General features: G+C 35.1%; 4 protein-coding genes across 4 annotated transcripts in view; 3 read left to right on the top strand and 1 right to left on the bottom strand.

Annotated features, from left to right (window-relative positions):
• The window catches only part of LOC139866253 (probable protein S-acyltransferase 17), a 4,544-nt gene extending 238 nt beyond the window's left edge, over positions 1-4,306 (top strand). Inside the window, exons 1-10 of the mRNA XM_071854438.1 lie at positions 1-12; positions 362-455; positions 1,497-1,591; positions 1,739-1,906; positions 2,388-2,460; positions 2,572-2,624; positions 2,763-2,854; positions 2,986-3,038; positions 3,124-3,249; positions 3,802-4,306. The exon at positions 1-12 is cut by the window's left edge and continues 238 nt beyond it. Of these exons, the coding sequence (XP_071710539.1) occupies positions 1-12; positions 362-455; positions 1,497-1,591; positions 1,739-1,906; positions 2,388-2,460; positions 2,572-2,624; positions 2,763-2,854; positions 2,986-3,038; positions 3,124-3,249; positions 3,802-4,086 (1,051 nt within the window). The 3' untranslated portion in view covers positions 4,087-4,306. The remainder of the gene's footprint in view (positions 13-361; positions 456-1,496; positions 1,592-1,738; positions 1,907-2,387; positions 2,461-2,571; positions 2,625-2,762; positions 2,855-2,985; positions 3,039-3,123; positions 3,250-3,801) is intronic.
• A 548-nt stretch (positions 4,307-4,854) lies between these two features.
• On the bottom strand, positions 4,855-17,836 carry LOC139867394 (guanosine deaminase-like). The gene is made up of 5 exons (XM_071855765.1): positions 17,727-17,836; positions 16,706-16,896; positions 16,480-16,584; positions 15,319-15,604; positions 4,855-4,897 (listed from the first exon to the last, which is right to left on the bottom strand). The coding sequence occupies exons 1-4, from the start codon at positions 17,830-17,832 to the stop codon at positions 15,419-15,421; spliced, it is 588 nt and encodes a 195-aa protein (XP_071711866.1). The 5' UTR covers positions 17,833-17,836; the 3' UTR covers positions 4,855-4,897; positions 15,319-15,418.
• Positions 17,837-43,882: 26,046 nt separating this feature from the next.
• Positions 43,883-55,876, top strand: LOC139869333 (14-3-3-like protein GF14-B). The gene is made up of 12 exons (XM_071857645.1): positions 43,883-44,066; positions 44,284-44,299; positions 44,722-44,797; positions 44,889-45,210; positions 50,771-50,943; positions 51,199-51,321; positions 52,240-52,356; positions 54,037-54,514; positions 54,602-54,709; positions 54,915-55,016; positions 55,106-55,270; positions 55,379-55,876. The coding sequence occupies exons 1-8, from the start codon at positions 43,883-43,885 to the stop codon at positions 54,292-54,294; spliced, it is 1,269 nt and encodes a 422-aa protein (XP_071713746.1). The 3' UTR covers positions 54,295-54,514; positions 54,602-54,709; positions 54,915-55,016; positions 55,106-55,270; positions 55,379-55,876.
• Positions 54,449-55,672, top strand: LOC139869332 (F-box/FBD/LRR-repeat protein At1g13570-like). Its single transcript, XM_071857644.1, has 4 exons — positions 54,449-54,514; positions 54,602-54,709; positions 55,106-55,270; positions 55,379-55,672. The coding sequence occupies exons 1-4, from the start codon at positions 54,449-54,451 to the stop codon at positions 55,670-55,672; spliced, it is 633 nt and encodes a 210-aa protein (XP_071713745.1).
• Positions 55,877-72,089: the final 16,213 nt, after the last annotated feature.

Raw genomic sequence — 72,089 nt, 5'->3', positions numbered from 1 at the left:
CGATTACTTCCGGTATCAAAACCCTATTTTCTTTTTTCCTTTTTTGTTAAAATTTAGGATCTTTTTGTTTCTTAACTTCATAACTTCCAATAAAGTTGTTTACTTGATCAAATGCTTATACTCTCATAATCAAGTAGTATACTTTCAAAATTTGTTAAAATATGTATCTAATTAAGCAACACTATTAATTTATTTTAGGTGATCTGGTTGAATTATATGTTAATGATCTCAATTGTTTTAATTTGATGACTAATTGTATTAGTTCTGTCTTGATTGTTATAGTTTTTGAGTCTATGAAAAAAGGACACAAACCTTTATTATTGCTCACATTGTTTTTGTATTAATTCTTATTATGACACAGGCGTTTTGTTGATTTCGTCTTCGGATCTAGAGGTACCAATGCACTCTATCTTACGCAGTACTACTGCTGCGATCGACCAAACCCCATTTTACAGGTTTGTTGTTTCACAAAGCTTGTAAAATTTTCATATATTCTGTTTGACTGAATAGCATTATAGGTTTCATTCTTTTGATAGAAAACATGTTTGGGTGTCGAGCACTTGAGCAGTGGCTGCTCACACGTACCATAAGCTTTACTTTATGTATAAAAAATTTAAGAAGTTGAATTTTGTTTATGTCTCTGCTGTTGGTGGTATTCGATAAAGTTGGTTTAAGGTTTATGTAAAATAAGGTCTTCGAATACAACTCGTAAGAGCGTTTTTAGTCTAGTCATGGCTAGATATTGTCTAAAGTTATTATCATAATGTATGTGTCAACCCTTTCTACAATGGTGGATAGTATGTTGATCTGTATCGGTGAAGAAGCCTGTTTTTAGTTAAATAATATTGCAAGTATGAGTGATTCAAGGAAAGATATCGATTGCTTATTGGAGGTTTGGGCCATTAGGTAAATTTGATGAGTAAATTAACTTGTAAGTTTGATTTTAGTTAAGGCTGTATATAAACTATTATAGGAATTGAGAACTAACAGTGTTGCTTCAGTAAGGGCTTTTCTCAAACTAAAATAGATAGTAACTCGTGCGAGTAATATATCTCTGCTAAATTGTTGCACATATTAAAGTCGTTGCTTATGAAAGTTTAGCTGTTTGTTTTATTTTTTATTTCTAAAAATTTGTGTGATAACTGTGCAATTGGTTAATTCATGCACTCACCATCTACCTCGATACGGTCATTGGATGGCGTATTTGATAACTATACGGGTAATAGGCTTCTGTGAACCAATTTGCTAAGGAGAAATCTGTTGAATAATTTGGAATGGGATCTTATAATGCATTAGATGCTTTGAAAAAGATTGCAGGAATTAAAATAAACAACAGCTGAAAATCTTGCTAGTTACATACGAAAAAAGTCGGTGCCAAAAAGAATAAACGGTGGATTTTTGGAATGTTTCATTTTTTCTTCTTCCCTTTTCTTCGAATGTCCATTTCTTCATTTTATGTGATGTGAGGAATTCAGTTTCCCCCCCTTTACTTGCAGGCAATATACGTAGCGATAGTTGGTGGTACCTATTACTTGGTCGTGTACTCAACTTTTGAGTATATTCCTAATCATTATATGAGTGGATATCACAGGTATATATATATATATATATATATATATATATATATATATATATATATATATATATATATATATATATATATATCGTTACCTTCAGCTTATAAATATAAATGGTATAAGTATACTGATTTTCGTTGGACTCCATACAATGTTTGCAGATACACAAGCTTGTTGGCTGTTGGTATGGGCATATTACTTTTTCTGTTAACTAGTTTTTCTGATCCAGGAACTGTCAATGCTGAAAACGTATCTCGATATCTCTCTGTGTATCCTTATGACAACATAATTTATTCAGAGAAAGAATGTTCCACCTGCAAAATCCTTAAGTACGTACATTGTTTGTATTAGTAGTCTGTTTATGTTTATAAATTATGATTTATTTTATTATTATTTTTTTTTTTTTTTGGGAATACATGTGGATCTCTTTATTTACAAGAAGCTACAATTTTTCAAGTACATGTTGATTCTGGTCACAGTTTCATCTCTAACAGTCAAGCATGTAATCAAACAGTTGGCTAAAAAGGAAACATGTCAAACGGGTCAAAGATTACCCAAGGTTTATAAATGATGCATAAAACCTTTAAAATAATTGCAATGCAGAGTAGGATTATTTTTGAAACGGTATATTTTTCTGTAATTATTTTTGACACGTTGAAGATCTACATTATTTGTACAGAAGGTCTTTCGGGCCACTCCAACCCGCATTATATATAGTTGCCCATTTTGACCTCTTAATCTTCCTCACCACCCACTTTGCCACATCTAACTTTTTTTATTATAATTCTTTGTTACTGTTTTGTCATTCAGACCTGCCAGGTCAAAGCATTGCAGCATATGTGATCGCTGTGTTGCGCGATTCGATCATCATTGTGGATGGATGGTCAGATTACTCTCTGAAATCTTCTTATGTTTCTAACAGGAAGATTTAACAACCTCATCTTCCATATAGAATAATGTGCACTAATTATTATTATGTTTCTCATCATTTCAGAATAATTGCATTGGGGAGAAAAATACTCTATATTTTGTATCATTTCTTCTCTGGTGAGTGAATAGGGCTCATTTAATTAATTTAATTTAATTAATAATTAATGAATTATAATTATACTTGCTCAACTAGAAACAAGTAAATTTGACATGTATTCTTTGGTCTAAGCATGTAAATGCAACTTCAATGTGCAGGCATTTCTTTCTTTGTGTATATGGAACAGTTGCAATTGGTTTAGTTCTTGCTGGTCGGTTGAAAGAACTAGAAGTTGTATATATTTTAACAGGTACCATTTGTATTGTATTGTATTGTATTGTATTGTGTCCATAAATAAATAATATTAAAGATAATAATAATTCAATGGTAACGTTCATAAGGAAGTCATAATTTGAATCTGTTTATGTTTTATCAATGCAGTATATTATGGCATTGAAAATTCATTCCGGAGCTTGGCTCCACATGTTGTACAGGTTAGTGCTATAAATCTGAGTTACAAATATATGATTTTGTAACATTTTATCTATATTAATTAACATCTTTTACGTCCTGCAACAGTGGTTGATAAGCTCATACAACACTCAGATACTATTAATGGTATTCATGGCTATAGTTTCTCTGCTTCTATCTGGTTTCTTTGGGTACCATTTAAGCCTGTGTATCAGCAATACTACCACTAATGAAGTAAGCTTTGTTACCTTCACTTGTTCTTGTCATTGGTGACAATTTGGACCCATTTATCTAACAACGGCTTTGTTCCACTTGTGTTATGTCTCCGATAGATCGAGACATGCGTACTACCTCTTAATTAAATTATCTATACAACATCTTAAATTATAAGCTATTACTCCGTTCAAATTAATTTACTAAGTAATATTTTGTCATTATTTAAACCAATGGCAAAATAATGACAAGATATTTCTTAGTAGAAAAGTTGAATCAAGTAATATCTTGTACTTTTAAGAGGTTGTTTAAATAAGGATTTTTCTAATGAAGGGTTGTCATTAAGGGATTAGGACATGCAAGAAAGAATTGTACATTAATAAGTATCAACCACACTCTGGAAAATAACCACGCCATGTACCAGCATTAATTTTAATTTTTAATGACAATCCTATGGGTTGTCATTAGAAGAATCGATATCATTATAGTTACTTTTCTCGTGGTTCATATGTATCGATAAATGTAGACATGTTTAGTAAACCTTGAACATATCTGAATTCTTTACGGATGCAGACTTTCAAATGGCAAGAGTATGTAAGCTGGCAAAGGAAGGTGAAAGAAGCAAAAGCAAGTGCAGAAGCACTAAAAACTAGTTTAGCTGATTTGACCCAAGACACAACAAATAAGCCTCCTTCGCAGAGCAAATGGAAATCATTCTTTAAAAGATCTCATCTTGAAGATATTGAGATTATTAAGAACAATATTTATGATCACGGCTTCTTCCAAAATCTTTTTGAGATCATTTATCCACTTTCTTTGCGACGATCCTTTTCAACACATAAACAAAAAACAAGCTGAAGATGACAAGTCACCTCCTCACTTTTAGCACCTATTGTTTGTTTCATGCTCGCTCAAACAATTTGCATAGCTGGTTTTGTTAGCACGTATAATTGTATGGCAGTAATATGATAACCCAATATAAGTTTAAAGTTAGAGTAGTGTGCTCTTAAACAACATCATTCGTAACGAAAAAGTATCTAGCTTTTTGCAAGCATCTAGTATTTCCTTTTTAGCGTTACTCCGCTTTAACTTTTTGTTATACCCTTACAACACATTAATCATTAATTAGTTAAATAAAGATTAAAGATTAAAAGTATAAAACAAAACCCAAATTAACTTATAAATGGGTGAAATGTCAGAAACCACCAGCTTAAACCTCGTGATCTTCAAGCTTTTGGGTATGTTTGGCTAGTTAATATTTGGCAATACTAGCGTGTAGCTATTAGATTTTTATATGTATTTAGGTGTTTGACAGGATAAATGTTAAAATAAAGAGTTTAATGATAAAAAAGTTGAGTTTTTTTTCCTCAAACGCTACTTTAATTAGCTTTTAGTTTTTTTTTACCTTCCTTAAAAAGCTTTAAAAATCAAACGCGGCTTTTTACTTGGAGTTTTTTTCATAAAAGTCAGAAGTTAAAAGCTCATAAAAGCTTCAAAAAGTTTGTTGCTTCATTTTTGTAAGAAGCACCCTTGTTTCAATATCTTACAAAACAATATACCTTCAATGACATCTATGGTGAGCATTCATATAAACCAAACATTCCATTTAATGCATCACTAATTAAACCTTTATTCAGATCACTTTATTCAACTGCATTCACATTCACATTCACATTAATGATACCGCAACCTGCAGGTGCACCGCGAATGTATGCGGACAATCACTATTGTGCGTATGCGTGTTCTTGTGTGCGGTATGCGGCGTGCGAATGCCTTTGTTCCCGGTACGGCGGTTGCTTAGCTGTCAAGTAAATATCTTTTCCATAATTATATCCGTGATTCGGGGGAGTCAGTGATGGATGAGATTATGATGATCTGGGACGATTCAAGAATTAGGGTTTGCCTATAAATACAAACCCTGATCATCGTTTACCAGACAGAGCACATTACGTAACCATCGCATACGATACACATTACGAAAAACAGCATCATTCAGCATCTTTTCAAGGTTAACAGGCTAGTCTTTTGTAAGCTAGTACCTACGACCTTATTTGGGGCCTTCCGATCAGCGGCCGCTATCGAAGGTGGACTTAATCACTTGGTCACCCCGCCGACATCATCATGTCGGCCAGGGTTATTCACGGTAGCCGGACCGGAGAGCCACGTTCTAAGATCCTTAAACCCCTCTTTACATATTGAGCAGGCATATTAAACCCCTCGGTTAAAATATGCATGATCAAGTGGTGCTTTCATTGAGAGTCGAATTAATTCAAGACTGTTTAATTGCTTTTTCTTTTAAGGTTTTGAATTGTATGACTCGTTATTTACAAAATTTTTGAATTTTTTCTTTAACAGTATCATGACTTCCGAGGAATCATCGGAACATACCCAAACAGATGTTCAGAACGCACCGTCTGGTAGTCAACATACACCGGTTATGACTACGGAGGCCGCTACTCAGGCGGGATACACGATATACCCTCCACCTATATCCGGCGAACCCTTTCAGAGGTACAAGCCGATATATTCAGACGGGGTCACACCGCCAAGAGCAAACTCACCAGTCACAACCACGCGGCTGGACTTTTCGTCAGTGGATCCAAGGGTCATTTTTGCAGGCGTTGGCGGTGGAACAACGGGGCCGCATGTGGTTTGCTGCGGCCAGGTACCTATTTACAGTACCACTGTTTCAATACCTCTGCATACGCAGAGCATTCAGCAGAATTCGTCATTTACACCGTTGCAACCTTGGCAACCACCGCGCCCAGTTTCACAATTTTTAACTCCTGCGGATGCGCAGGCGTTACTTAATAGTTGGGGATTTGGGGTCATCCCAGATGCGAACTCTCATTGGGCGCCGATAACAGCGCAGCAGCAAAGCACAGCGCATACAGTTGGGCTTTTAAGTGTGTATCCTCAAGTTTCGCAGATATCTGCGCCACAGGTTTCGCTTCCTTTACAGCCACCTGTGTACTCTGCGTCTTCAAGTTATCCCTCTTTTCCAACGCAGCAGCCTTGGTCATATCCGCAGACGCAGGGTCAACCTTGGCAAAATGTTCAAGGGCAGGCAAATCTTGCAAGTCAATTCATGCAGGCCGCACCTCCCGATATGGTTCACTTATTTTCACAACCTGACTTTGTTCAGGACATGATGAAGCGTTTCTTTGCAAATTTGAAAGGGGATCCTGTTAAACCACCCTTCGAGCTACCGACTACCTTTGACAAGTTTCCTCCGCATATATCCGCGTACCCGTTTCCATCAGCACCAAAGATACCTAGCACGTTGGGTACTTACAATGGCCTGACCGATCCAGATGATTTTTTACAGCGCTTCGAAGGCGCAATGCGCACTCAAGGCTGGGTGGATCCGGTTGCGTGTCAGATATTTCCTATGACACTGCAGGGTATTGCTCGTGAGTGGTTTAATAAGTTGCCGGCGGGTAGTATTGCCGGGTTTATGGATCTGCGGACGAAGTTTTTACTGCAATATCAGAATCAGAGACCACGCAAGCGCACTCACATTGAATGCCATGACATCGTGCAGAAGCCCAAGGAATCTTTGGGCGAATTTCTCACAAGGTATACTAATGAGTGCCTGCGTATACCAGATCTCAAACCAGAGCAACAGATTTCCGGACTCATACATGGTATAAACTAAGAACGTCATCCAACACTGGTAAGGCGCCTGCGCCATACAGTCCCAACAACTTATGCCGAGGCGCTTAATGAATGCCACGACTATATGCGGAGTGGCGAAGATAATGACATTCCAACAGCTAGCTCACGCAACGAGAGAAAGGACGATGATGATCGTTCGCGCGATCAAGGTCGCGGTAACAACTCTCGTGGAAGGTATCCTAGCGGTGGTCCAATCAGGAATGATAAAGGGAAATCAAGTGGCAATTATCGAAACAATAATCAGCGCGGCATCAATAATCAGAACTATGCACTACTAAAAAGTTTGTCCAAAACGCCCAAGGAAATTTTGGCAACGGAGCCAGTATGCGCGACCTTCGCGGTTCCAACTCCGCTTACAGAATTTGGCAAGCGGGACAAAACAAAGTATTGTGAATTTCATGACGATTATGGTCACGACACCAATCGATGTAAAAATTTGATGGAACGGGTTCTGGAAGCGCTTCGCGCAGGCAAGTTGGATCATCTAAAACCACCTAAAAAGGACAAGGGAAAGGCCGCAGAAGAGGCTCCGAAGTCTAAGACTTTCGCGTGGCAGAAAGTTGACAAAGCAAAAAATGCCGACTTAACCATTAACATGGTTGACGCAGAGAAAATCAGCCAGCGGAGAAAGTACAACGATCATCAGGATTGGGAGCTTCTCCCGATCACTTTCCCTCCTGTAATGTCAATTGATTCTATTAATGAGCCCATTATCATCAAGTGTCGCATCCCCGATTGCGGAATCCAGGTTAAGCGCATGCATGTTGACACTGGCAGCGGTGTCGATATTATGTATGAGCATTGTTATCGTTTCCTTCCGGCAGAAGTCAAAGCGCAGTTACGTCAGCCTGATATTACGCTATCAGGGTTCTCTGAAGAAAACTCGTGGCCGCTAGGCCGAATAGAATTAATGATAGAGCTTGCGGATGACAGGAACCCGCAGATGATCAGGCGTGAATTGGTCGATTTTTATGTGGTTCGTTCAACTTCACGATATAATGCACTGCTAGGGAGAAACTTTATACGGCGTTTTAACATTATCCCATCGGTAGTGCATGGTTTGATTAAGTTTCCCACAGTAGGAGGCGTTGCCACAGTTGCGTCACATCAAGCAACCGAGCTGTGTGGCTCTGTCGCGTCTGTAAGCGCTCCTAGCGTAGGAGAGCAACTTGCAAACTGTGCAGTAATAGCAAATCGCTTGCATCCGGATAAGCGAATTAAAATCGGCGCAGGCTTGTCAGCCGAAACGAAGGGCAAGTTGCATGGAATACTGTCAGCTAACGCAGATATTTTCGCATGGTGCGAGTCAGACATGACAGGGGTTCCGCGGGATATTGCGGAGCATAAGTTAAACGTTAATCCATCATTGACACCCGTTAGGCAAAAGAAGCGGCATATGGCCCTAGACCGCAGTGATTGGTTGTGCGCAGAGGTGGACAGCCTTGTCAAAGCAGGCATTCTGCGGGAAGTGCGTTATCAGACATGGGTTGCAAATCCTGTGTTGGTAAAAAAGGCTGACGGTAACTGGAGGATGTGCGTTGATTTCAAAGATATCAATAAGGCATGTCCCAAGGACAATTACCCTCTCCCGGAGATAGACTGGAAGGTAGAATCACTATCGGGATTTAGGTACAAGTGTTTTCTGGACGCGTACAAGGGTTATCACCAAATCTTAATGGCTGCGGAGGATGAGGACAAGACTGCTTTTCATACGCCGCAGGGTATTTATTGTTACACGAAGATGCCTTTCGGTTTAAAGAATGCTGGCGCGACCTATCAGCGTGTAATTGACGCAGCATTCAAGCACCAAATCGGTAGAAATCTTGAAGCGTACGTCGACGACTTGGTAATTAAAAGTAACACCGAAGAAGACATGCTCGCAGACATCCTGGAAACGTTTGCATCTCTGCGCAGGATCAACATGAAGCTTAACCCGCTAAAATGTAGTTTTGGGGAAGAGGAAGGCAAGTTTTTAGGTCATGTGGTGACAGCGCGGGGTATCAAGGCCAATCCCAAAAAGATTGAGGCCATTGATAATTTGCCATCTCCGAAGACAAAGAAAGATGTGCAGAGTCTAACGGGGAAGCTTGCGGCTATCACACGGTTTCTGTCGAAAGCCGCAGAACGACAGTTGCCATTCTTCAATACTTTGAAAAATTGTTTGAAGAAAAAAGACTTCGTATGGACTCAGGAAGCGGAATCAGCCTTTCAGGAGATGAAAAAGGTGCTTGCAGAATTACCAACACTTACTGCGCCAGTATCAGGAGAAACGCTAACGCTGTACCTCGCGGCATCGAAGGAAGCTGTCAGCTCAGTCCTCATCGCGGATCGCGGAAAGGTAATCCATTAATTTACATGCTTTATTTATATCGCAGAAATTTAACGACTGAGGTTTTTCTCAGACGCAAATGTCGGTCTACTTCGTAAGCAAGACGCTGATGACATCAAGCGAAGTAAACTACTCACCAATAGAAAAGCTTGTATATGCGCTGGTCCATACGACGCGGCGTTTGCGCCGATATTTTCAAGCACATCCAATCGTGGTTCTAACTGATCAACCAATCAAACAGGTTGGTAAACGCCTACTTTGCGGCAATGACCGGGGTTACCGCATTGACTAACGCAATCATTTTTCTTTCAGGTGTTGTACAAGCCTGAGATTTCTGGCCGAATGGCTAAGTGGGCAGTTGAATTAGGTGAACATGAAATAAATTTTTCTTCGCGCAGTGCGGTTAAGGGTCAAATACTTGCTGATTACCTAGCAGAATTACCTGCGGAGGTCGAGGCATCAGCAGAACATCAGGATCCACCTGCACCAACTTTGTCACCATGGGAATTGTACACCGATGGTGCATGCAGCGCATCTGGTGCAGGTGCCGGTGTAATTTTAACAGGCCCGGATGGCGAAGAGCATACATACGCACTGCGGTTTAATTTTGCTGTTACAAACAACGAAGCAGAGTATGAGGCTCTGTTAGCAGGTATGCGCATTGCGCATAGGTTAAATGTTAAAATTTTGCACGCTTATGTGGATTCAAAGCTAGTATGCAGTCAAGTCAGCGGAGATTTCGAAGCGCATGACATAGCCATGCAGCAATATCTATCGCTTGTTCACAACCTCGCTGACCAGTTTGAAGCTTTTCAAATCTCCCACGTAATGCGGGGGCAAAATAAGAAAGCGGATGCGCTAAGCAAACTGGCTGCCTTGGCTTTTGATCATATGGGGAAGAAAGTTCTAATAGAAGAACTCAATGCGAAATCCATTGTTATGATGCCTTTAGTGGCACCAGTCGAGGAATCAAGCTCAACATGGATGACGCCCATCGTGGCTTTTCTGCGGGATGGCACTTCTCCTGCAGATTCTGCTGATGCAAAGAAAGTCCGCGTTAAGGCACCGCTGTATGCCCTTGAGGGTAACGTCCTATATCGAAAGAATTATTTGGGACCGCACTTAAGGTGCATTGGCCCGAAAGAGGCGGAGGTAGTTGTACGCGAGGTGCATGAGGGTGCATGCGCACTCCATTCGGGGCACAGGTCCATTGTGTCAAAAATAATGCGGCTAGGATATTATTGGCCCACCATGTACGCGGATACTGCGCGCATAGTTAAGCAATGTGAATCATGCCAAATACATGCACCTATTAGCAGAGCACCTGCGCATCCAATGATACCAGTCTCCTCACCGTGGCCATTCTGCAAATGGGCAATCGACATAGTCGGACCATTCCCAAAAGGCCGAGGTAATTTTATCATTTATTTTCTTAACATGTTACATCAGTACCTTACGCACATTCTGCACACGCAGGAAACATCAAATTCTTGATTGTCGCAATCGACTATTTCACAAAGTGGGTCGAAGCGAGACCGCTGGCAGCAATCTCAGGAAAAAGGGTTCGAAATTTTGTATGGGAAGACATCGTCTGTCGATTTGGTATACCAAACGAAATTGTTAGCGATAACGGTACGCAGTTCGCGGGTGACCCTTTCCGCAGCTGGTGCGCGGAGCTTAATATTAAGCAAACTTTTACATCTGTCGCGCATCCGCAGGCGAATGGCCAGTGCGAAGTCACCAACCGGGATATAGTAGCTGGAATCAAAGCTAGGTTGGGTCATGATCGCGTTGGTTGGGTGGTTGAACTACCGAAGGTTTTATGGGCGCATAGAACAACACCCAAAGCAAGCACTGGTGAGACCCCGTTCAGTTTGGTCTATGGATCAGAAGCTGTTGTACCCGCAGAAATTGGGGTACCAACGTTCCGCATACAAAATTTTGATGAGAAAAATAACTCTGAAGCTTTGCGGGAAAATCTTAATTTACTGGAGGAGCGCAGACTCTCTGCGGCTGTCAACGAAGCAAATAACAAGCAAAAAATCGCAAAGTACTATAATCAGCGTGTGCGTTCACGCTCTTACAAGTGCGGTGACTTGGTTTGGCGTCAAAACGACGCAAGTCATGCGGAGGATACTGGGAAGCTGGGCCCCCGTTGGGAAGGTCCATACAGGGTAGCGAAGGCAAACAATGCCGGGGCGTACCATCTCGAGACACTAGATGGAAAACCTGTTAAACGCACTTGGCATGCGACGTTATTGAAAAAATGTTATATGTAGCTAGGTGGACCTGATCACTCCAGTTTATTGTAGCACATTATTTTTTCTATGTATTTTTCGTCCGTTTGGATGTGTCGCGGTTGTAATTGTGATTAATGCCAATTAAATATTTACTCGCGCATACTTTTGTTGTTTAAATCTTTTTTGTATGCGGTTCCTGCCTACTTAAGGGGTGTCCTCTAGCCCCCGTACGGCAGAAGCCTGTTTGGTTACAAGGCTAGACGTTAACGGCAGGCAAAGGGAATTGGTTTTCCCCTAGCCAAGCGCCACGCAGACTAGATGGCTGCAAAGTCGACTTAAAAAATTACAAGCATTGGTTTGCTTGTGCGTAATTACTCTCGCATTGGTTTGCGTGAGGAACTCAAAGCATAAAAACATTGGCTTGTTTTTAGTTGCGTTGCTTACCATACAGCTATAGTGCACCTCTAGTACATGACAAAGCGATAACGCAGTAGCTTTCGAGTCTAAATTATTAAAGGGTAATTGTTAAAGTATTGTTTTATTTTACGCAGTAATACCCGCATACGCATGAGTTTTGGTTAACTATGCGCATGGGCATGCGGTTCACATTTTGTTTTGATTCGCGATATATAAACAAATACACACACTACGCATGCATATCAGGAATATATATACATCAAATTAAGTTGTTACATAAGAGGTAATTGTTTGTAACGCCTGCCCAACACGGGACTTAGGGCTGCAAAAATACAAATACCTGCCTAAGCATAGGACTTACGGCGCAATCCAACACTAATAATCCTCCTTTAAAAACCCATCGATTGACATGTTCGGGTCCGCAGCGAATGCGTTGATTAGGGGGATAGGGATGGACTTGATGGCTTCTTCCGCCTCCATTAACGCTGCAGCCGTTCCCTCTTTTAGCTTCTTTTGAACGATGTCGGGGAACGGCGGTGTTAGACCGCAAGCTTGGATTACCTCCTGCACAGCCTTGTTGATCTCGTGGTCCCTGACCGCATCAACGTAGGCATTGAACTTGTCGGACACAGGCTATGAGTCCATCACCTTTTGCGCAATGGTAGGGAGTGCGGTGCGCAGCTTCGCTAGATCCGCCTCTGCCAGCTCGCGGTTGGTAACCGCGTCATCCCTTTCCCTCGTAACTTTCTCAAGCTCCGAACGCAAACGTTCTGCATCCCCCTTCGCCTGCTCAACCGCACCAACCAGCTCACGGCTCTTTTTTCTTTCCTCAATCAGCGCGGCTTTGGTTTCATTCGCGGTCGACTCAACCGCCTTGCGCGCCTCCTCAGCAGCATCCCTATCCTTCTTGACCTGATCTACACCCGCCTGCAGAAGTCCCAGCTCTACCTCTTTGCGCAAAGCTAGCTGGTATATGCTGGAAGAGCGGCGGGCCTGATCCGCAAACATGCCGAAAAATACAAGGCCGTTTTGAATAAAGGCATTGTGTGCCTGGTTAAACGGTAGAGCGGCCAGTTGCTCGCGGAATTCGTCCGGAAAGATTTGCTGCAGGAACGCAGACTGCTCTGCGGCATTTTCTGCGGAAGACTGTGTGAGTTGGCTGAGGTTGGCAACGCGGAAGCTACCTTGCGGAGGAGTTGGTGTGGAATCGGAATCCACGTGTATTGTCTTATCCTTTGATGTGGCGGTAGCTTGGAGATCTGGGTTGACCCGCGGGGTGGACGGCTGCGTCTCCTCCACATGCTCTGCATATCAGTAAATAGTTATAACGTGAACTTTATTATGCGGTGAAGACGCAAGAAATGGACGCTTACCAGTGATGGGGGAAGTAGTTCTGCGGAGCGTGGCTCGATTGGAACAAAGTTATCGTTCCGCATGTCCTCCCTCTGTTTGGGAGTCATCTTCTTCTTCTGCTGAGCCGCAGAGGTCTCAGCTGCTTTGCGTTTGTTGCCGGATGCCGCCGGCGATTGCTCCACGTTTTCGCTTGTTTTCTCCTGCTCTAGCTGTACGTTCACATCTTGCTTGCGGAAGGAGATTCCCGCAATCTCTTCCGCAGTCAGCACCTTCTTCATCCTCATTTCTGCAAAGATACGCGCATGCGTTAGATAATGTACATACAAAAACAGTTTAGTACGCGATTATACTATTCCTACCCTTTCCATCCGGTCCGACTATGGCTGGGCGCACATCCTCCCATGGCCAGTGTGCGGATATCTTCCCTAGCCGCAGCATTACGTTCCCATATGATCGATGCACTAGCTGTGCGTTTGCACACTCCGCTAATAGTTTCCTTTCATCCTCATCCAGGGCGGGGGTCTTGTTTACATCCTTCTCCACCTTCTCGAACCATATCAACGTTTGCGGGAAGTTTGCACTCACCACAGTTTGGTCGACGAAAAAGAATGTCTCTTTCCAATTCCCCGCATTCGATTTTGGGGTCTTGGTGAAGTTTTGACGAGCGAAGAAGGTGAACCACGATTTGTGGTGGTGAGCTAGTCGGTATAAATGGCAAAACACCTTCACCAGGGGCACTTTCTTGAGTGCAACGCACCACATCTCGAACAAGACTATTTTTCCTATAGCGTAAGGGTGTAACTGACCTAATCCGACCTTAAAATGATCTAGCACGCCCAGGAAGAAATCAGTGGGAGGAACCCTAAAGTTGCCATGCTTAAAAGCATGTTCGTAAATAGCCACCTTTTTCTCCGGTGGCTCGTGGGCTCGCTGATTGGACAAAGGGGGCACCGGATTGTACTTGGCTAAGGGAGGAAACTGTTTCACTAAGTAATCTATGTGCTTCTGCTCTATAACAGACTCTACGCTATCTACATACGTCTCGTTAGCTTTAGTCATTTTCTAGGAGTAATCGGATGAATACTAACCTTTAAATGGTGGCCGGAATGTTCGATTTTTGATCGGAATTCAAATTGGCAGCGTAACGAGGAAGCTTGAAGCAGGGAAGTGGAAATGAGCTGCGAAATGGAGTATTTATAGGGCAGATTGGATGGAGTGGTGTGATCGTGGCTGTACACGTGTTATGCAATCGACGGCCAGCACTTTATTTGTGCGCGTGGATGCCAGTTGGGTATGATTACATGTGCGCGCGTGGTTGGCACGCGCCTGACACATTGCCACTTTATGTCATGTCCGCCGAATGGGCTTCTGCGATTGTGACAGGCATTTAATGGCATCGAGGCGCACGCGGAATATTAAATGCTAGCCGTTATCTTGTTTTTTCTTTCGCTTAATAGTTTGATATCATACGCCTCGTGCCATATAACATCAAACTGGGGGGACATAATGATACCGCAACCCGCAGGTGCACCGCGAATGTATGCGGACAATCACTATTGTGCGTATGCGTGTTCTTGTGTGCGGTATGCGGCGTGCGAATGCCTTTGTTCCCGGTACGGCGGTTGCTTAGCTGTCAAGTAAATATCTTTTCCATAATTATATCCGTGATTCGGGGGAGTCAGTGATGGATGAGATTATGATGATCTGGGACGATTCAAGAATTAGGGTTTGCCTATAAATACAAACCCTGATCATCGTTTACCAGACAGAGCACATTACGTAACCATCGCATACGATACACATTACGAAAAACAGCATCATTCAGCATCTTTTCAAGGTTAACAGGTTAGTCTTTTGTAAGCTAGTACCTACGACCTTATTTGGGGCCTTCCGATCAGCGGCCGCTATCGAAGGTGGACTTAATCACTTGGCCACCCCGCCGACATCATCATGTCGGCCAGGGTTATTCACGGTAGCCGGACCGGAGAGCCACGTTCTAAGATCCTTAAACCCCTCTTTACATATTGAGCAGGCATATTAAACCCCTCGGTTAAAATATGCATGATCACACATGGTGTTCTATAAATATCTTGTGATGAAAAACAGTTTATACTCTGTTTTGAATGATAGAATACGATGAAGACAGGATTCTGATCATATAGTTGAAGTGTTATTAAGTAGAGGACTGGGCTTTGATGTTTTCAAATACTTGTTCTGCAATAATGGCTACATTACCATCAGCTTTTATGATCTCCAAGTCAGCCTTATGATAAAATCCAGTACCTCTTAATGCATCTGATATGTAAGCATCAAACCCGCTTGCAATTCCTGTTTCCGCTTTAGCACCATAAACCAACCTCTGCAAAATATTTAATAACTGTAAAATTGGCAAATACTTGATATCACGTCAGCTATATTTAATATGCTAACAGCGTACAAATTCTTGCATTTGACATGTCAAAAAAGCAATCCTTGACCAAAATATGTTCTTACAGTCAGTCTCTCGTAAAACTATACAATAAGTTTAAAATTACTCAAGATGTGGTTAATAACCAAGAAAACAAAGTTTTGTTAGTTCATTAGGGATTAAGTAGTATGGAATAGTTGAAGTCAAATTTGACAATATATTCAACTATTTTCCAAACAGTGATCCTTGTAAAAGATTTTTTATAAAATACAGTACATGTAAGCAATTAGCCATAACACTCTCATATAGATTTTACGCCAAGTTTAACACAGATTTTTGTCAAATTCATTTTTATCTTTGGGTATTTACTCTACTGACTCAATTATGTGGAAAGCATATGTCATCAAGGTGGTTGGGTGGACTGGTTTCAGTGAGGGGTCAAAATCGGTTCGGTTTGATACACGCCACTTTTAGTATGGATTAAAAAAAGGCAGGTTGGGATTGTGTTGGCCGCGATAACCTTTTTTTAACAAATAATAGTAAGGGTGTTAATTAGCTATTATAACAAAAACAATATACTTGCAATAAATCAATTTTAAAAGGTTTTTTGCAGAAAGAAAAAAAAAAAAAAAAAAAAAAGACTTTACAAAGTTTCAACTTGTTCGACTAACCTAAACCGTCCTCTTAAGCTTACTTTTCTGATTTCACATGTTTGAGGTAAAACACGCTCAATATCGACCCATTCGTAAGTAAATGGGTCGAGCTTAAAAAAAAAATTATAGTACATGGAATGAAAGTGTTAGAAGGGAAAGGGATGAAAGCAGAACCTTGATTCCTGAAGCCTGAATAGCAGTAAAGCACATTTCACATGGCTCACAGGATGCATATATTTCACAGTCAGGAAGCTCGATTTGGTTCAGTTTTTTACATGCCTGAAATATGTGGTGGTGTTATAACTAACTAACTAACTAACATTTACAGTCAATATAGTACTTGGAGCTTGATAATATATGTATATGGTTGTATAAATGAAAAACGGTGCAAGTGTGTAACCTCTCTTATAGCTACAACTTCAGCATGTGCAGTTGGGTCAATATGTTTTAGCATCATGTTATGACAACTTACAACAATTTCATCATTGCAAACAATAACTGCACCAAAAGGACCTCCCTCGCCATATTCTACTGCCTTATATGCTTCTTCCACAGCTTTTGTCAAGTATTTATCATCTCTGTCTTGTAAAACTGCTCAAAATAAACACTTATATACTTCACCAACTATCACACTAACAACAACAAGTAGTGGAGGCAATATGGGCGGGTCAGACGCATTGCCAAAGATTATACAGTTTATATGTACGAGCCAAAACAGGTTAATGTGGGTTGACCCGAAAACTTTTGAATACTAGTTAAATATGAGTGCCTATAAACAAAAGATTATATAAGTATCAATCAATATTTGAAAATTATATGACATATGATGCTGCATTCCTAATGCACTTTCTATGACTTTTGTTTACTTTGACTCATTTCATCATTTCTTATACAACAACAACAACAACAATACTCAATCCCACTAATATGATAGTAAAACATTACCCATATAGACCCACGAATCAAACCACTTATTGGTAAATGGATCGAGATTGCAACCCTACAAACGGCCACTCCTCATCATAGGAGGAGCATACAATTGTTTGACAACATTCAAATATCAAAGCTAAATCAAAGAATTGAATCCATAATGGATGACACATGTCAGCTGAACTTTTGTACAAACAACCGTGTCATATGAAAATTAGGGATCGAAACTATTTAGTGAATCTTTAGCACATCATTGATCGACTTAGATTAAATTTTTTTTCTTTTTAAAAGATTATAGAAGAATCCAATTAAAGATCAATGAAATATATGAAAGTGAACAAGCAGATTCAAACAAACTTAACAATCAGATGGAGACAATTAGACAAATCAATATAACTTGAAGATCGGACATAATTTATAAATACAGTTACAGTATTAGTTAATGGTATGATCGAAAGTATATTTAAAGTAAAAAGGAGTGAAGTACGTACTGTTAGCTTCTTCCATGAAGATATTAAAAGTAGATGAACGAGTAATGTGGTGGTGGTGGTGCTGCTGCTTTTGCTGTGTTAGTTGAACAATGAACAAATGATACATAAAGTTTGATTTGATGCTAAAAGAGACAACACGTGCCATTACTTAGTTTATGAACAGGAGAAATGTCTGTGATGATTTTTAGCAACTTTCGATGGTAATGTCAACATCGTTGTGAATTGAGTTTCCTCCTAACGCGTGTGTGGTGACAAATGAGAGCATTCGATATTGATATCTCGATTAAAAAAAAAAATTCTAACAAATTTATTATTATTAGTTTATAACTCGCGGTATCGCGAGACTTAAACATGATGATTAATATTACTATGTAAGTACTATATCTATATGAATAAAAGTACACCTGAAGTTAAAATACAATGAAATTATTGTGTAATTATATACCTGGACATGATATAAAAAAATACGTGTAAAATAAACCTCCAAAATAATATGAATTTTACTAAAAAGATAAAACAGTCTCGATTTTAAAAAAAAGATCTCCAAATCTTGCTACTTAACGTCGTGGTATCTTAAAATAATCATTTATGACGACCTTGATCATCTTAGTTTATATATTAAAATGTATAAACTATAAGAATCAATTATACTACGTAATTATTTTTAAGTGTCAAGAGATGGCACCCGCAAGCGATCGGCCGAAACTGAGACCTTATATCTTCAAGTCGGCAACCAAAAAAACCCACATATTAAAAAAATATACTACAAATCTAACACAACAGCAAAAAACTAAGAAATATATATATAAACGATTTAATCTTAATATAATAATATTAATCATCATCATCATCAGTATTATTATTATTATTATTGTTGTTGTTGTGGTTATTATTATTATTATTATTATTATTATTATTATTATTATTATTATTATAAACTTAAAAATATTAAAACTTATAAAAAATTAGTGGGAAGCCTAGAGACAATCTGGGCCCCTACACCTCTAGCAATAGCAAAACCTATCCTAGTAAAAATATGAGCAGCAGCACCGGCACCAATATCTTGCGTCATCGAACTCTTCTGAACCCGCTTTAGCAAAGAAACAGCATCCTTTTCTAATTCCCCAAGGGAAGAAAATGAGAAAGGAATGAAACCATAACCAATCGCATGACAGCTAGATTCGTACTTGACCCGCTTCCGACGAGCCGCATCAACCACAGCACGTCCAGGGACAAAGTCAGAAAGCCCAGACTGTGTCAAAGGAGAAGACCCTGTCAAGTCAACACAAACATCGCGACCACAATCCCAGGAATAAAGTAACACATCTGCAGGTCTGAGGGCCCTGTCGTTCCCTCCAGACAACCCAATGTCAACCTCCTTTCTCGTTGAAATCCCAGATCGATAACAAACATCAACAAGGGAATCCCGAACAACATTATGTCAATGCTTAATACCCACCATACCAGCACAAGACACCGCGTGATCCCCGAAAATATCCCCAGTAAAAATCCTTGAACAGGCAGAGCATGCCGTCGAGATAGAGAACAATGGAACACCCAACCGGTAGCACAACACACATCGGTAAGTCTTTGCGTTCATCGTCTGACCCAACCCCAAAATAGGGACGGCCCTTAGCCAAGCAGAGGTGTGATCACCCTGCTGCGATTTCCATAAGGCTGATTGTCGGGGAGATAATGAAAAAGTGGATTCTGCAGAAGCGGTAACCTTTGTGAAATAAACATCTGCCAATTTCTTCATGAGTATGGGGGCAGCGACCTCACTCTGATTACCTAAAATATCAAACCCAGCCGTTTTATTAAACAGACCCAATGCATCTTCAAAAGCACGACCAAGACCAACAATACCCGCATGACGTAGGAGCTTGGTCTGCAACCCAGCAGACTGTAATCGAGAAGCCAGAAAAGCATAATGACGAACACCTCCCGCAGAATAAACACCAAGCCCTCCAAATGCAAATGGCAAGGTGGTAAGCCGCCACTGCCAATCACCAAACCCAGGCCCTGAAGCAGTAACAATACGCTCCAAGGAAGATCGAAGGGTGTGATGACCCGGGAATTTCCGACCAAATTTAAACTTGAATCTTATTTGATTTCGATACGATAAGCAAAGTCTGTAATATTAAGTCTCGAAATTTTTGAACTGTTTTATGAAATCAAGTGACCTTGACTATTACCGATGATTCACGAACCTTTGAATTGTAAATACAAATATATATATATATATATATATATATATATATATATATATATATATATATATATAAATGATTATATATGTAAATAACTACATATAATAAATGAGATATATTAATGAACTATTTGGTGATTAAAGATAATTTAAAACAACTAAAACTTGTTATTTTAAATATATAGAGTATATTGAAAATAAATGAATTTGAATATAATTTGTTAACGTTAACAAAGTAGTTAATGTATAATGTTATACCCTGAGATTATTTGTTCAATATATATATAATTAATACATTTATTTACTAGATATTTAAAACGTAATTAATTGTGTAGTGGTTGGTGTATCTAGATATATATTTATACATACAAATGATTGGGGTACATAATTATTGATTGTATGTATATTGATATATATATATATATATATATATATATATATATATATATATATATATATATATATATATATATATATATATATAATTATTAAATATTCAATGTATGATATTATATATTATGATATTACATAAGTAATAAAAAGTAATATTAATATATGTAAATACAAGTTAAAATATAGTGATTATACTAATACTTCTATGACTATTTTCATTAATATTAAAAAGCAGTATTACTAATATATATCATATAAGTATTTAGTATACATAATTAATAATACGTAATATCTATATATATTTACAAACTAAAATGTAGTTGTTGTATTATTAAAATAAATATTAATGTTAATATTAATATCAGTACTATTATAATTAGTAATAAAAAAAATTATGATATTAGTTATTATTAAGATTATCATTTTCATTATCTTTATAATTACCATTATCATTAAAATCATTATTAATATTTCAAACAGTAATATAAATATAATGCAAATTATTGTTATTATCATTAATGATATCATATTTAAAAGTATTATTAACAATTATTTTATTATCAGTGTGGTTAGGATTATTATTAACTATTATTATTATAAATTATTATTATTATTAATATTAATGCTATTATTATTAGAAAATAATACATTTTATAATTATTAACATTAATAATATGATTATTGTCATTTTTATTATTATTAGTATCATTAATAACTATTATTATTATTAATATAACTTTAATAGTACTATTATATTTATTAATTATTAAAATGTATTAAATAAGCTATAAATCAAGAAAATTGTAATAATTCAGTTACATGTTGTAATCAAACTGTACGTAAATCTTGTTTCTGTCTCTAATATTATTCTCAATCCAATTCAATCACAGATATAACAAGAATCTGTCACAATCAAATTTTACTTTTCTTAATTTCGTGTTATTTTTCTTCTGCTCGTACGAATGTCTCAATCCAGCTCAATACGAACAAATTTGAATCAATTATAAGTATTATACTTCGATCATTTACACAGACATATTCCATTTTCACTTCAATTCAAGAATTAAATAGAAAATTGCCATAAAAACCGATGAACATCTCTGTTCTTGACCACGAATGGTAGTAATTAGATTTCAAGTATTTTCTCAAAAACTAAAAATGCAGAAACATTTATATTCATCTCGTGAATCTTTCTGCAAATTTATAGTTTCCAATTCCTCTTAACGAATTATAATTTTGAAGTCAAAGTTTATGATTTAAAAAGTCAAACATTATCCTTTGATCGAATTATAGTTCTGTGATATGATTTCAGTCCAATTAACGATTTCAAAAGTTTGTAGGAGTGATTTGAAACACCTTTCGTGTTATAACCTTTTCCTATAACGTACCAAATATCAAAATCAATTTTTTTTTTGTGAACCGCGAAGAACAACTAGTCTGTATTTTTTTTTTTTTTTAATTGAATAAAGAGTTCATTACAGGTTGTTTACTTTTATTATTAAATTTCAAGTTTTTAAAACGACCCTCTATTCGTTATCTGTTAAGAGTGGAGTTCTCTGATTGATTAATTGATGTGAAGAAGAAGAAAGTATAGGAACAAGATAAAACGGGTTTTAATAAATTCATAGGGAAATTAAAGCAGAAAAGATAAAATGGAAGAATGGCTGAGTACTTGGTCGGGTTTCGAGAGGTCTCGGGTTCGAACCCTGGCAGGGTCATTATATTTCTTTTTGGGCGAATTTTTGAGGTAGTTTTCTATTATTATTATTATTATTATTATTATTATTATTATTATTATTATTATTATTATTATTATTATTATTATTATTATTATTATTATTATTATAAACTTTATTAAGCAAAATACAAAAGATATTAATTAATGTATAAATATATTTTTTTATTTATCATATATAAACTTTAATATACATTTTTGTTATTAATGTTAAATAATAGTTATATAAAACATATAAACTAAATATATTAAATTTATCTAAATAATATATAGTATAACAAGTATATTAATAATAGCAATATATATATATATATATATATATATATATATATATATATATATATATATATATATATATATATATATATATATATATATATATATATATAGTTGCTCGATTACGATTATATGTTTTAATATATATATATATATATATATATATATATATATATATATATATATATATATATATATATATATATATATATATATATATATATATATAAATAAATGATATAGGTTCGTGAATCCAAGGCCAACCCTACATTTGTTCGATGTTGTTGTATGTATTTTTACTACAAAATACAATAGGTGAGTTTCATTTGCTCCCTTTTTACTCATTACATTTTTGGGCTGAGAATACATGCAAATGATTTATTAACCGTTTTACAATATTTATATGCGTGAGTTTCATTTGCCTTTTTACCCTTTATATTTTTGGGCTGATGAAAGGACCCGTTCATATACATTATAAACGATTCACAATAGTTGATTACATCGCGAGGTATTTGACCTCTATATGATACGTTTTACAAACATTGCATTCGTTTTTAAAAGACAAACTTTCTTTACATCAAAAATTGACGGCATGCATACCATTTCATATTACATCCAACTATAATTGACTTAATATTAATCTTGATGAACTCAACGACTCGAATGCAACGTTTTTCAAAGTATGTCTTGAATGACTCCAAGTAATATCCTTAAAATGAGCTAATGCACAGCGGAAGATTTCTTTAATACCTGAGAATAAACATGCTTTAAAGTGTCAACCAAAAGGTTGGTGAGTTCATTAGTTTATCATAATCCATCATTTCCGTAATAGTAATAGACCACAAGATTTCAGTTTCTATAAATATCCGTACACTCGCAAGTGTATAAAAGTATTCTATAAGTTGTAGGCACCCGGTAACAAGCCTTAACGTTCATGTTTTACCATCTGAAGTACACCAGATCAGGTGTGTTTAAAATAACCTCGAAGTACTAAAGCATCCCATAGTCAGGATGGGGTTTGTCAGACCCAATAGATCTATCTTTAGGATTCGCGCCTACCGTACATAGACAAGTAGTTTAATGTTACCAAGCTAAGGGTATATTTCTGGTTTAAACCCACGTAGAATTAGTTTTAGTACTTGTGCCTATTTCGTAAAACATTTATAAAAACAGCGCATGTATTCTCAGTCCCAAAAATATATATAAAAGGGAGCAAATGAAACTCACAATACTGTATTTCGTAGCAATTATGTATATGACGGCACTGAACAAGTGCAGGGTTTGTCTCGGATTCATGAACCTATATTAAGTATATATATTTATATGTTGGTCAATATCTGTCTAACAATTTAGGTCAAGTCGTAGTGTATCACAATCCTAATGCTCGAGACCGAGATGCAAAAGTCAACAAAAGTCAACTTGACCCAAAATGACTTTCAAAATCTATACATGTTTATTATATAACTTATATATAGTAGTTTTATATATATAAATATATTTATCAGATCTTATTATACTAAATAATACAAGTCATTTATTAATAAATAAAAATTTATATTAAAATTCATATATGATAAAAATATACTTTTATATATCTCAAGTAATAAAATTTATAAAATTCACTTAATATCATAAAAATATAGTGGTATGTATTATTAATGTAATTACATTACGTGTGGTAAAAATATCTTTGTACGCATATTTATTTGATAAAATAATATTGATAATAATAATAATGATAAAAATAATAAAATGATAGTTTCAATAAAAATATTAATTTTTAGTAATAAAGATAATTTTAGTAATAACATCAACTGATAACAGTTATAATAATCATTTTAATAATAATAATAATATTAAAATTAATGATAATTCAGTTGACCATATCTTTTAATCCGTTCATCGAAACCACACGATTTCTAAATGAAAAGTTATTAATTTTTTTCTTCAGCTTTTCAACGACATGCATATCATATAACTTATCTCAGTAGCATATGTATCAAATTCGTGATTTATCATAAACTATTTAACGACGAAACTAAGCATACAAACATGCATAATCATATATACTCGAGCACTAGTCAGGGATACACTATTAATATATAAAAGATAAGATATGAATGCTCACGTATCAATATTGTGATTCAATATTGCAAGAAAGTACGTAGACGCAACGAAAATGATAAACGTTAGGTTGACCTCACGAGCAATACCCTCGATCAATACCCATAACCTTCATAGCTATAACCCATAATTTCCTTAGCTATATCCCATTTGAAAACTTATTTTGAAATCGTCTGAATATAACTCCGTCATAGTATTTTATGTATACTAATAATATCTTGAAATAGTACTAAGTAAATATATATATATATATATATATATATATATATATATATATATATATATATATATGTAATTCGATTGAGAGAGTTTAGAGAAATATATTTTCAAGTTTCTATGAAATAATGAAACCTATTGAATTCTATTTATAATAGATTTTTGAATTATTAAAGTGAATTATTAAAGTATGAATTATTAAAGTGAATTATTAAAGTATGAATTATTAAAGTGAATTATTAAATTATGAATTATTAAAGTGAATTATTAAAGTATGAATTATTAAAGTGAATTATTAAAGTATGAATTATTAAAGTGAATTATTAAAGTATGAATTATTAAAGTTAAAGTAAAGTAAAGGTAAAGTTAAAGTATAGTAAAAGTATAAAACTATGTACGTATAATACGCGTATAAAAATATATAATATTAATTTAAATCATTATATATATTTAATAAAATAAAATATAAATATCGTTATCTTTATCATACTGGTTAAGTAATGAGTTGTCAAAAAGAATAGATTTCTTAAATCACAGTGGACCTCATAACATAGGCCCGTAATCATATCATAATGTATCTGATAATTCAATCATTTGATATTATCTCTTAATTCTGTCGATAAATATATCGAAACAAATATGTTCATGTAAAGTATCATATATCTAATACTTTGTTAATGTTTTCAGTTAATATTATATATTATATATACATATCTATATACACATAATTATTCGTGAATCGTCGAACACAGTCAAAGGGTAATTGATTACATGAATGTAGTTCCAAACTTTTTAAGATTCAACATTACAAATTCTGCTTATCGTGTCGGAAACATATAAAGGTTAAGTTTAAATTTGGTCGGAAATTTCCGGGTCGTCACAGTACCTACCCGTTAAAGAAATTTCGTCCCGAAATTTAATCGTGGTCGTCATGGCTAACTATAAAAATGTTTTCATGATGAATATGAGTTGATAAATAGAGTTTTATCATCATTGAGTAATATAGATAAAATAATTTGATTACGCGAAGAGTATAAGTGAAGCTATCGCAAAAGAGTGAAATGAGTAAACGTATATTCGTTTTAACCGATGACGTAGTTATGATTGATTTTCGGAATTCATGGGATTTAAAGAAAATCTTTGCAATAAGATTTGGTTCTTCGGCAATTAAGGAAATCAGGATCTTCTTTGATTAAATGCGATAATCTGTCTCGATTTCTCTGTCTGATATTTTACTATAATTCCACCCCCTTCATTTCTTTATTTCCACATCTCACACCTTCTAGTCTTTCTCCCCAATTCATACTTTAAAGCATTCGTTAATATGGTTCATCCAGTATTGATTCTTGATATACTCTTAACTTTCATATATGTCATTCTTCTTTTTCATCTACCACCGGAGGAAGTTATTTTCTTCTACCATTACCTTGGGGTTATTGTGTTTTTCATTCTCCCGTGTCTTTATATTGCTATACGCATTGATATACACGGTTGTAATTTCGGGGTTGTTATCGGGCTTTATATTCTCCATTATATTTCGGAGCTTCATGCTTTCGTTTTCTCTTTTCGACCTTAAGTCAAGCGGATAATGGTCCAGAATTCGTAGATATGAATTTTTGGATGAACATAGTTAATGTTCCAAGAAGAAAATCGTAATGGCACGATCTTGATTTGGCAAATTACCAGAATATCCGAAAATATAGAGCTATCAAGATGATATGTTCTTAATATGTTTGGAAATTGGGTAGAATGTAAGAGTCGTGTAAACAGTACATGATGACAGTATGTTCTGTGAATCATCACGTTCCATTAGAAACTCAGCATGACTTACTGTAATATAATCACGTTGATCAAGTGTCATTATATTATACTAACTCATGCTTCAGTTCTCAACACTACTTCAAAAACATTCCTATTTTAAATTCAAATTTTTTTTTTTTAGAATTTAGAAACTAACACAGTTTCTTTTTATGTTGTAACGCAGATATTGCGAAGAGATAAAAGATTTCAGATAAGAATAGTTGTGAAAATATCTTCAGGAATATCGAAGATATTATAATAAAAGATACGATAATATGGATGATGAAGAAGATTTGTCTGTGAAGGTTTAGAATAAGAAGTAAGTTGTTTGCTAACGATTTCAGTAGACACTGAATCATTTGGATCCTTTGAAGGCAGGTTTAGTCTTTGTGATTTGTCCACAGCCTCCTTCATGGTCTGCTCAATCCGTTTTCCAGTTTCAAACCTTCTCTTTTTCTCAGCTTTACCACCATACTATTCTTTATCATCAAACTTTTGACTGTTAAAGTCGTTTACAGTTTTTGCTGCTTCATCAGCATTTTTCCAATTTCGGAGAACTAGTTCATGGTTTGGGATGTTTTTCAGAAAATTCACATTCGAAGTATGTAAGTCTAGGAGATAGACGTTATATGTATAACTTTTGACGTAAAATTGTCGCGAAATTCAAAATACTGATTGCTAATTCCCAGTAGTTGGTGTGACAATTATTGTTACAGGATGTAGGTGAGGACATGATGGGGTTTTAATGAATAAGTATAGTGGCTTTTCGGAGAGGTTTAAGTCGAAGGTTAATGAAGTTGTTGATAAGTTTACTGCTAATGTGGCGAGATATGAAAGGTTCCCCGGTAACAATGATGAAGGGGTAATTGTTATAATAAGGTTTATTCGTATAAACAAATGAAGGTGATTTGCTGGAGCTGTGACAAAACTGTCTATTTTGGAAAGAGATTGAAAAACTATATTTGGTAATAAATATCAAAGGATCTGACATGGATACGTGTTAAACTATAACTTTGGTTTCGAGAGCTTTTCAGATGCATGACAGTGGGTAATATGTGGTTGGATCATCATCTCGCATGTCTTTAGGAATTTTGAAGTGTTTGAACACATATTGTAATTGTTAATATACATATGATGTTCTAAGATTTTGAATGATACAAATATTTTTGTGAGTTCCATGAATAGAAGTGAGGTTCTAGGACAGTTTTGAAGTCAAAGTATAGTTTTGAAAGATGTAGGAATCTAAGAGTGACGATTTCGGTTATATCTTGAATCGAATTCTGAGATTTCAAAATCAGAATATGTAATTAGATTTTGAATGAGTATGGTTGTTTTGATTTTTATAAAAGAATGTATATTGTTGTGAAAGTAGGGAGTATAATGGATGATTTGCTGAATCAGATTCGAAGAATGTAACATATTAATTGTGAATTTATATATCTCTCGGGTATTACCTACCCGTTAAAAAAAAATTCGCAATTAATATTTTGTACAAAAGAATTTTATTACAGTCTTTATGAAAATATATATGTGTATATTTCTTCTGATGTAATATTGATTTAATGAGTTAATATTAAATTAAACTCATTTGATTTATGGTTAAGGCGAGGATAGATAATTTCTAAACTTTAGAAATTACATAATCGCCGTAGAATGTTTCCCCAATGAAGTTATGAATCAATACTTCATCGTTGTAGTATTCCTTGGTATCTACATGGCGTATGACGTCGATGCTCGTGGGACAGATTGTGAAGTTGAGGTTTGCGATGCGGTTGTTGTTGGTGGTGGTAATGTTACTGTTGATGGTGGTACTGGTTATGCTGTTGGTGCTGCTGCTGGTGTTTGTAACCTTTGCACCATATTCTCCAAAGCCACTACTCGAGCGCGAAGCTCGTTGACTTCTTCTATTACACCGGGGTAATTGTCGGTTCAGACGAGCGGATAAATAAGATCTAGAATTTTGTGTAGTATACAATCATGACGAGATACTCTGGAAATGAGAGAGAAAATGGTGTTTCGGACAGGTTCGCCGGTAAGTGCTTCAGGTTCATTGCCAAGAGGGCAATGTGGTGGATGAAAGGGATCGCCTTCTTCTTGTCTCCAATGGTTAAGTAGATTACGAACCCATCCCTAATTCATCCAGAATAGATGATGGCTAATTGGTTGATTCATTCCGGTCACGCTGCTTTCGGAGCTCATGTGGAAATCCATATCGGCATAGCTGTCGGAATCCGAGGAACTCGAACTGGTTGAGGGATCCATCTTGTATGATCAGGGAAAGAATTTTTTGGTATGAAATAGATTGTAGAATTTAGATTTGGTATTCTTCAATACATAATTTACATATGTATATATAATACCAAAATCCCATAAATTACGGAGGAATCTTTGAAAGATGTCAGTCAAAGTTCACAATAACAGATATGCTAAGATAAGAATTCGTCTATACACTATTATACAATAAATGTAGGAAAACGCGTCTAGACTTAAGAATGATAAGCAGGTAATTTCCTAAGGATGGTAAGTAGATGATTTCCGACTAAAAATGATAAGCAAAAATTTTGACATACAGACACGGTCGAAGTCCAGACTCACTAATGCATCTTAACAACTATTAGTTAGACACATTAATGCAAGACCTGGTTCGCTAAGACCACCGCTCTGATACCAACTGAAAGGACCCGTTCATATACATTATAAACGATTCACAATAGTTGATTACATCGCGAGGTATTTGACCTCTATATGATACGTTTTACAAACATTGCATTCGTTTTTAAAAGACAAACTTTCTTTACATCAAAAATTGACGGCATGCATACCATTTCATATTACATCCAACTATAATTGACTTAATATTAATCTTGATGAACTCAACGACTCGAATGCAACGTCTTTCAAAGTATGTCTTGAATGACTCCAAGTAATATCCTTAAAATGAGCTAATGCACAGCGGAAGATTTCTTTAATACCTGAGAATAAACATGCTTTAAAGTGTCAACCAAAAGGTTGGTGAGTTCATTAGTTTATCATAATCCATCATTTCCGTAATAGTAATAGACCACAAGATTTCAGTTTCTATAAATATCCGTACACTCGCAAGTGTATAAAAGTATTCTATAAGTTGTAGGCACCCGGTAACAAGCCTTAACGTTCATGTTTTACCCTCTGAAGTACACCAGATCAGGTGTGTTTAAAATAACCTCGAAGTACTAAAGCATCCCATAGTCAGGATGGGGTTTGTCAGACCCAATAGATCTATCTTTAGGATTCTCGCCTACCGTACATAGACAAGTAGTTTAATGTTACCAAGCTAAGGGTATATTTCTGATTTAAACCCACGTAGAATTAGTTTGAGTACTTGTGCCTATTTCGTAAAACATTTATAAAAACGGCGCATGTATTCTCAGTCCCAAAAATATATATAAAAGGGAGCAAATGAAACTCACAATACTGTATTTCGTAGCAATTATGTATATGACGGCACTGAACAAGTGCAGCGTTTGTCTCGGATTCACGAACCTATATTAAGTATATATATTTATATGTTGGTCAATATCTGTCTAACAATTTAGGTCAATTCGTAGTGTATCACAATCCTAATGCTCGAGACCGACATGCAAAAGTCAATAAAAGTCAACTTGACCCAAAATGACTTTCAAAATCTATACATGTTTATTATATAACTTATATATAGTAGTTTTATATATTTAAATATATTTATCAGATCTTATTATACTAAATAATACAAGTCATTTATTAATAAATAAAAATTTATATTAAAATTCATATATGATAAAAATATTCTTTTATATATCTCAAGTAATAAAATTTATAAAATTCACTTAATATCATAAAAATATAGTGGTATGTATTATTAATGTAATTACATTACGTGTGGTAAAAATATCTTTGTACGCATATTTATTTGATAAAATAATATTGATAATAATAATAATGATAAAAATAATAAAGTGATAGTTTCAATAAAAATATTAATTTTTAGTAATAAAGATAATTTTAGTAATAACATCAACTGATAACAGTTATAATAATCGTTTTAATAATAATAATATTAAAATTAATGATAATTCAGTTGACCATATCTTTTAATCCGTTCATTGAAACCACACGATTTCTAAATGAAAAGTTATTAATTTTTTTCTTCAGCTTTTCAACGACATGCATATCATATAACTTATCTCAGTAGCATATGTATCAAATTCGTGATTTATCATAAACTATTTAACGACGAAACTAAGCATACAAACATGCATAATCATATATACTCGAGCACTAGTCAGGGATACACTATTAATATATAAAAGATAAGATATGAATGCTCACGTATCAATATTGTGATTCAATATTGCAAGAAAGTACGTAGACGCAACGAAAATGATAAACGTTAGGTTGACCTCACGAGCAATACCCTCGATCAATACCCATAACCTTCATAGCTATAACCCATAATTTCCTTAGCTATATCCCATTTGAAAACTTATTTTGAAATCGTCTGAATATAACTCCGTCATAGTATTTTATGTATACTAATAATATCTTGAAATAGTACTAAGTAAATATATATATATATATATGTAATTCGATTGAGAGAGTTTAGAGAAATATATTTTCAAGTTTCTATGAAATAATGAAACCTATTGAATTCTATTTATAATAGATTTTTGAATTATTAAAGTGAATTATTAAAGTATGAATTATTAAAGTGAATTATTAAAGTATGAATTATTAAAGTGAATTATTAAAGTATGAATTATTAAAGTGAATTATTAAAGTATGAATTATTAAAGTGAATTATTAAAGTATGAATTATTAAAGTTAAAGTAAAGTAAAAGTAAAGTAAAGGTAAAGTTAAAGTATAGTAAAAGTATAAAATTATGTACGTATAATACGCGTATAAAAATATATAATATTAATTTAAATCGTTATATATATTTAATAAAATAAAATATAAATATCGTTATCTTTATCATACTGGTTAAGTAATGAGTTGTCAAAAAGAATAGATTTCTTAAATCACAGTGGACCTCATAACATATGCCCGTAATCATATCATAATGTATCTGATAATTCAATCATTTGATATTATCTCTTAATTCTGTCGATAAATATATCGAAACAAATATGTTCATGTAAAGTATCATATATCTAATACTTTATTAATGTTTTCAGTTAATATTATATATTATATATACATATCTATATACAAATAATTGTTCGTGAATCGTCGAACACAGTCAAAGGATAATTGATTACATGAATGTAGTTCCAAACTTTTTAAGATTCATCATTACAAATTCTGCTTATCGTGTCGGAAACATATAAAGGTTAAGTTTAAATTTGGTCGAAAATTTCCGGGTCGTCACAGTACCTACCCGTTAAAGAAATTTCGTCCCGAAATTTGATCGAGGTCGTCATGGCTAACTATAAAAATGTTTTCATGATGAATATGAGTAAGACGTGTTTATAATTGATATGGACTTCGTCTGGATGGATTAGGACGGGGTATGACAGTTGGTATCAGAGCGGTGGTCTTAGCGAACCAGGTCTTGCATTAGCGTGTCTAACTGATAGTTGTTAGGATGCATTAATGAGTCTGGACTTCGACCGTGTCTGCATGTCAAAAGTTTTGCTTATCATTTCATGTCAGAAATTACTTCCTTATCATCCTTAAAGTCTAGACACGTCTTACTGTTTCTATTGCATAGACAGTGTATAGATAAATTCATATCTTAGCGTATCTGTTATTGTTACCATTGCCTGACAGCTTCCGTAGATTCCTCTGTAACTTATGGGATTTTAGTATTATATATGCATATGTAAATTATGTATTGTAGGGTACTAATCAACATCCTATAATCTATTTCTTATCGAAAATCCTTCATCTGATCGTATGAGATGAATCCCTCAACCAGTACGAGTCCCTCAGATCTCGATAGCTATTCCGATAGTTATTCCGATAACTATTCCCACATGCTCCGAAAGCGGTGTCACCAGAATGAATCAATCTACCAGACATCCCCAATTCATCTGATGGGTTCGTAGTCGACTTAATCGATGGAGACGAGAAAAAGGCGATCCTTTCCACCCACCAACCTGCACTCTTGGCAAAGAACCAGAAGCACTTACCGGCGAACCTATTCGAAACACCATTCACATATTCATTTCCAGAGTATCTTGCCACGACCATATTCTATCTAAAATTCTAGATCTTATTCATCAGTTCGTCCGAACCGACAATCATCCTGGAATAATGGAAGAAGCCAACGAACTTCACGCTCGAGTAATCAATTTGAAAAACGTAGTGCAAAATGTAACAGCTTCAACAACACCACCGACACCAACAACCCAAGTTCAACATCACACGCCTCAACATCTCATTCTGCACCTCGAGTATAATCATCGTTCTACGTATCGTTCTACATCAATTATCTTCGTTCTTCATGGCGATTATGTAATCTCTAATATTTTAGAGATTATGTATTCTAGTTATAACGGTAAATCAAATGAGATTAATATTATATTAACTCATTAAATCTATGATTACATCTGAAGAAAATATATATGTAAGTATATTTTCATAAAGATTGTAATTAAAAATTCATTCGTACAAACTGTTAATGGTGAAAATATTTTAACGGGTAGGTAATACCCGAGGAATATTTAGATTTCACATTAATAAGTTACACTGTACATTCTTCGAATCTAATTCAACAGTCGTTTACTCTCCTACTTACGTCCACCGATATACAAATCCGTTCACCACAGAATAACCATATTCATCCAATTTCATATTTGGATTTTGATTTATCAAAATCAAGTGGCATAATGAAGGAAACATTTGACAAAATAAAATTTGTTAGAAACAAACAAATTAACTAGGAAAAATTTTGTTAAGAATTCACGCTAACTGTTCCTAGCTAATTGTTCCCAGCTAACTGATTACACTTTATTTATCGCAATTTAATTATCGCAATTTACATTCTCGCAATTTTACTTATCGTCATTTAATTTCTGTTATTTATTTTACGCATTTAATTTATCGTCATTTAATTTCTGTATTTATTTTACGCACTTTAAATATCGGGACACGTATACAAAGTTTTGACATATCATATCGACCCATCTATATATATTATTTGGAATAACCATGGACACTCTATATGCAGTAATGCGGGAGTTAGCTATACAGGGTTGAGGTTGATTCTACAATAATATATACACTTTGAGTTGTGATCGAGTCTGAGACGTATACGGGGTCACGATACGTATTACTCCGAATATTATATATATAATTATATATGAATTATTGAATTGCTAACTGTGGACTATCAACATTGGACAATTAAAATGAATTAAAATATTGATTATAACTTATGAAACTAAACAAATCTTCAAGTTGCCACTTGATTTCATCTTAAACCTCATTTGTATCGTGACAATTCCAATCTGTGTTCAAACCTTTCATGATTCTTGAAAATACCTCAATCGAAAGGATGAACCAACCGCACTTCATCTACGGAAAGAAAGATTTATACATATAGTTATGCACCTGAAAAACTTTCGGAAACTGAGTAAACATTTAACACATATCAGTGCTAGCTCCTTGACGTTGTTATTACCGAAAATAACATTTCAATTCTCTTCAAATTATTCAATTTTGTCACAGCTCCAACAAATCAACTTCGACTTTTCGTTCGAAACAACCTTATTATCACCTTGACTTATATGTATGTTCTTTTATTGTTACCGGGGAACCTTTTATATTCCACCATATTACCGTCAGCGTTTAATCATCTAAAAACACAATTCTTTTGAAATCACCTCGGATCGATAACTAATGATTCAGATATGGTAGCAGTAAATGTAGAGGAATCGGTAATCAGTACTTTGAAAACTCATAGCATATCTACATCAACAGTTATATGTATAACATTTATCTTTTAGAATAATGATCTTCCATTCTGAAATTTTGAAAAGCACCCAGCCTACGAATTAATACATTGAACTTTGAAAAAGCTGAATGAAGCAACAGAAACTGTAGATAACCGTAAACAACCTTAATCATCGGAAGTTTGATGATAGAGAATAATATGTTGGAAAAGCTCAGAAACGTTGGAACTGGAAAACGGATAGAGTTAACCATGAAGGAGACCAAGGACAAATACAAGGACCATACCCTATATTCAAAGAATCCAGATAATTCTGGATCCGTTGAAATCTTTAGAGAATATCTTGCCCCATAAGTCATGTTAATATCTTGCGGAAAATCTTTCTCCATCAACCATCGAACTTAGAAATTCCAAAATATCATCATCAATATCTTCGATATTTCTGAGAATATTTTCATAAATATTCTCATCCAAAATTATATACCTCTTCGTGCTTCCTGTGTATCATTATATTGGAAACATTCAAAAAAAAAAAACATTTAGTACCGAAAAGCAGATTATGCGAAACTATGAAGAAAGCCGTGGACAAATCACAAAGAATAAGTTTGACTTCAAAGAATCCAAATGATTCAATGTCTGCTAAAGTCTTTAGTGAATATCTTGCTCCTTACTCTAAACCCTTGTAGACAATAGTTCTATCATCCGCTGATTTTAGATATTCCGAGATATTATCGTATCTTTCATTATAAAAATCCTCCATATTTCTGGAGATATTTTTATAACAATTCTTATCTGAAATTATTAATCTCTTCGTGCTATCAGTATTACATCATAAAGAAACTGTTAGTTTCTATATTTTGTAAATTTTCGAGCTTAAAAATATGAATGTTATTGAAGTAATGTTGGGAACTGATGCATAAGTTAGTATAATATAATGACACTTGATCAACGTGATTATATTACAGTAAGTTATGCTGAGTTTCTAAGGAAACGTGATGATGGTTCACAGTAGATCATACCATCATCATGTGTCATGTTACATAACTCTTTCATTTGGATTAACTTCGGAACATATCAAGAAAATATATTCTTGATAGTTCTATTCTCAGTGATTCTGGTAATTTGAAAATCAAATCGTGCTATCACGTTTCACCCTGCTTAAAACATTACAATCATTCAAAACTCTATATCTACGAATTCTAGACCATTATTTGCTTGACTTGGAGTCGGGAAGAGAAAACAAGAGCATGGAGCTCCAAAAAATAAAGGAAAACATAAAGCCGATCATAAATCCAGAAATTTCAAACCGTGTATATCAATGTTTATAGCAATATAAAGACACATGAGAATTATAAATACAATAATCCCTAAAGCATAGTAGAAATAAACGGATTCCTCCGGTGGAAGTTAGAAAAGGAGAATGATTGTTGAGATAATCAAGATAAGGACAAGGATCAGAACTGGATTAAGCATTTTCACGATCTTTTGAATTTGAGAATTGAGTATTGAAGTGGTGAAAATTAATGGAACGGAAAAGGTAAAATTTATAGTGAAAATATCAGACAGAGGAATCGAGGCAGATCACCGCATTTAATTATAGAAATCTAAATTTCCTTATTCGCAGGAGAATCAAATCTTTTAGATTTCGAAGATTTTCTTTAAATCCCTTGAATTCCGAAATTCAACTAAGACAACGTCAAAAGTTAAGACACACCTTATTTTCTAAATTCAACCATGACTACATCAAAAGTAAAAACGAATATCTATTACCTTATCTTCATCTTTTGTGATAGCTTCACTCGTACTCTTCGAAAAATCGAATCATTTTATCCAAATTATTCAATAATGATAAAACTCTATTTATCAGCTCATAAGTGTCAGGAAAACATATTTATTGTTAGCCATGATGACCTCACTCAAATTTCAGGACGAAATTTATTTAACGGGTAGGTACTGTGATGACCCGGGAATTTCTGACCAAATTTAAACTTGAATCTTATTTGATTTCGATACGATAAGCAAAGTCTGTAATATTAAGTCTCGAAATTTTTGAACTGTTTTATGAAATCAAGTGACCTTGACTATTACCGATGATTCACGAACCTTTGAATTGTAAATACAAATATATATATATATATATATATATATATATATATATATATATATATATATATATATATATATATATATATATATATATATATATATATATATATATAAATGATTATATATCTAAATAACTACATATAATAAATGAGATATATTAATGAACTATTTGGTGATTAAAGATAATTTAAAACAACTAAAACTTGTTATTTTAAATATATAGAGTATATTGAAAATAAATGAATTTGAATATAATTTGTTAACGTTAACAAAGTAGTTGATGTATAATGTTATACCCTGAGATTATTTGTTCAATATATATATAATTAATATATTTATTTACTAGATATTTAAAACGTAATTAATTGTGTAGTGGTTGGTGTATCTAGATATATAGTTATACATACAAATGATTGGGGTACATAATTATTGATTGTATGTATATTGATATATATATATATATATATATATATATATATATATAATTATTAAATATTCAATGTATGATATTATATATTATGATATTACATAAGTAATAAAAAGTAATATTAATATATGTAAATACAAGTTAAAATATAGTGATTATACTAATACTTCTATGACTATTTTCATTAATATTAAAAAGCAGTATTACTAATATATATCATATAAGTATTTAGTATACATAATTAATAATACGTAATATCTATATATGTTTACAAACTAAAATGTAGTTGTTGTATTATTAAAATAAATATTAATGTTAATATTAATATCAGTACTATTATAATTAGTAATAAAAAAAATTATGATATTAGTTATTATTAAGATTATCATTTTCATTATCTTTATAATTACCATTATCATTAAAATCATTATTAATATTTCAAACACTATTATAAATATAATGCAAATTATTGTTATTATCATTAATGATATCATATTTAAAAGTATTATTAACAATTATTTTATTATCAGTGTGGTTAGGATTATTATTAACTATTATTATTATAAATTATTATTATTATTAATATTAATGCTATTATTATTAGAAAATAATACATTTTATAATTATTAACATTAATAATATGATTATTGTCATTTTTATTATTATTAGTATCATTAATAACTATTATTATTATTAATATAACTTTAATAGTACTATTATATTTATTAATTATTAAAATGTATTAAATAAGCTATAAATCAAGAAAATTGTAAGAATTCAGTTACATGTTGTAATAAAACCGTACGTAAATCTTGTTTCTGTCTCTAATATTATTCTCAATCCAATTCAATTACAGATAAAACAAGAATCTGTCACGATCAAATTTTACTTTTCTTAATTTCGTGTTATTTTTCTTCTGCTCGTACGAATGTCTCAATCCAGCTCAATACGAACAAATTTGAATCAATTATAAGTATTATACTTCGATCATTTACACAGACATATTCCATTTTCACTTCAATTCAAGAATTAAATAGAAAATTGCCATAAAAACCGATGAACATCTCTGTTCTTGACCACGAATGGTAGTAATTCAATTTTGAGTATTTTCTCAAAAACTAAAAATGCAGAAACATTTATATTCATCTCGTGAATCTTTCTGCAAATTTATAGTTTCCAATTCCTCTTAACGAATTATAATTTTGAAGTCAAAGTTTCTGATTTAAAAAGTCAAACATTATCCTTTGATCGAATTAGAGTTCTGTGATATGATTTCAGTCCAATTAACGATTTCAAAAGTTCGTAGGAGTGATTTGAAACACCTTTCGTGTTATAACCTTTGCCTATAACGTACCAAATATCAAAATCAATTTTTTTTTGTGAACCGCGAAGAACAGCTAGTCTGTATTTTTTTTTTATTTTGTTTAATTGAATAAAGAGTTCATTACAGGTTGTTTACTTTTATTATTAAATTTCAAGTTTTTAAAACGACCCTCTATTCGTTATCTGTTAAGAGTGGAGTTCTCTGATTGATTAATTAATGTGAAGAAGAAGAAAGTATAGGAACAAGATAAAACGGGTTTTAATAAATTCATAGGGAAATTAAAGCAGAAAAGATAAAATGGAAGAATGGCTGAGTACTTGGTCGGGTTTCGAGAGGTCTCGGGTTCGAACCCTGGCAGGGTCATTATATTTCTTTTTGGGCGAATTTTTGAGGTAGTTTTCTATTATTATTATTATTATTATTATTATTATTATTATTATTATTATTATTATTATTATTATTATTATTATTATTATTATAAACTTTATTAAGCAAAATACAAAAGATATTAATTAATGTAAAAATATATTTTTTTATTTATCATATATAAACTTTAATATACATTTTTGTTATTAATGATAAATAATAGTTATATAAAACATATAAACTAAATATATTAAATTTATCTGAATAATATATAGTATAACAAGTATATTAATAATAGCAATATATATATATATATATAGTTGCTCGATTACGATTATATGTTTTAATATATATATATATATATATATATATATATATATATATATATATATATATATATATATATATATATATATATATATATATATATATATATATATATATATATATATATATATATATATGATATAGGTTCGTGAATCCAAGGCCAACCCTACATTTGTTCGATGTTGTTGTATGTATTTTTACTACAAAATACAATAGGTGAGTTTCATTTGCTCCCTTTTTACTCATTACATTTTTGGGCTGAGAATACATGCAAATGATTTATTAACTGTTTTACAATATTTATATGCGTGAGTTTCATTTGCCTTTTTACCCTTTATATTTTTGGGCTGAGAATACATGCGCAATTTTTATAACTGTTTTACGAAATAGACACAAGTAATTGAAACTTCATTATATGGTTGAATGATCGAAATCGAATATGCCCCTTTTTATTAAGTCTGGTAATCTAAGAATTAGGGAACAGACACCCTAATTGACGCGAACTCTAAAGATAGATCTATCGGGCCCAACAAGCCCCATCCAAAGTACCGGATGCTTTAGTACTTCGAAATTTATATCATGTCCGAAGGAGGATCCCGAAATGATGGGGATATTCTTATATACATATTGTGAATGTCGGTTACTAGGTGTTCAATCCATATGAATGATATTATGTCTCTATGTATGGGACGTATGTTTATGAGAATTGGAAATATGAAATCTTGTGGTCTATTAAAATTATGAAATGATTATTTATGCTAAACTGATGAACTCACCAACCTTTTGGTTGACACTTTAAAGCATGTTTATTCTCAGGTGTTAAAGAAATCTTTCACTGTGCAATTGCTCATTTTAAAGATATTACTTGGAGTCATTCATGACATATTTCAAAAGACGTTGCATTCAAGTCGTTGAGTTCATCAAGATTATTATTAAGTCAATTATTATTAGATATATTAAAAAATGGTATGCATGTTGTCAACTTTCTATGTAACGAAAGATTTTCTTTTCAAAAACGAATGCAATGTTTGTAAAATGTATCATATAGAGGTCAAGTACCTCGCGATGTAATCAACTGTTGTGAATCGTTTATAATTGATATGGACTTCGTCCGGATGGATTAGGACGGGGTATGACAAAGGGCTCCATCGAAAGCGCGTTGAGCTGCCTCAAATATACTAGGAGGACAAGTACGCAAGGTAAAGTAGAGTTTAGAAACTCCCGTACATGCCCTAAGCAACAACAACTCACACTGAGGATCATCAAGCTTAGCAACCTTATCCATAAGCGCAATGGACTTGGTCACCCTTTGCATCACCAGTTCACTACTAAAACCAAGATTGGAACTTGCGGGGGCCCAAGCAACTTAACACCATTTAAAGGTCGAGCAATATTAGGAGGAAAGACACCTACTTGCCTGCTGCGAGGGTCCTCCGTAGGCCAGAAAATTTCTGTTTTTTCAACGTTGAGATGAAGCCCAAAACGAGGCCCATCCCCCATAATCAAATGCAAGACCTTCCCCACCACCAAAGTGTCCCCAATAATAGTGCCATCATCCAAATACCACGCCTGAAGACAAACCTCAAAATTATCTCTGATTTTAGAAACCAAGGGTTGTAAGACCAAAGCAAAAAGCAGCGGACCAAGGGGATCACCCTGTTGCACCCCCTGAGAAGACCATAAGGTGTGGTTCCCATAATACAATCTTGCTGGATTAGAGTAGCAAAATTCAACCCACTGAGAAATGCTCGGACAAAGGCGGCGAACTTCATGTAACATGAACGAACGATCAACAAGATTGAATGCATTTTGAAAATCAACTAATAACATAGAGAGGCCAACATCAGAGCCACGATCCTCAATCAACCGATTCACAGCATGAAGAATAGCCTCACCACCTGAAGAAACACCAACACCAAATTGAAGACCATCGAAGTAACTTCCCAAAGACTGGCCAACCATAGCAGCTCCAACCTTCGAAACAAGACGTCGCCAAACAGTACCCACAGCTATAGGACGAATACCACCGCCGGGCTTGACAAGCGGTGTGAGGGGAGCACTAGCTATATACTCTCCTAATTCCATAGGGCACCTTCCAGCTAGAAAGAGATTAACGACCCCGGTAATAGAGCCAACCAACTCATCCGAGACTGCCACAGCAGCACCACTCAAGCAATCCATAAGGTGTTGTGCACGTAAACCATCCCTACCACATGATGTGCCCCGAGGAAAACTTTTAATATGGCCCAAAACAACAGCAGAGTCGTTATTATTATTATTATTATTATTATTATTATTATTATTATTATTATTATTATTATTATTATTATTATTATTATTACTACTACTACTACCGCACACGCTCCTTTTTTGAAGCATTGGGTGTGCCAAGCTCGAGTCGTTATGTGGACACCAGGCATTTAACCAACGGGCGAATAGCGTCCGTTACGTTAATGTGCTGAGGTAAACGTTTTTTTATGAAACTAATTGTGGGCAATCTATTTCTCGTGGTAAGCGCACCCGACATATATTCATGAAAAACAAGGCAAAATGAGCTCTAACCAAATTGCCCAACATAAACACCACAACAACACACCATGCACCATGCGTGTTGCTTGTTGCCTGGTGGGTGTTACTGATACGAACACATGTGTGCCTTGACGTAAACGAGCAAAAACTCGATTAAAGGGGTTTTTTTTCACAATCTACCAAAAGTGTTTGATGAAATGTCTTCAATAATTCAAATTCATGTACGCACACCAAGTGTTCGAAGAAATGTCTTCAATGAATTATGAATCAAACAAAATGAAAAGTGTTGTTACCTATTGTAGATTTCGAATTGCTCGATCAACAACTTTCATACTACGTGTATGTTGAATTTCCATTTGAAAACGCATAAGTGGGTTTCTTGGTGTTTGTTGTGCGTTGTACAATGTGTAAACGGGAACGAGTAAGAATCAAGAAAATTATGAAATGTCATCAACCAAAAAAATAGTATAATTTGGCAAATCACACGTTTACAAAAAATTCACGAACGTTTGATTCATGTTGATTGTTTTAGTGCGATGTGCATTCAAATACATACCTAACACACCTTTTTAAGATAGCAATACATGTTACTTGTAATCTAGTTGGTTGTACGTTAATATTAAAATGAATCAGATAAATGTTTGAAAATACACACAATGCACGGACTGTGTGTGGTGCTCTTTCTGAGGTATAATGTGAATTATAAAAGGGTGATGACATGTACACAATCATTTTTGTTATGCACAACAATCATGATTTACAATGTTATACTTTATAACACTTTAAAACATGATTGATTGTGCATAACAAAAATGGTTATCACTTCCCATTACAAAAAGACTAGGACATATTAAGGTCATTTTGATCAATTTCCCATTAAACTATTCTAGCTTACCAACAAAATGATTATAACTACACACAGAGTGTGGTTATCGAATTGCCCAATGAAACACATTATTCGAATTTAATTCATAACTATGTCAAATTATTTAAAAAGAGAGTGCTACTAAATAACGTGCTTCTCTACACACAGGTATAAATAACGTGATTATAACCCACCCCGAAAAAAAGTTGTCGTTTCCGATCATTCTACGGTATCTCTCAACGTCAGCAGACAGCCTTGCTTCCGTCGAACTCGTTAGTTCCTGTCCCTTATAGTTTGTGAATTTTGTTTTTCCGTAATACGTGGCTTCTTACTGTTTTTGAATATTTATACATTAATGATGATACATCGAAAAATCAATGTATTTTGCTGATTAATGATGATACATGCGTTCTAGAGTTTGTCAAATTCAGCTTAAGTTCGTTATGTATTTGTGCATTTTTCCTTGATTTATGCTAAAGTAGGGTTTGTGCTTTTGGTGTACGGAAGCCTTCTTATTTATCTTTGCTATTTACTTTGAGATTCGAAAGTAATTAATTTTTAGTTATTGTGCTTTTATAAGTGTTATTGAATAGTTACTCCGTTTTTCTTTGTTATGCATTTTGTTTTATTATTTCGTTATTAGTAAATTTTGTGCTTACTTTGTGGGAATGTTTCTATGTTTTTTTTTATCATTCTTATAAGGTAAGTATATATATAATATATAGATATAGATACAAATGTACAAGAGTGTACTCTGCATCCCCATTTGGGAGTATGTCACGAGCTGTATGGGGTTATTCAAACCCACTTGCGGTAGGAAACTAATACACCAAAATCAACAAATATAGGAGATTTCGCTTTGCATAAAACACACTCAGTTAACCGATGCCCACTCTATTGTTTGTGCTCGAATCAAAACAGCTCGGGTAGAATGGGCATTTAAAACTTCTAGTATGTACATCATATAGTCACGGAAACCACTTGTAACTTCTTTCCCGGATACTGCTAGATTCCGATATCTCCATATAATGTAGCAGGTAGTCCACGTGATCGCTTGCCATCGTCGTTGTTGAACCGATCTTCAATGCTAACACTTGTGAAATTCCAAAGGCCCCACCAGCTTCGAACTAGGGACCAAATATCAAAAGCCGATTTGCAAGATATTAGGGATCGCTCAATGGATTCTATTTCATCATCGCCAACTAGACATCATATAGATTCTAAATCTATTCCTTTCTTGTCAAGTTCCAACCTAACCCTAACCCTAACCGGTAGTCTTCTTTTATGTGGTCTCCATACGAATATCTCAACTTTTTTGAGGGACTATATTATTTCTAAGAGTAGAATCTCCTGATTGATTCCATAGAATGCTGGTTTCTTTTGATCAATCAATATAATAATTCCTTTGTTAAAAATCTTCCACTATCCGCTAATGTCCAGGACCAAAGGTGACGGTCTTGTTACTGATTACATATGCTGACAATTCATCGCACAGATTTTGGAGCATTTCTTTAAGTCGACTGGTTAAGGTCGTTTCCAGTTCCACATGAATCCGACCATTTTACTCTGTCTTTTACCAGCACTGCAGGGTCTGAATCCAATCTGTGCAGTCTACTCGTCTGCAATTGACTTTTTAAAACACGTGCTCAAACCGATACCAGTTGAGTCAAGAAGGCTGCCAGTTTTTACGATGTATAGCCAAACTGTGCCTATTTGCTTCACTCCAGAAGGTACCTGTGAACCCCCCCCCCCCCACCATGTCTCCCGTAAATAATTCGAACACAAAAGATGTTGGATTCATTGCGAAACCTCCACCACCACTTTCCCAACAATACCGAATTATATATTCTGTTGTACTTTATAAACTTATAGTATTTACATAAAAGTATCAATGAATGACTTTAGTATATTATGCATTAAGCTTGTAGTGTTTATGTATTCAATTAGATAACGAGTCCAATGGGTTTACATTACTTAAATAGTAATGTGAGTGACGTGGACTCTTCTTTTGAGACGGAGGGAGTATTTGATTAAATCTGTTGGACCCGATATCTAAACCTATTAGATTAGCGATTGTATTAGTGGGTTAAGTAATGGGTTAAACGGACCCAATTTTCATTTATTTAATAGACCCTATAAGAAATAAGAATACGCCATAGACCCATATTGAATTGTATTTCTTTGCCAGGTATAGTTTTAACTTTCAATCTGTGAATTTTGGCTTTGATGATTTAGTTTTTGATATCTAAATTATAAGTTTAAGTTTTCTGTTTATACGTTAGTGTTTGATTTTAATTTTTGTTTACAAGTCCTTTGATTCATTTGTACTCTATTCAGGTTTAGGTTTTGCATATGCAATTACAAATTTATCTTTGATCTTTGTAGGCAAATGAAAAAGGTTCTTTTGTCCGATTTTGTCCTTGGCGGCGTTGCAGAAGTTGACTTTTGGCCATATGCAAAGGTACTCTCAAAATCTCTCTCTCTCTCTCTCTATATATATATATTGCATTACTAGCATTTTTTTTTTTTTTGTTTTGTTTTGTTTGTAACAGTTATCAAGATTTGGTAATACAGTGGGATCAACCCGTGAAGAAAATGTGTTGCTGGCGCAGCTTGCGTATGAGGCCAAAAGGTATGAAGAAGTGATCGAGTTTATGGAGAAAGTAGTAAAGACACTCGATGATGATGATGCTGAGGAGTTGACAGAAGTGGAAAGCGGCCTTCTCACTACGGCTTATTGGATTGTGATTGGATCTTGTAGGAAATCACGCAGAATCATATCTAATATTGAGCTCCAGCAGGAAGAGAATGAACATCTTGCTAAACTAATCAAAGATTATAGGAGGGATACAATCGAGACGGAATCTGATGGGAAAATGGTCACAACGGGCAATCTACAAAACGGAAACAAACATCCGTTTGACAAGCATTTCCCGACCCATATGAACCTGTGAGAAAACTAACAAATAAGGTATACCACAATCACCACAAATCAGCCCCAATTCTGTCCCAAATCAGCAAATACAAATTAATTGAGTACACACAATACACACGAGACTTTTTACGTGGAAAACCTCTCAAAATCGAGAGTAAAAACCACGGGACTCGTAAGCCACTTAATGTTCCACTATCATCAACAAGAGAGCAATACAATAATCCTTCTCTAGCTCAACTAGAGGTATACAACATCATCATACTCTTGAACAACAATAATCAACAAGTATATGAAGAAATTAAAGACAAAAGATGAACAACACTACCCCAAAAACTGCTACTGTTCCAGCAGCGAAAATACGAGCTACAGACCTTTTTAGACGAATTCAACGGTTGAAAACCTTGGCACTGATGTCAAGAAGACACAGTCCAAAATTGGAGAAGATTCAACGGTCGGATCTTCGGGGATCGTCTCTTTTCTGAGCTGCTGTACATAAAAACGGGAATTTGAGGTTTCTCTCTTTTTCTTGATTACTTTTTGATCTCTCTCCCTCTTGATAGATCAAAGAACAGCTGCACACAACTGATTCAAATAATGCACCCAGATGTTGACCAAGTCAAACTTCATCTTGGGCCTATTTTGTTGGGCTTGGGCCTTTCACATTAATTGGAAACCAATAACCCAACAAATCTCCCCCTTTCCAATTATGAGGAAGGAATCGCCATCCCGGCGATCGAGCAACATACATTGAGCTTCTCACTTGCTAAAGCCTTTGTGAACATGTCGGAACCATTATCATCGGTATGAACTTTATCAAGTTCAAACGAACCATCTTCAAGACGTTCTCTAATCCAATGATACCTCACATCAATATGTTTTGTCCGCTTATGGTACATAGAATTTCTAGCTAAATGAATCGCACTCTCATTATCACAAAGAACCACATATCGTGATTGCTTAAACCCAAGATCTTGTAGAAACCTTTTCATCCACAATAGTTCTTTGCACGCTTCTGTTGCTGCCATATACTCAGCCTCGGTTGTAGACAATGCAACACACTTTTGTAACCTTGATTGCCATGAAACTGCTCCCCCTGCGAAAGTCATCAAATATCCAGAAGTGGATTTCATGTTATCTTTGTTTCCTGCCATATCTGAGTCTGTATAACCAACAAGCACCGGCTCTCCATTTCCGAATGTGATACCTAACTTTGAAGTACCTCGTAAGTATCTCATAATCCATTTAACCGCTTCCCAATGCTTCTTACCCGGATTTGACATAAACCGACTAACAACACTTACCGCATGAGCTATATCGGGCCTAGTACACACCATAGCATACATCAAGCTACCAACTGCTGACGCATATGGAACTATATCCATCTCCTCAACATCCTCCTTTGAAGTAGGACAATCTCTTTCTGTTAGCTTAAAGTTGTTTGTAAGAGGGGAACTAACCACTTTAGCATTCTTCATGTTGAATCTACTTAGCACCTTTTCAATGTATTGCTCTTGTGATATATGTAACGTCTTAGCACCTCTATCTCTAGAAATTCGAATGCCAAGAATCTGTTTTGCTGGCCCCAAGTCTTTCATAGCAAAAGACTTGCTCAATTCTCGCTTCAACTGCGCAATTCTTTTAATATTTTTACCAACAATCAACATATCATCAACGTATAACAACAATATGATGAAATCATCATCACCAAACCTCTGAAAGAAAACACAATGATCTGAAGTTGTCTTTCGGTAGCCTTGCTTTCCTATAACCGACTCAAACTTCTTATACCACTGTCTCGGTGCTTGCTTCAACCCATATAAACTTTTCTGAAGTCTACAAACATAATTTTCTTTACCCTTAACCCGAAAACCTTCAGGTTGCATCATGTAGATTTCCTTATCCAAATCACCGTGAAGAAAAGCGGTCTTGACATCCATCTGTTCAACCTCAAGATCAAGACTAGCAGCTAATCCAAGAACCACTCGAATAGATCCCATCTTCACAACCGGTGAGAAAATCTCATCAAAATCAATACCCTTTTTCTGGCTGAATCCTTTAACGACTAACCTAGCTTTGTACCTTGGTTGTGAAGTAAGCTCATCTGTCTTCACTTTGAATACCCATTTGTTTCTCAAAGCTCTCTTGCCTTTAGGTAACTTCACCAGCTCATAAGTATTGTTCTCATGCAAGGAATTCATCTCATCTTGCATAGCTTCACCCCACTCTTTCTTATGCTCATCTTTCATTGCTTCTGAATAACATTCTGGCTCTCCCCCATCAGTAACTAATACATACTCATCAGCAGAATATCTAACAGAAGGATGACGGTCTCGGGTAGACCGCCTAAGTGGGACAAATGGGGGCACATCTGGTACTGGAATCTCTACCTGCTCCGGAGCATAATCATCATCAGTACCATGTTCATCATTATGAACATCATCTCCAACATGTTGTGGAGTAACTGGATCCAAATCAACAAGATCAGCACTAGGTTGAGGAACTGAATCTGTCTTATCAACATCTTTTAACATCTGATCTTCTGTAAATACAACATCTCGGCTTCGTACGAGTTTCTTCTGAACTGGATCATATAACCTGTACCCAAAATCATCTTCACCATAGCCGAGGAATACACATGGCTTAGTCTTCATATCAAGCTTTGACCTCTCATCTTTGGGAACATGAACAAAAGCTTTACATCCAAAAACTCGTAAATGACGGTAAGAAACATCTTTGCCGCTCCAAACCCTGTTAGGAACATCAAAATGCAAAGGAACACAAGGGGTTAGATTAATAATATGAACTGCCGTATTTAAAGCCTCACCCCAAAAGGAATCGGACAACCCTGCATGTGAAAGCAAACATCTAACTCTCTCAACCAAAGTTCTGTTCATCCTCTCTGCTAAGCCATTCAACTGAGGTGTCTTTGGTGGAGTCTTTTGATGCCGAATACCATTCTCCTTACAATAAGCATCAAATCTGCCAATGTATTCACCGCCATTATCAGTCCGAATACACTTGAGTTTCTTCCCCGTTTGCCTTTCAACTAGTGTATGAAATTCCTTAAACTTTTCAAATACTTGATCCTTTGACTTTAAGGTATAAACCCACACCTTCCTGGAATGATCATCGATGAATGTAACAAAGTAGGAACATCCACCAAGTGTCCTAGTCTTCATAGGCCCACAAACATCCGAATGAACTAGATCAAGTATGTTCTCCATTCGAAAAGGAGAATGACTCTTAAACGCAACTCTGGTCTGTTTCCCTGCCAAACAGTGAGAACACTTACTCAAATCAATACCACTAACACCCGACAACACATTCTTCTTGAACAAGATAGACATCCCCTTTTCACTCATGTGGCCAAGTCTTTTATGCCACAACTCAGTAGAATCAACATTGTCCACTGCGTTAACAATGTTCTGGATGATCTTCGGACGCGTGATGTATAATCTTGAGTCTTTCTTGCCTCTTCCCACTATCATAGAACCAAGAGTTAGTTTCCAAATACCATTACCAAAACCGTTATAATAACCATCATCATCAAGAATGCCTGTTGAAATAACATTAAGTCTCATATCCGGAACATGTTTTACATTATGCAAAACTAACTCCATTCCCGTGTCAAATTTCAAACAAACATCTCCAATACCAACGATCTTTGATAACCCGGCATTACCCATCCTAGCAAATCCATAGTCACCTGGAGTGTAAGATGAGAAGTGATCTCTACAAATTGCAACATGACATGTAGCACCACTATCAACAATCCAACTCGTGTCATCATGAGTAAGATTGATCATATCATAATCAATACAAACAAAGAACTCATCTGTGATAGCGTTAACTTCAACCTTATCATCATCACCACCATCACTTTTCTTTTGTTTATTCTTGTCATATGCCTTTTTCTTCTCATTCTTCAACTTTGGACAATACCACTTTGTGTGCCCCTTTTCATGACAATTATAACACTCAACGTTAGCAAATTTGCCTTTGCGTGAGCTGCTACGATGATTGCCTCTTTTACCCTGACCTCTACTATGACTTCTCCCCCGCGTTTCTGTGACCAAGATATCTGACTGTGAAGAGGAACCTTGTGACTTTCTTCTCATCTCTTCATTCAAAATACTACCCTTAGCCAATTCCATGGTGATAGTACCATTCGATGCAGAGTTGGACAAAGATGTCCTAAAAGTCTCCCAAGAGTCCGGTAATGTACCAAGTAACCAGAGACCCTGAATCTCATCCTCAAACTTGATACCCATACCTGCAAGCTGATTTATAATACCCTGATATGCATTTAGGTGATCTGTAATAGGAGTCCCATCATGATACTTCAAAGCCATCATCTGCTTAATTAAGAACAACTTGTTATTCCCAGTCTTTCGTTCATATAACTGCTCAAGCTTTTTCCATAAGGCTTTAGCATCAGTCTCCCCAGTAATATGATTCACAACATTATCATCAACCCACTGCCGAATATACCCACATACTTGTCTATGCAAAATTTTCCATTGAGTATCAGATTTTTCCTCAGGTTTATCCTCAGTAAAAACAGGCAAATAATAATCTTTCACATAAAGAAGATCCTCCATTTTACCTTTCCAAACATGATAATTTGAACCATTTAAACTAATCATTTTACTTGTATTAGCTTTCATCTTTCACACAAGTCAAATCAAATAACCTAGCTCTAGATACCAATTTGATGGGAAAATGGTCACAACGGGCAATCTACAAAACGGAAACAAACATCCGTTTGACAAGCATTTCCCGACCCATATGAACCTGTGAGAAAACTAACAAATAAGGTATACCACAATCACCACAAATCAGCCCCAATTCTGTCCCAAATCAGCAAATACAAATTAATTGAGTACACACAATACACACGAGACTTTTTACGTGGAAAACCTCTCAAAATCGAGAGTAAAAACCACGGGACTCGTAAGCCACTTAATGTTCCACTATCATCAACAAGAGAGCAATACAATAATCCTTCTCTAGCTCAACTAGAGGTATACAACATCATCATACTCTTGAACAACAATAATCAACAAGTATATGAAGAAATTAAAGACAAAAGATGAACAACACTACCCCAAAAACTGCTACTGTTCCAGCAGCGAAAATACGAGCTACAGACCTTTTTAGACGAATTCAACGGTTGAAAACCTTGGCACTGATGTCAAGAAGACACAGTCCAAAATTGGAGAAGATTCAACGGTCGGATCTTCGGGGATCGTCTCTTTTCTGAGCTGCTGTACATAAAAACGGGAATTTGAGGTTTCTCTTTTTCTTGATTACTTTTTGATCTCTCTCCCTCTTGATAGATCAAAGAACAGCTGCACACAACTGATTCAAATAATGCACCCAGATGTTGACCAAGTCAAACTTCATCTTGGGCCTATTTTGTTGGGCTTGGGCCTATTTTGTTGGGCTTGGGCCTTTCACATTAATTGGAAACCAATAACCCAACAGAATCAAACAAACTATGTGATAGTATATTCGGTCTAATAGATTCACGTCTTCTTCCCTCTGCTTCTTCTTCCTGTGCTGAGTCAAAGATCTTTTACTTGAAGATGAAGGCTGATTACTATAGGTACCTAGCTGACTTTAACACTCTTGCTGCTGACCTCTCTTTATCAGCTTACAAATCTGCTCAGGTAGGTGGCTGCCGGCTGATACTTTATTATTATTATTATTATTATTATTATTATTATTATTATTATTGCTGCTGCTGCTGCCGCCGCCGCCGCCGCCACCACCACCACCACGACGGCGGCGGCGACGACGACGACGATATGTTGTTTATGTTTATGTTTATGTTTATGTTTAGAAATCACAAACAACAATAACTGTTTGTTTCACACCCTCCTAACTTTTGGTGTTGTATTTTATTTTATTATTTATAATAACAGGATATTGCTCTCTCTGAATTGCCTCCTACTCATCCAATACGTTTAGGCCTTGCACTTAACTTCTCAGTGTTTTATTATCGGATTCTCAATTCTCCTGACCGTGCTTGCAACCTTGCCAACCAGGTAAGCTATACTAATTAAAACATACATAGCTGGCACTTAAATATATACATATATACTCTTTCTATGGATGGAAAAAGCTGATGTATTAACTAGAAAATCTGTGCTACTACTACTACTACTACTACTACCACCACCACCACCACCACCACCACTACTACTACTACCACCACTACCACTACCACCACTACCACCACCACCACCACTACCACCACCACCACCACCACCACCACCACCACTACTACGACGGCGGCGGCGGCGGCGACGACGACGACGATATGTTGTTTATGTTTATGTTTATGTTTAGAAATCACAAACAACAATAACTGTTTGTTTCACACCCTCCTAACTTTTGGTGTTGTATTTTATTTTATTATTTATAATAACAGGATATTGCTCTCTCTGAATTGCCTCCTACTCATCCAATACGTTTAGGCCTTGCACTTAACTTCTCAGTGTTTTATTATCGGATTCTCAATTCTCCTGACCGTGCTTGCATCCTTGCCAACCAGGTAAGCTATACTAATTAAAACGTACATAGCTGGCACTTAAATATATACATATATACTCTTTCTATGGATGGAAAAAGCTGATGTATTAACTAGAAAATCTGTGAAATGATCAAGGACAAGTAAGTGTACCATGTAATCATGTATTGTATCGGTTTGTGTCTATTGGATTCATTTTTTAGAATTAAGAATACTATACTATTCAATTAGAGTTTTATTATGTTTCTCGATCTTTTTTTTATTGTTATAGTAACATTTGTTAATTGAGAATTCTTACCACTGATTTCTGAACATTCTTGCAACTCCTAATTTGTTTTATATATATATATATATATATATATATATATATATATATATATATATATATATATATATATATATATATATGCTAAAATACTATCTTCCATTGCAGGCTCTTGATGAAGCTAATGCTGAGTTGGATACATTAGATGAGGATTCAAAAATTGAAACCACATGGATCATGCAACTTCTTCGAGACAACCTCACTTTGTGGACTTCAGATATTGTGGTCAGTCATCCTCTATTATCATTCTTTGGTGCAACATTTACCCTGCACAACATTAATGTCCCAATTTTGACTCATTTATTACTTAGAAGAGGGTTGATTTTTATTACATATATTAAATCTAACAGGTCATATAAGACATTGTAGGAACTTGCGTGAAATAGACTTATTTAAATACACTGAAATACGGTATCTTGTGGACAAGAATGTTGTTTAACTTGAGCTATTAGGTAATCGTATCTTGAAAGTATGTAGATTGCGAAAGTTCTATAAATCTATAAGATGAAAAGATCGTTCTCAACTCAAACTAGCATTATATCTTGTTTTTTTTAATTTTTTTTATCTGTTAAAGTTAAAATTATAAGGTTTTTTCTTGTTTGGGTCGGGAGGGCGAGTAATCCAATCCCATACTCTATTGTACGCAGCTCATCAGGAATACTCTCTCCTCTGGCTGTTTCCAACCCTTAGCTATTAGATCTCAAATTGATAGGGTTTTAACATCTTTTAAGGTTCAATGTTGAACAGTTGCCACATTATTTGATTTATGGATATTTAGATGTCTAGAGTTTGGTTTCTGGCAGAAATAGTTTAATGGAGATGTGATAAACTGATCAACACTTGATTTTGAATGCATTTAAGAGTACGTGATTGTATTGCCTTAAATGGAACTTTATTTTGTTATAATTATATGAGTTTAAATCTCACCTACGGCATGTACCCGCAACTTTTCGGGTCGAAAGTTGATTTCGAAATTGCAAATTGGGTTTTTGTTCAAGCATACTTCTAAACAATTCAGATTCAAATAAAATATATTGCATATTAAAACACCCCTTGTCCATGCAACCTTAGCTTATGGATTTTTCGTCATGTCACTGTGAAGCATGCTTTGGTAGTTGCTTTAACATGTTTAAGTAATTGACATAGTTGCTTTTTTTTTCTTTTCTCTCTTTTTTTTTTTTTCTTTTTTTTTTGTGATTGTATCATTTGGAATGGATGGAACAAGTGAGGTGTTAGGGATTAAACGTGAACTTGAGGCTATATGAATGTTGATAGGACATCTCCTTTGTACTTTGTAGCTTACTCAATGTATCTACTTTCTAGGTTGCTGATAAATTTTTCCTGATATATGGGCAGTCTATGACGCATAAAAAAAATAAAAATTACTAAATTATACTTATAATAAAATAATGTTTAATGTGAGGACACAATTACATAATTATTGGGTTTGTGTAACCTCCTGCTTTAGATGTAAGACATGTCATTTGTAACTAAATAAGATCACTATGGAACAAATGAATATTAACCCTTTACCCTTTGTTAGATGAATGCAAGTCATACATGTAACCTCCTAATACCCGGTATCGCTGAATTGGGGAGATAAAAAAGGTTAAGTTAATAATGGTGATGTAAAGTGGTTGGAGAGATAAGTTGATTAGAAGAGAATGCATGCAGTTACAATGAAGTTCAATTTATCTTGATTTGTTTTTTTTTTTTTTTTTTTTTTTTTTGCAGAATGCTAGAGTTTTGTGTTTGGATCGAATGGATCGAATAAGCGCCCTTCCTCCATCCATAATACATGCCATCCTATGTCTATTACCAATTAAAGATGCAGTCAGGACAAGTATCCTCTCGAGGGAATGGAGGTACTATTGGACCCAAATTCCTGAACTCTATTTTGACAAGAATGAGTTTGAAGAATCTGGTACGAATCAGCTATCCTTTCTGGATCAAACCTTTGACTTTCCACATTCAGCAGAACTGAAGATCAATGAGTTTAAGTACTTCAATGCTATAAAGCAAACTTTGTTATTGCATCAGGGCCCACTACACCTGTTCTTCCTTGTCACAACTGCAGACCAGATATGTGTTGAACTTGACCAAATCATAGATCACCTGTTAAGGAGGAATATTGTTAAGGAGGAATACTGTCAAAATATTTAGGTTTAGGTTGTTTGGGGGTGGTAAGTATAGGTTACCATTATCTATCTTCTCATTGCATCAGTTAACTCACCTAGATCTCCAAGACGTTTGTATGGACCACCAACCAACATTTAATGGATTTGGTAGCCTGACACAGTTAATGTTGTCCCATGTAATGATATCTTCAAAGACACTATTACATCTTGTATCCCGTTGTCCATTACTTAAGAGCTTCACTCTGGTAAGTAAATAATATCTGATTATAATATGCATTTCTAATTCTAATGAATTTTTATGTCTTGTATCTAAATCTTGTAAGTTGCTTCAGGTTATAGATGAAGATGATATGCTCGGTAATGACAGATCCTCCATTATTGACCTAATTGAGTGCATGCCTGTCATTGAGCGTCTGTTTATTGATGGTTTTCTTTCTCATGTAAGTTTATTTACATGAAATATATAATTATATATATATATATATATATATATATATATATATATATATATATATATATATATATATATATATATATATATATATATATATATATATATATAATATATATAGTTAGTAATTTACTTATTTGTAAAATAAATAATACATTGTCTAATTACTCTTTGTTTTGGCCTATGGGTTTAAGTGTTTTTTTATAGACTCGCTTCCACAAGAGCATCCAGTCTAGGACCTAATTGAGTGCATGCCTGTCATTGAGCGTCTGTTTATTGATGGTTTTCTTTCTCATGTATATGTATATATAGTTAGTAATTTACTTATTTGTAAAATAAATAATACATTGTCTAATTACTCTTTGTTTTGGCCTATGGGTTTAAGTGTTTTTCTATAGACTCGCTTCCACAAGAGCATCCAGTCTCCTTAGTCCACCTTAAATACTTGCATATAGAGAACATGTGTTTCCTTGACTCCCGTGAGCTGCCTTTGCTTTTCCTTTTAATCCGATGCTCTCCGAATTTGGAAAAACTCTTTCTCATTCTTGATGTAAGTTTATTATTAAGTCCATCTTGTATCCTCAGTGTTTTCAAATTCATGTCAAACTATATATTATATTATATACTTACGATTGAAACACATATATATTTCTGATAGCTTCCTGAAGGTGCTACTACTTATCCAGCAGCTCTTGAGATATATGAAAAAGACCCGATCACACTAAAGAAGTATTCGAAAATTTGGTTGAAGAACCTAAAGAAATTAACGATTTGTCAGTTCTTGGACACCAAGCTTCATTTGGAGTTTGTGCAACTAATATTGGCCAAATCCCCAATGCTGAGCAAGGTAAAAATATGGTCTGGTGGTAAGATGGTACCTGGGTCAAATACAAGAAGAATTTTGCAACACTCACCACGTGCATCAGGAGCTGCAAAAATTCTGGTTGATTAGATATTGGCTTAAAATTACATAAGTAGACCTAACGGTACCTGGTTAATCAGTAGACCTATTTAGATATTAGCTTAAAATTACTTTAGATTACTCGACTGTATTGTTACTAACTGTGAGCTGCTACTTGTTTATTTCTCATTTCTCTGGTTAATTATTTTCTTGTTACTTGTGGGTTGAGATGAGTGATATGTCAAGAGTCCAACCAACCAGCTCTGTTGATGTCTACATTTTTTTGTGTTGCTTTACTAAGATTCTTCTATATCATCTCTCGTAGTACTCTGGTGGGTTTTTTCTCTTTATGGTTTAGTGTGGTGGTAATTATGTAGTACGTAATATGACATTGATGATGTTTTTTAGCACTTTAGGCAAGGGAATCTTATTAAGCCATATTTATCTTATATGACTTTGAAACACCCAGCTTTATGTAATGTAACACAATCTATGGTGGATTTTAGGGTTAAAGGATTAATCCTTGTGTCTCTGAAACAAAAGAAACGCAATTTCATAAAACTGAGGCATGGCTAATTAAAACCCAACACTACTTATAATTCGAAGAAACAATGGTACACCGAGATGATAATACTTAAAAAACCGACAAAATCGTCATTGACGGCGCCGTTAACTTAGGTCTCATTGCATGGTCGTAGTCCCTAAATGAGACTAGTTTGACCAAAATTATGTCGCATTCATTTAAAATGTATAAGACTTACAAAGTTTAGTTTACCAAACGGATTGACAAGTTTAAGTTTACAAAAATTGTAAAGTATAAATGAAATAACTTGCGACATAGTAAGTTTAAAATCACGGTTGCTATAAATAACGTAAGTATGTATGCTTAAGTTTGAATCCAAAAGTGCTATCGCTAGCGTATGCATGTATGCTTGACTCCAAGCAAGTAATCAAAGTGTGCGGAAGCATTTATCAAGTAGCCAAGTATGAACCTGAGAAACATATAGAAAACTGTCAACGAAAAACGTTGGTGAAATCATAGATGTATTTATAAACGTTGTTTTTGAACCATAAGATTTTGTATAATTGATTATCCAAATCGTTTGCATTCCAAAAGTATGTTCGCGAGCACCCAATTATCAAAACTTAACTGTTTTGCACCATGTTACGTAGTGTTAGAACATACACTAAACCCGAAAATATATTTCATCTGCCGACGGTAGCGAACCGTTTGAATGAGGCTCGTCAAGCCCATGTGATCACATAATATAAGTTCTCGCTTACACCCTGCAAGTGTAACTAATGATAATTGAATTGAGGCTTTTTGTTCTAACTCGCTGTGGAATGTTTGTTTTCGTACTTGTGTTCAAAGCATAAAAGTATGTAGTATAAAACTGTATATGTTTCTCATCCCATGAATTAAAAGTATAAAAGTTGTTGAAAGATGGGACTATGATCTCACGTCGGGTGCACGAGTATAAAAGTACTTCACAAAGTAAACGTGTGCATGAAAGTTGTTTAGCCTTGACCTAAACAAGTAAGTTGTATCAATTAACCAGTTACGACACAAGGTCGGGCGAAATGTGTTCAATTAGTCCTATGGCTCGTTACGACTCGATTAAATAGCATGTGAGTCACGTTGTCAAGTTTCATGCAAGAATCAAGTATAAAAGAAGATTAGAACGATTGCATAAGTATTTGTTAAGTTTGAATAAAAGTCAACTTTGGTCAAAGTCAATGAAAAAGTCAACGAGGTCGGGTCGGGTATCCGACAATTTTTCTATGAAAGATAAGCATATATAAGTATGTTGGCCAAGTTTCATGTTGATCGGGGGTGCGTAGCATAGTTAGAATTAAACGAAAATGTGCGTTTTTGGACAGCCGGGGCCCGGAGCGGCGCTCCAGGACCTTGAGCGGCGCTCAGATGGTCTGTTCAGCAAAATCTGGGCAGTTTGAACACTTAATGCACGAATCCAACTTCAAACAACCATAACTTGTGAACCGTAAACATTCAAAACACGTATCTTATATCGTTGGAAAGGTAATTTAACGAGGAATACAACTAAACACATTTCACCAATCAAATTAATCATTAACAACAATAAAAACCTCAATAAATGATCATTATTTAACGTTTCAAGCTCAAAAATGCAAACGGTGATTCAGGAATTCAATTTACGCATACGATATGCCGTTTCGAAGGTAATTGAACATACATTACAACTAAATACTTACTAACAACATTAACAATCATTCAATGCATCAAAAGTTTGTTTTAAGTCTATCAAACCCTAGCCAAAAATCACAAAATCAACAATCATGTTAATGAAGTTTTTCTAAATCAACCTACATACCAAAACGAAGCTAATGATGCTAGTAACATATTTAATACATGAACTTTAATATTTAAATAACATTTAATCATCCAAAATCAAAGATTAAACTAACCAATTTCAAGTGTTCATGCTAGTTACTCCAAAACAACAAATTAAGCAAACAAATCACATATTCATGTTAGACTTGAGCCATAGACACTAACTAACACCATTTCAAGTTCATAAATCGAATTAGAGAAATCTAGAGTTTTTAGAAAGTTATCCAAAATCGATGAAGTTATTATCAAAACGTAGAGGATGAAGAGAGGATCAAGAATATGTAGTCGAATTTGTTGTGAGCTCCCTAAATCCGAATTAGATGATGAATGAGTGATGAAGATGGAGATGAGTTTAAGTTGGGGATTTTATGTTGAGAGAAAATGGAAAAAGAAAAAGAAATGAAAAGTGAAATGAATGGTGGAGGAGGGGTTGACTAAGTCAACAACTAGTTACCATTTTGGTCTCATGACAAGTCTAGTCCCTCGAGTTTAAAGCGGGTGCGTGAATTAACCAAACGAATTAATTTAAAAACGCTAGAGTAAACGAGAGATGTTATAATTAAATAACGAAAATATTAGAAACGCTAAACAACGAAAGATACGAATCTAGATACGAAATGTATTATATAAAAAAAAAGACGGGCGTTAAAATAATTTAACGAAAAAAGGCGGGATGTTACATTACCCACACCTTAAAAGAAATTTCGTCCCGAAATTTAGTTGAAAGTAGTAGTAGTTGTTTCTTCCTCGAGATCTTGTGTTGCCAATTCTACAAATAAGTGAAGGTACTTCCTTGGGTATTTCAACGAACTTTGACAGTCGGGATTTTACGTTGTTTAAAAGTTTGGCTCCACGATTCATAATTTCAACCGGTTCTCCTATGAAGTGGAGTTTGTCATCGATAGTAAGCTCATCGAAAGGAATGACAAGTTCTTGTTCGGCAAGACACTTCCTTAAGTTTGATATATAGGATGTAGGATGAACGGAATTTGATTGAGTCGGGATTTCGAAACGGTAAGCAACGGGTCCAATACGCCCCAAGATTTCAAAAGGATCAAAATATCACGGATTTATTTTTCTGCGTTTCCCGAAACGGATTACACCTTTTCAAGGCGCGACTTTTAACATTACGCGGTTACCCACTTGGAATTTGAGAGGTTTACGTCTAACATCGGCGTAGCTCTTTTGGAAACTACGGGCCGTCTTGAGCCTTTCTTGGATTTGAACGATCTTAACGGTTACTTCATGAATGAGTTCGGTTCCGGTGGTTTGTTTATCACTTACTTCAGTTCAACAATTTAGAAAACGACAATTGCGGCTATATGAGTTTCCGAAAGGTGTGGTCTTAATACCCGGGTGATAAACATCGTGGTAAGAGAATTCGGTTAAAGGCAAATACTTTTCTCAAGTAAATTTGAAGTTGATAATACAAACTCGTATTATGGTTTCCAAGGTTCGAATCTCACATTTGCTTTGTTCGTCGGTTTGTGGGTGATACGCGGTACTCATGTCTAAACGTGGTCCCAAGGCTTCTTGTAAGGCACCCCAAAAATTAGAAGTGAAACGAGCATCTCGATCCGAAACGAGGTACATTTCTTTAAGGTATATTTGAACAAGTTTTCGTTTCTCAATAAATTCGCGTCGCGGAAGATTTATCGGTTTCTGAAAATGTTTGTTAGAGCAAGTTTCTTATCGTGTTCTGAAAACGTTCGTTAGGACTATTCACCCTCGAGGCGAATACTAGTATAATGTGAAGAGTCTCTCTCTCCATTGAGAATTTAGATAAAAGGTTTCCGTATACAGAAGTACGAGTGTAATGCGAGAGAAATTTCCTCCTCGATGTGAGCATAACAAGCATTTTATAGTTCGTCAATAAAACTGTGCGAAAACGAGATAGTATACATGTATAACATATGTTTAAAGTCGAAAGAATTTGTCATTCATTCGGAAGCATAGATATGGTTCGACAATAATCGAAGGTGTGTCCCTGGTATGGTTGTTATCAATATTCTCGGAGTTTTCGGATATCCAACAAGAAAAATAAAGTCATGTACATGGCACATGGTGGTGATTAGGTTGATCGAGTCCAATCACCATCACGAGTCATTAGAACTTTGGCATGACTTACCATAATATAACCACGTTGATCGAGTGTCGTTATATTATGCTAACTCATACCTCCATTCCCACATTACTCCATAGAATCAAGTTCGTGTAATCGTGAAGATTTAAAATGAACCAAGTGTAACGACGTCTCTAACGTGACTCGTATTGAATCGAAAGAATTTGTGCAACTCTGAAGAAGCGTTTCCCGAGGGAAGTGTATAAATGATTGTTCACGTCAATGCGGTTCAAGTCAAACAATAATGTCTTTAGGCACGAAAAGAGCAACGAATTATGATAACGAGTAGTACGCAACCATAGTGATATGTAGTGATGACGATACTCTAGGTAAGTAGTGGTGGTAATAACAAGAAGTGGTAGATAGTAAGGAACACCGGTGTAACGTCGGTAGTGGCTAGTGATTGCCATAGTAGTGGAAACTTTACAACACTTGTGGATAGTAAGCTGGGACAGTGGTGAATAACAACATGGGAGACAGAGTTCCAGAACTAGTATCACTAATGAAGTCGTCGTCCTCCTTACGCGTATGAATCTTAAGTTTACGTGTGTTACCAGAAAATGGCAGAGTACGAGTTCGTATGAATGAAAATTTGGTACCATTAAGGAGTTCACCTAAGAAAGATTCAAGTATGAATGCACAAGTAGTCAAGTAAGTGCTATCTATAGCAAATGCAAGTCAGAATGTAATGGTTAACTATCCGGTTGTAGTCTAGATTCACTAATGCGTCCTAACGACTCTGTCAGACACACTAATGCACATCTTAGTTCTCTACAACCAACGCTCTAATACCATCTGTAACGACCCGAAAAAATCGTCATTGACGGCGCCGTTAACTTAGGTCTCGTTGCATGGTCGTCAGTTGGTCCCACAGCTTGATCGGACTTAAATGAATTAAATAAACAAAGTTGCATTCTTTTATTTCAAAAGTTTCCCAAAAAGGAAACAAACCAAAATATGTAGTTTTAAACAACCAACCATAGTAATAAACCAAAAGTTGACACAAAACCTTGCCAACAAACCCACAAGTTTAAATTATTCAAAAATAGAATGCAAGCTTAAGTTTCATAAAATGTTTCATAAAATCTGCCCAAATGCATGCAGACTCTTCTAAACACAGCGGAAGCATCACAAAACTCAAGTACCTGTGAAAACATGCAAGTAAACTGTCAACACAAAGGTTGAGTGAATTATAGGTTTAAATAAATAAGTAAACTTTAGACCACAAGATTTAAAAATGTTAGAAAACATTAAACATTATTCCATTATCAATGAGCCACCTGGTAACCACTTAACCCTTTATTTACCCTTGCCAAACACAATAAAAATATACACTTAGACAGTGTATCTACAATAAATTACGAAGTACTAAACATTCCGATTATAAATTGCTAGCGCGACTAGCTCGAAATGGGGTTGTCAAACCCGATAGATCTATCCATAGGATTCGCGTTCACCAGTAGAAACCAATGATTACAGTTACCAGACTAGGGAATATTTTTGTCCAACTCACAATGAATAATTAAATTTAAATGTTACTTGTGTTTAAACGTAAATGAAAATGCATGTAATCACATCCCAAAAATATACTTTGAAAAGTATGTAAAAACGGGACTATAACTCACCTTAAAAGCAACTGAAGAAACCACACAAACAAGCGAATAGCAAATAGAATAAAGTGATCAGGAATGATCACAACGCCGACCTATAAATAAAGCAGGTCGATATAAATAACTAACTTAGGTCAAGTCTTAGTATGATAGCTATTGTACATGTTGCAAGTAGACATAGAACAATACTCGGCAAGCATCGGTTTGACTGGAACAGCGTACGGACACATACAATCTATTTTTAGAAAGTTTATATTTTTAGCAGGTTTCCATTTTTGGAAAGTTTCTATTTTAGGAAAGTTTCTATTTTTGGAAAGTTTCTATTTTTGGAAAGTTTCCAAATTTAGAAAGTTCTATTTTTAGAAAGTTTTTAAGTTAGGAAAGTTTCCTTATTTAGAAAGTCAACAAAAGTCAACTGAAAGTCAAAGCAACCGAAAGTCAACTCAAAAGTCAAACTTGGTCAAACATAGTCAACGTTAATTTGAAAAGTGTAAGTTATAATAATAACATAAGTTATAATGTTTATTAAAGTTAAAAGTGTATAATTATGTCATAACATAAGTTTAATTAAATAAAATGAATTTTTAAAGTTAATATAAGTTGAAATGATATAATTAATATAACATAAGTAGTTAATTAATTAATTAAATATTAGTCATAATATAAATATTATTAATTAATAATAAATTTTAAATCATATCATAAGTATTATTAATTAATAATGAATTATTAATCATATCATAAGTTTCTAAATATAATTATTAAATCATAAGTATTTAATAATTAAATCATAATTAAATAATAATTAAGTCTTATAATAATTAAATAATTATTTAATCTTTATTATAAGTCTTATAATAATATTCTTATAAAATAAATTTAATACTTATCATAAGTATTTTCCATTAATAATAAAAGTGTTATTAATCATAAGTTAAATTAAAAGGTTAATTAAATCATAAATAATAATTAAATGATATATTAAATATTTATATCATAAGTCTTAAATAATAATAATTACCTCTTTTATCATAAGTAATTAATTAATAATGAAATTCATTATTTTTATCATAAGTTTTAGAATTAATCATAAGTTTTAATTCAAAAGTTCATCGGGTCGTATTTTGAGCCCCGGGTGTCGATTTCTGGCGAGCCTTATATGCATCTCCGCCTATTCAAACCACCCAACACAATGGTGCACTCAAGAACACACCAAGAACAGTCCACAATTCGTGGTAATCAGCTATGACACCACTTGGACCTTCAATTTACTCAAAACCGTGTTTTAGTCAAAACGGGTGAACCGTGGCTCGGATTTAGGTGACCCGAACATGAAAGTTCGTCCCACCATCAGTACTAACACACTAACACACCCTAAAGACATCAAGGAAGGTCACCAAGTCGGACCAAACCTGTTTCATGTCAATCCACATTTCAATTTTAACAAAATAGTAATTTGATCATAACTAGGGCTCCGGCAATCGAAACAACATGAATCCGGAGTCTAAAATTAATGTCTTGATGAGAGGAACTCATCTAGATAGTTTATTTTAACTTATATATCAGTCACAAACCCAGAATACACGAAATAGCTGCTGTCCAGAATTTTATAAACCGAAAACATGCAATTATGAGTACATCTATGCATACAAACACCATTACAATAATCCACAAACATCATACTACTAAATAAATATCAAAATACAGAAAATAATTGAAAAATTGAAAGTTCTAGGGTTAGGGTTTATTCCCTAATCGAGAAACGATTGATGTTATCGCGTAGAGAATGAAGAGAGGAACGCGTTTATACTAATCAATCCTTGATCCAAGCTTTAAATTTTGATGATGATGGTGATGTTGGGTGAGGATGGCGACGGCACAAAGGGAAGAGGGAGAGAGGAGAGCAATTTGATAAACTTAGGTTTAGATAAAAGTGGAAGTAAAAAAATAAAATGCCAAAAAAAAAACATAATGGGGAGTATTACCCCCTCCCCTCTTGGTTTTGGCCGATGGGGGGTGTGTGGGGTGGGCTCCATGGCCCAAAGTTGCCAAGTGAAGAATTCCTTATGACCCGAAAGCCCGAACGAGTCCCGAAACGCAAAAACGCACTTACGCGATTAAAAATTCGGAAAGATAACAAACGCGCGACGAAAAATAAATATAAATACACTATATAATAATATGATCTTAAAATATCATATTTAAAATATTTAGGATTTAAATGTCCCAAAAACTCGACCGTTGGTTTGAAAACCAAAAAGATTCGCCGGATGGAAATCCGCGAGACGTAGAAACGTATAAATTAAAATATGAATACAAATATTCACATAACACATAATAATTAATATATATATATATATATATATATATATATATATATATATATATATATTATTACAAATAATAATATAGGTCATAGAAATGACGTGGCACACTAACAGTTAACGGTCGTTAAATAATTAACTGAAAAAGATAACGAAAAAAGTAGGGTCGTGACAGTACCTTCCCGTTACGGAAATTTCGTCCCGAAATTTAAGCAGGCGCAGGGGTTGACTCGGCATCTGAGAACAAATGCGGGTATTTCTGCTTCATCTGGTCTTCACGCTCCCAAGTGAACTCGGGACCGCGTCTAGCGTTCCATCTGACCCGAACAATAGGAATTCTGCTCTGTTTAAGAGTCTTAACCTCTCGGTCCATGATTTCAACAGGCTCCTCAATAAAATGCAATTGCTTATCAACTTGAAGTTCCTCCAAAGGAATAGTCTGATCAAATTCAGCCAAGCACTTCTTTAAATTCGAAATATGGAAAACATCGTGAACAGCACTGAGTTCTTGTGGCAATTTCAAACGATAAGCCACCGGTCCAACTCTTTCAATGATCTCAAAAGGTCCCACGAAATGAGGACTTAACTTCCCTCTTTTACCAAAACAGATTACGCCCTTTCAAGGCGAAACCTTTAACATAACACGATCACCAACTTGAAATTCAACATCTTTCCTTCCTTTATCGGCATAACTCTTTTGCCGACTTCTAGCAGTTCTCAACCTTTCTTTAATTTGTACAATCTTATTAGTAGTCTCGTGAATAATCTCTGGACCTGTAAGTTGAGCATCCCCAACCTCATTACAACAAATAGGAGACCTACATTTCCTACCGTACAAAGCTTCAAACCGTGCGGCTTTAATACTTGCGTGGTAACTGTTGTTATAAGAAAACTCAGCTAGCGGCAAATATTTATCCCACCCATTTCCAAAATCAATGATGCACGCTCGCAACATATCTTCTAATGTCTGAATGGTCCTTTCACTTTGACCATCCGTTTGAGGATGATAAGCGGTGCTCATATCCAACCTAGTACCCAAGGCTTCCTGTAAAGATCGCCAAACCTCAACACAAATCGACTATCTCGGTCGGAAATAATGGAAACAGGAACACCATGCCTAGAAACAATCTCTTTCAAATACAAACGGGTGAGTTTCTCCATCGAATCTGTTTCCCTAATCGGCAAAAAGTGAGCCGACTTAGTGAGTCGATCTACAATCACCCAAATCGCATCATAGCCACCCGAAACTCTTGGTAACTTAGTAATAAAATCCATAGTGATACCTTCCCACTTCCACTCGGGAATTTCTGGTTGCACCAAAAGTCCAGACGATTTTTGATGTTCAGCTTTGACCTTAGCACAGGTCAAACACTTAGTCACATACTTAGCTACATCACCTTTCAAATTATGCCACCAATACAGCTCCTTAAGATCCTGATACATCTTTCCTGAACCAGGATGAATAGAGTATCTAGACTTATGACCCTCATCCAAAACAAGTTGTCGAAGACCTCCAAATTTCGAAACCCATAGACGTCCTGCAAAATACCTAGTACCATCAGCTCGTACTTCAAACTTCTTAGCTACCTTTTCTACATTCTCCTTCACGAAATTCTCCTCCTTTAAGGCTTCTTGTTGTGCCTCAAGAATCTACCTAACGAGGTTTGATCTAACTGTCATATTCAAGGCCCTAACCCTGCGAGGTTCAGTCCTTTCTTTACGACTCAATGCATCAGCCACAACATTGGCCTTACCCGGGTGATACAAAAGGTCACAATTATAATCATTCAACGTCTCAATCCATCTTCGTTGTCTCATGTTCAACTATTTCTGATCGAGGATATGTTGAAGACTCTTGTGATCGGTGTACACAGTACTCTTAACACCATAAAGATAGTGTCTCCAAATTTTAAGCGCAAAAACAACAGCCCCCAACTCTAAATCATGAGTTGTATAGTTCTGTTCGTGAATCTTCAACTGTCGTGACGCATACGCAATAACCTTCTTTCGTTGCATCAAAACACAACCATAGCCTTGTCGCGATGCATCACAATAAACAACAAAATCGTCATTACCCTCCGGTAGTGACAAAATCGGAGCGGTAGTCAACTTCTTCTTCAAAATCTGAAAAGCATTCTCTTGTTCATCCTTCCACTCATACTTCTTCCCCTTATGCGTTAAAGCAGTCAGAGGTTTCGTAATACGAGAGAAATCCTGAATGAACCTTCGATAGTAACCTGCCAACCCTAAGAACTGACGAATCTGAGTAGGAGTTTTCGGGGTTTCCCACTTTTTAATTGCCTCAATTTTAGCAGGATCAACTTGTATTCCCTGTTTACTAACAATATGACCAAGGAACTGAACTTCTCTTAACCAAAAAGCACACTTAGAGAACTTAGCGTACAACTCTTCTTTCTTTAACAAATCAAGCACTAACCTCAAGTGTTCTTCGTGCTCTTCATCACTCTAAGAATAGATAAGGATGTCGTCGATGAAAACAATAACGAACTTGTCCAGATAGGGTCTACACACACGGTTCATGAGGTCCATGAACACAGCAGGTGCATTTGTCAATCTGAACGGCATAACAAGAAATTCAAAGTGACCGTAACGGGTGCGAAAAGCAGTTTTTGAAACATCAGATTCTTTAACACGCAACTGATGATAGCCAGAAAGAAGATCAATTTTTGAATAAACAGACGAACCCTGAAGTTGATCGAACAGATCATCAATTCTCGGAAGAGGATAACGATTTTTAACAGTGAGCTTATTCAGTTCACGGTAATCAATGCATAAACGAAAGGAACCATCTTTCTTCTTAACAAACAGAACGGGAGCTCCCCAAGGGGACGAGCTAGGACGAATGAAACCTTTGTCTAACAACTCACGAAGTTGACTCGACAATTCTTGAAGTTCGGAAGGCGCAAGACGATAAGGAGCACGTGCGACAGGAGCAGCGCCGGGAACAAGATCAATTTGAAATTCTACCGCGCGTTGCGGCGGAAGGCCAGGTAAGTCATCGGGAAACACCTCGGGAAAATCCCTAACAATGTGAACGTCATCAACGTTCTTCACTTCCTTACAAGGATCAACAACATGAGCAAGAATAGCATGACAGCCTTTGCGGAGATGTTTACGAACTTTCATACAGCTAATAAGGTTTAACTTTGTGCATTTCTTATCTCCAAAGACCATCAGTGGCTCTCCAATCACATCAGTAATACGAATAGCCTTATCATAACACACGATCTCAGTACAGTTCGCAGACAACTAATCCATACCAATAACAATATCAAAACTACCAAGTTCAATCGGTATCAAATCTATCTCGAAATCCCTACCACCCAGATTAATGTTACACTTACGATGTACAGTCTTAGCAGTAAGTTCCTTACCATTAGCTACTTCAACAACATAAGTATTGTCTAAGAGAGTTAACGGCGTTTTGATTCTCAGACTTAATTTACTCGACACAAAACTTAAATCAGCCCCTGAATCAAATAGTACATAAACTGATAAATCGTTGACTGAGAACGTACCAGTAACAAGCTTAGGATCTTCCTCCGCATCCTTAGCATTAATGTTGAATGCTCGGCCACGTGCAGTCTCTGCAGTCTTCTTGTTGGGACAAGCATCTCGGAAATGCCCCGGCTTCCCACACTCGTAACAAACTCTCGGATTACCACCATTATTTGACTTTCCATTACCATTACCATTTCCACCTCTATTACCAGCATTATTACCATTACCACCTGTAGCAGGAGTAGCAGAACCCGGCAGAAGCACCGTACAATCCTTAGCAATGTGCCCTTGCTTAGAGCACCTCTTACAAGTAACTGTGCAGTAACCATCATGAGTTTTATAGCAACGAGGACACACACGCTGATTTCTGTTATTAGCACCTGAGGTATCCTGTTTCTTCTGCTGACCCTGGTTTTGATTGCGGTTGTTATCCCACTTTCGTTTCCCATTATCAGCCTTCTTGACAACCTCCTCACTACTTTCAACAACTGTAGTCTTGCTTCTTCTCAACACCTTGTCATTAAGTTTGTGGCCCATAGACATAGCCGCCTCAATAGGCTGGGGTTCACTAGACTCAACCCCGTGTTCAATCTTCTCGGACAAACCATCAATGTAAGCCTCAATTTTGCGGTCCTCATCCGCATAAACCCTAGGACACAGCAAAGTTAACTCGAAAAACCTTCTTTCATAGGCATCTAACTCGGTGCCATGCATTTTCAAATTCTTGAGCTCAACCTCTAGCTTCTTAAGCTCACCCCGAAGTCTATAGCGGGTGATCAATCTTTCCTTAAAATCATTCCAGGCCAAACCATAAGCTACATCGTTCCCCAAACTACTAACCAGATTGTTCCACCATGTCAAGGCACTATCCTTGAGAGTGCAACTAGCGAAACTAACTTTGTCCTCTTCACGGACCCGACTGACCCTGAAAATAGATTCGATTTTCTCGAACCAACGAGTAAGCCCTATTGGTCCTTCCGTACCACTGAATTCTTGGGGTCGACCAGCCATAAAAGTTTTGTGGGAGCATCCCACGTTGCTGTTCACATTGGCGTTAACATTTGCATTTGCTGCCATAGCAGCAGCAATTCCTTCATTGATCAGGCGTTGCATACGCACTTCAGTGGACTCTCTTGGAGGCATGATCTTCAAAATAGAATAACACATCCGTTAGTACCAAGAATAATACTAGTGTCATAAAGGAATAGATCAAAATACGAAAAGATTAACCATCATACATTATAGTTAACAAACACTATGAGTAATAACATGACAGTTATGATTGTTATAGAAATAACCATCACATGCATACATATTTTATGATAAAATCATACAACATACATAGCACCTAACATACATGAACATATATTACGCATAATATAACATGCCAAGAGCCACAACATCGGAAATAAAACATGATAATGATAATAGATGTCATAAAAATAACCATCCATACATAATGAAAAATATCCCATAACAAAATCTTAATAAAATCCTCGGCAAAACGTAGTACAAAACCCAAAATGTATGTATAAAAAGGACATTAAGTCTGATGAAATAGATAATCAATATGAATAATCACATCACATTCGCTTAGAGCGGGTGTGATAAGCTGGTCCAGCATGAGTCTCAGCAGGATCCTCATACTTACGCAACTTCCCTTTCACAACATCTAACTCTTCCTTCAACACACGAACAGTGCTCTCGAGAGCCTCGAACTTAGCATTAACTTCTCGATCACGCTTACGGTTCGCATCCTCAACCCTATGCTTGAAAGTGATAAAGTTACCCATGTCGGCATGAATCTCGTCCATAACTTCATTATGTGGCAAAGTGCGCAAACAATCACTAAGGGCGTTAATACGTGTCACCTCGTTATAAGCCCGGTTCATATGAGTAATGGTAGAAAAATAGTAATGAATAGGATCATCGATCTCTGGTTGATTAGCACGACGTCTAGCAGGAGACGGTGGAGCAGGAGCAGCAACGGAGTTATCGCTCGAAGTCGACATCTGCAAACAGCAAAACCGCAAACCACATACCAAAAATATATAAAAGCTAATAATATAACTTATACGAAATGAAATGCATATTAATGCTATAGCAAAAAGGTCGGGCTGTAGACTAGACTCTAATGCACCCTAAAAACCACGGGTTGACCACATTAAGACCGCCTAGTTCCCTACAACCAACGCTCTGATACCACATGTGACGACCCCGTCAAAACACTTAACGGATCCGTCAGTTGGTCCCACAGCTTGATCGGACTTAAATGAATTAAATAAACAAAGTTGCATTCTTTTATTTCAAAAGTTTCCCAAAAAGGAAACAAACCAAAATATGTAGTTTTAAACAACCAACCATAGTAATAAACCAAAAGTTGACACAAAACCTTGCCAACAAACCCACAAGTTTAAATTATCCAAAAATAGAATGCAAGCTTAAGTTTCATAAAATGTTTCATAAAATCTGCCCAAATGCATGCAGACTCTTCTAAACACAGCGGAAGCATCACAAAACTCAAGTACATGTGAAAACATGCAAGTAAACTGTCAACACAAAGGTTAAGTGAATTATAGGTTTAAATAAATAAGTAAACTTTAGACCACAAGATTTAAAAATGTTAGAAAACATTAAACATTATTCCATTATCAATGAGCCACCTGGTAACCACTTAACCCTTTATTTACCCTTGCCAAACACAATAAAAATATACACTTGGACAGTGTATCTACAAAAAATTACGAAGTACTAAACATTCCGATTATAAATTGCTAGCGCGACTAGCTCGAAATGGGGTTGTCAAACCCGATAGATCTATCCATAGGATTCGTGTTCACCAGTAGAAACCAATAATTACAGTTACCAGACTAGGGAATATTTTTTTCCAACTCAAAATGAATAATTAAATTTAACTGTTACTTGTGTCTAAACGTAAATGAAAATGCATGTAATCACATCCCAAAAATATACTTTGAAAAGTATGTAAAAACGGGACTATAACTCACCTTAAAAGCAACTGAAGAAACCACACAAACAAGCGAACAGAAAATAGAATAAAGTGATCAGGAATGATCACAACGCCGACCTATAAATAAAGCAGGTCGATATAAATAACTAACTTAGGTCAAGTCTTAGTATGATAGCTATTGTACATGTTGCAAGTAGACATAGAACAATACTCGGCAAGCATCGGTTTGACTGGAACAGCGTACGGACACATACAATCTATTTTTAGAAAGTTTCTATTTTTAGCAGGTTTCCATTTTTAGAAAGTTTCTATTTTAGGAAAGTTTCTATTTTTGGAAAGTTTCTATTTTTGGAAAGTTTCCAAATTTAGAAAGTTCTATTTTTAGAAAGTTTTTAAGTTAGGAAAGTTTCCTTATTTAGAAAGTCAACAAAAGTCAACTGAAAGTCAAAGCAACCGAAAGTCAACTCAAAAGTCAAACTTGGTCAAACATAGTCAACGTTAATTTGAAAAGTGTAAGTTATAATAATAACATAAGTTATAATGTTTATTAAAGTTAAAAGTGTATAATTATGTCATAACATAAGTTTAATTAAATAAAATGAATTTTTAAAGTTAATATAAGTTGAAATGATATAATTAATATAACATAAGTAGTTAATTAATTAATTAAATATTAGTCATAATATAAATATTATTAATTAATAATAAATTTTAAATCATATCATAAGTATTATTAATTAATAATGAATTATTAATCATATCATAAGTTTCTAAATATAATTATTAAATCATAAGTATTTAATAATTAAATCATAATTAAATAATAATTAAGTCTTATAATAATTAAATAATTATTTAATCTTTATTATAAGTCTTATAATAATATTCTTATAAAATAAATTTAATACTTATCATAAGTATTTTCCATTAATAATAAAAGTGTTATTAATCATAAGTTAAATTAAAAGGTTAATTAAATCATAAATAATAATTAAATGATATATTAAATATTTATATCATAAGTCTTAAATAATAATAATTACCTCTTTTATCATAAGTAATTAATTAATAATGAAATTCATTATTTTTATCATAAATTTTAGAATTAATCATAAGTTTTAATTCAAAAGTTCATCGGGTCGTATTTTGAGCCCCGGGTGTTGATTTCTGGCGAGCCTTATATGCATCTCTGCCTAATCATACCACCTGACACAATGGTGCACTCAAGAACACACCAAGAACAGTCCACAAGTCGTGGTAATCAGCCATGACACCACTTGGACCTTCAATTTACTCAAAACCGTGTTTTAGTCAAAACGGGTGAACCGTGGCTCGGATTTAGGTGACCCGAACATGAAAGTTCGTCCCACCATCAGTCCTAACACACTAAAACACCCTAAAGACATCAAGAAAGGTCACCAAGTCGGACCAAACCTGTTTCATGTCAATCCACATTTCAATTTTAACAAAATAGTAATTTGATCATAACTAGGGCTCCGGGAATCGAAACGACATGAATCCGGAGTCTAAAATTAATGTCTTGAT

Source organism: Rutidosis leptorrhynchoides, chromosome 9 (assembly GCF_046630445.1).
Source record: "Rutidosis leptorrhynchoides isolate AG116_Rl617_1_P2 chromosome 9, CSIRO_AGI_Rlap_v1, whole genome shotgun sequence".
Lineage (NCBI taxonomy): Eukaryota > Viridiplantae > Streptophyta > Magnoliopsida > Asterales > Asteraceae > Rutidosis > Rutidosis leptorrhynchoides.
The sequence above is the reverse complement of the archived record's forward strand: the minus strand, read 5'-3'. Positions and strand labels throughout refer to the sequence as shown.

Bases quoted from the DNA above. Each gene is read 5' to 3' on its own strand.
- LOC139867394 (XM_071855765.1), bottom strand. From the start codon at position 17,832: ATGTATCATTTGTTCATTGTTCAACTAACACAGCAAAAGCAGCAGCAC. The intron at 16,897-17,726 runs GTACGTACTTCA...TATTTTGAGCAG, and splicing joins CTTCATGGAAGAAGCTAACA to TTTTACAAGACAGAGATGAT. The intron at 16,585-16,705 runs GTTACACACTTG...CACATATTTCAG, and splicing joins AAGTTGTAGCTATAAGAGAG to GCATGTAAAAAACTGAACCA.
- LOC139869333 (XM_071857645.1), top strand. From the start codon at position 43,883: ATGAATCCGACCATTTTACTCTGTCTTTTACCAGCACTGCAGGGTCTG. The intron at 51,322-52,239 runs GTAAGCTATACT...CTTCCATTGCAG, and splicing joins CTTGCAACCTTGCCAACCAG to GCTCTTGATGAAGCTAATGC. The intron at 52,357-54,036 runs GTCAGTCATCCT...TATTTTGACAAG, and splicing joins TGTGGACTTCAGATATTGTG to AATGAGTTTGAAGAATCTGG.
- LOC139869332 (XM_071857644.1), top strand. From the start codon at position 54,449: ATGATATCTTCAAAGACACTATTACATCTTGTATCCCGTTGTCCATTA. The intron at 54,515-54,601 runs GTAAGTAAATAA...AAGTTGCTTCAG, and splicing joins TACTTAAGAGCTTCACTCTG to GTTATAGATGAAGATGATAT. The intron at 55,271-55,378 runs GTAAGTTTATTA...TATTTCTGATAG, and splicing joins AACTCTTTCTCATTCTTGAT to CTTCCTGAAGGTGCTACTAC.